The sequence below is a fragment of the Lepisosteus platostomus genome, chromosome 23 (assembly GCF_059453375.1).
Source record: "Lepisosteus platostomus isolate fLepPlt1 chromosome 23, fLepPlt1.hap1, whole genome shotgun sequence".
NCBI lineage: Eukaryota > Metazoa > Chordata > Actinopteri > Semionotiformes > Lepisosteidae > Lepisosteus > Lepisosteus platostomus.
In genome coordinates this window covers 5,458,220-5,530,308 of record NC_142633.1, presented here as the reverse complement: position 1 = coordinate 5,530,308, position 72,089 = coordinate 5,458,220, and the positions used below count along the sequence as shown (strand labels likewise).

Below are 72,089 nucleotides of genomic sequence, written 5' to 3'. Positions count from 1 at the left end.
TACAGCAGACTAGGGTAGATCGGTTCTTGCTCTACTTGAAAACTAAACGAAACAGTTCTCACATTGAAGGAGATGATTGCAAATTAGTTTGGAAATTTCAGGCACGGCAGAACATAAATGTTAAGAACCATTGCTGGATAATCAGATCCTAAGTGAAATTGAATTTGACATTAATTATAATCAAATTATTAAATAAAGTAACCTTGTTATTCACAAGTCCAGAACAGAGGAAAATGCTGGTGACAGATTGTTTCTGCCCTCTGGTGTTCATTACGGTACACAGCAGTCTTTTCACTGCTGTTGGAGCACCGACTTCTCACAACACCCTAATGCGAGTCGGGATACTTGAAGGCACACTAAAAGATACCACTGTTAGATCAATACCAGTCTAAATGACAACATCGACAACATATTGTATGTCAATAGTCTGCCACAGCAACCCTACAATAACCGTTCATTAGTAATGTGCCCATTAAGGTGTTACATTTCACATATAGTATTGGGCCAATATCGGTGCTTGCTTGAAGTTCACACAGGTGTCGACAGCACTGTTTTTGTTCTGAAATGTAGATACCCCAATAACAGCTGTATTAATCCCCTAAAACACATATTAAAATAAGCAGATTGAGTACGTGCACATGTGCACATACAATTGTAATACTAAGCCGAGCCACAAATTTTTTTTTTCTTCCCTGATTTTGAAGAAGATATTTTGTAATCCCTTTTTTCTTCAGGGCACTTGAACTTGTCTTTATTATTCTGTTCATAGATATGTCCGTCTGCTGCAGGCTGGAAACGAATCCTCTGCCTCAATAGGCATGTTTGCTCAAATCTAAAACTGTAGATCAGCTTCCATGTAAACCACAAAAGTTGAAAACTGGCATGGGAAATAAATTGCTCTTTTTAAAATGATATTCTGTCTTATTTTGTGACAGATAACTATTACACCCAGATACAATAGTCCATATTCAGGCACTATGCAGGCTGTGTGTATGTTGTCAAATCTATCTGAAGTTTAAAAGAAACTGCATTGTTTCAGTGGAAGGTTCTGGCTTTCTGATTTAATGAGCTCGTGCCCCAAGCAACCCTCTTTCGTCTTAAGGAAAAAAATGACACAGCTTTTAAAATGAAAATTGTTCACTTGATAAGACCTTATGTAACAATGGATACTAAATGTTTTCCTTATGTCCACTGCAACTAGTCTGTCTAACACTATAAGAGGTTTTGTGACATTATAGTACTAATCACTTTTTCAAAGCAAAAAATGCTGTTTAGAAGGACTCAATATTGTATTTCTCTTTCTTTATACCTCAGGCACATGGATACTAATGATCTTGATTTTCTTAACATATACCCATCTATTCTTCGAAAAATATGCTTTAAAAAGTTACATGAAATCCATTACAAGTCTAAAAACCTATCATGCTTCAGTTTTATTTTAAACAAAAGCTCTACCACCAGAAGAAGTGTGTGCAGGTATCCACCTGAATCAATAGTATACTTATTATACAACCTGTGGTGGTCAAAGTACAATTCCCAATTTATTTCTTTTGCTCTGTAAACTAGGACATTTCAACAAGCAAAATGTGGTCAAAGATGTATTTGATTTTTATATTCCTTACACAAGAAAATGGTAGTCTTTGTGGATGACCCTGAAAACTTTATCATTTCAGAATAGATTAATTCAATTTGACTTATGTGCTACCTGTTCTTGGGGTGCAATTTGTCTAAAAAGACTTTGATCGTGGGGTGCAGTGCTTTTTTCTGACTGAAAATATGGGAAAACACGTTCATGATTCGCAGAACACTGTGTAAAATGAATCCTGCTGTACGCTGTTTACAGTTTATTTCCACCAGATGGTGTTGTACAACCGCTTTGCCAGCTACTCTAAAAAAACTGCAATCGTTAAAGTTCCAGTAGATGTTTGATATTTTCTCCATCACCAGTCAGTACTGGCTTAATCAGGGTGGACAAGGAAATATGTTTCTGAATGAAGACGATTAGCCAAAACACTGTGGGTCTGTTCCTGTGGACTGGCAATAGGATATGGTCACCTAGATCTCAGCTGCCTATCACGTTACATGCATGGGCTTTCTGGAGGGCTTGGGGAAAGTCACAGAAGAATGTGAACAGACGTCTCTTTCAGCCAAGTGTTGTTTTGTAAGCATGGAAGACTAAGCTACCTTCGTCCAGTTGACAGAATGTATGGTCTGTGCTGGGCTTTGCTTTTCTCCAAGCAAGTTTTTGGAATAAAACTTTGGAGCTCTGTATACTGAAAAGCAAAGTGGGTTGCTCATTTAAATTGCAGTAGGTGCTGGTGTGTGGATCATTTCCCAGATGCTTTCTTTTCAAAATGTGTTAAAAGTCTTTCAAGCCTGGTGTGTTTCATGTCAATTCATTTTCACATGAAGCTTTGAAGTCCAAACAGAAGTCAACTGATTGTGGAGCTGGGAGAGCCCTTTGCCAATTAATTTTGGATTTGATACCAGTGGCTGTCCACTGCAGTGGTCGGCTCTGCACTTTCTGCTGCATTGCTGATGTGAAACAGCTGGAAGAAACCCAACTGATGGAGTGTAATTGCACAATTTCAAATGGTTTTGAAACTGGAATTAAAAAATGTTCATTAAGAAACTGATCTAAAACTATTTAGCAACAGCTGTCTTTGAATATGACAAACTGAGCAAAGAAGTAGTGAAAAAAACATTGTTCTTCCGAAAGAAATGCAAAATTGACCCTAGATGCAGGCCACATTGGTAATGAGAATGTATTTTTATTAATTAAAAATTAAGGAGCGGTTCAAACAAATTGTATGGGCAGACATGCTGTAGCCTTAATACAGGAAACATTTTATTTCAGAAATTACCATGAATACTCTGGTAAGACCACACCAGTAATTAAGGGGACTCCTTCATTCAGAAGACTGCGTTTAAGCTCTCTGTAGCGCCGTTGTGCTCCCAACCCCTCAAGTGTGTGTCCATCTGCATCATTACTGGTGGCATTGACCTTCTTTTCATCAGAAGATCATAGGGACACAAACTCTCCTCCCACAGAGAGAAACTCTCAAAGCCTTCTAAGCCTCAGAAAGGCCAGTAGTGAGTGGGTCCCATTTCCAACATGTGCTTTTGAGGTCATGCACATAGTCTCTGGAATGACAGCCTTCAACTTGTGAAAATGTGAATCTTGCCCTTCATTGTCACTCGAAAAACATTCTGCTCCAACCGTTTTAGAAGAGTGAATTTTCTGCAGAGTTCTAAAGCTTAGAAGTATAAAAAAACTTCTAGTAATGCAAACCCTAATGCTAGGATTTTTATTCACCTAAAATATTAATTTATTTAAAAGTTTTCTAAACATCAAATAAAATGATTACTCATACCACCAAATTTTACCAAGGGATTCTGTGTGTTCTATTTCTGTGTATGCAAATACTATTGACATTACTAAAGGCCTGCATATTTTCAGAAATCTTACAAATCTATATTGTTGAAGAGAATAACAAATATGCATTTCTTCTGTGAAAGAGGTGCCAAGGATGTGAAGATTCCAGCTGCTGCGCTGGGAAAATCTGATGGATATAAAGATCTCTGCATTGCATGATGAACAGTGAGCAATGAAGAAACAGCTGAAAATGAATACGCCACTTTCCTCTTCACCAGACCAGTTTGCATACCAGTTTAAGAAGCTAATGCTCATGACCCCAGGACGCTTGCACCACTAATCCAATGTATGTAATAGTGCATATACTGTATGTAAACCGGTATAACTAAATTTATTTTAGTGTTTAGAAATGTGGGAACATCAAGAGGAAAAATGAAAATAAACTCAAAGACTAAATACTATGATATAATTCAGACTTAATGCAATAGTATTTTTGAGCCAACAAGGCCCATCTGAAATCCATTGTGAGGTTCAGAGAGCTGAATGCTTTTCAGAGCATATCAGCTAACCTCACCTCAGCCAAAGGTGTGTCAAAAATAAGTGGTACTGTATATTTACAGGAGACACGAGGTTGCTTGTACTAGGTGGTCCTTTCAAAAAGACAATGAGCAAAAAGGAAAGAATGTTCTTGCGTGGTTTGGTTGAATCGATTAGAGAAAAGCTCTTTAAGGCCATTATCATTTGGCTACTTTTCACACTACACATTAATTGACTGCCTGAACAGGTTATATCTGACTGAATCTATTTTCTAGGGCAGGGCTTTGATGAGCAGTGTGGGATGCTTGCAAGAACTTTTAAACCTGGTGAGAGCAAAGGATTTGTTACATGGTAGGTCTGCAATTTGAAGGGTTTGCTAAGACATTCGTTTTTGGTAGTTTTAAGTTTTCTCCTTCAATTGTGAGGAAGGAAATGAACAGGTAAGTCTGGAAAGGTTGAGCAGGTGATGATAAGATAGTGCCATGAAGTAAAGGTCTAACTTTACCAGATTCCCCAGTCTGGCATCACCGACCTGTGTGTTACAGGTGTTATCAACAGTGCTTGAGTGCCCAAATACTTTGGGCTTTTCACAAACCGAATTAAGGGGGAACTCTGGGTAGTTCAAGGGTAAAACTGAGTAGCACCTCTACTCACCCAACATGGCCAGGAGATCCTGAAGGACTAAATAGTGAGGACTTTGGTTTCACATCTCAGCCAAAATGACACCTGCTACAGCACAGTATCCCAGGTCACCATGATGGGCATGGGTTTAAAAAGTCTGGTCCAATGGGAAGAGCGCCACCTACTGGTCACCAGCACCACTTGCAGCAGCTACTTTGCTCTCCTTCGAGGTCTCCTATTCACTCAGTAGATAGGGCAGGGCAGGGCTTTGTGATGGCTTTGTGGCTAAAGATCTGTGTCTGTGGCTGGAAGGTTGCCAGTTCGTATCCTGTGGTCAGCAGAGTTAATCCTACTCCATTGGGTCCCTGAGCAAGGCCCTTAACCCCACCTGCTCCAGGGGCACCATATAAATGGCTGACCCTGCACTCTGACCCCAAGCTTCTCTCCCGTCTGTGTGTCTCATGGAGAGCAAGCTGGGGTATGCAAAAAGACAAATTCCTAATACAAGAAATTATGTATGCCCAATAAAGTGATCTTATCTAACTGATGCAACATTACATGGTGCCCCACAGTGAAGAACTGCATGCCTTATCACAGGAGGGGTTTAATGGGAACGTTAAACGTTTACTGTGTTTACTGCTGTTAACATAATACTTTGTGGATGAATTCTACTGAAAAATGAAAGTGTTTTGATATTTTCAGCACGGTTTTGACTGGCTAATAGGATACTGTGGTGTACTACTACAAACGTGTTTTGAAAACATGTATAAACCTTTACATGATCTAATCAGGTAACGCAGATCTAATTCTCTCCGAAGAGTACCTAGTTAGTTATACACTTGGGCATTTTATTGAAGTATTCCAAGTGAAGTGCCTCCCTCAAGTGTGCAACAGCTGCTACATAACCTGGATTTGAAGCTACAACCCACCAGCCACAAGCCCAGAGCCCTAACAATTACTTTATATTGCTGCCCCAAATATCCAATCGGCCAAAACAGTAAAGCCTAGGGATGAGATGTTCAAAACATGAATTAATGTTTTTTTCTGACAATGCACCCAAAACCTAGAACTATCTCAGACCATCAGACATCCAGCTATCCCACCTAGGTTTAATCTAAGCTTCAGAGTGGCTATTAATCAAAATCATTATAATGGCTGAAAGCTCTCATCCTTTCGCCCTTTTCTGACCCTTGTGATATGAATATCCCACCCATGGCATCTTTATCACAGACAACAGAAACACCTGGATGGGCTTGGAGCTCTCTTGACAGACCTGCCACATCTTTTTCAAGCGCAGATGTCCTATACAGACTTGTCTCGTGCACAGGTGGACGTTCAACGTGGCTAAATTTGATGTTTCTGCTTATAGATTTTATAGCTGATTAGATACAATCTTGACAGCTTATGGGCAAAAGAGCTGCTGTGGCAAATTTATTTCACACCACCATCATATGTCGATAGCAGGGTATGCAGGCTTGGAAAACAAGGCACGCCCGATCACATGCCTCTTTTTCCTAAGAACGTGCCACCTGACAATTCTGGAGTACCTTTGCAATTCACCCCTGTATCCAACTGGGCATTTTTGATAGGCATCTTCCAACTTCCTCAGTCCACTACAGTTGCAATTCTTCCTCCTTCTACTGGAAGATGAATAAACATTTTTCAGTTCCATTCATGCCTCTTTCACCACGATCCCTCTTATTTTCAAGCTATAAGAGCCTAGATCAATCTTTTAAATATTAAACACCAACCACATACAAACTTGCTTTTTGCGTCTCTTTACAGAAGGGAGTGTGAAGAAACCTGCAGCAAGTCCTGGGCGCTTTCTTCGCATTTCTGGAGTACTGTCTGTCAGCAAGCACTTATGCTAAATAGCTACTGAAAGCTATTAATTATAACAGGCAGAGAAATTGCTAAGATTCCTTTATTTTTTTGGGCAGCCACCTGCAAGAGTGGTTCCGTTTATCTACCCCTGCTGTCACAACACTGCTTGATGCTGCTGACAGCTTTCCACTTAATTGAGCACAAAATATGCAAGTAGGAACAGGTCTGCAGAATTCACAACTACAGATGACTGCTGGCACTCTTCATGTGCCCACTTCTCGTAGAAAAACAGTTTAGAGTAGAAAATTCCTATAACTCTTGCCTTGAGGATGGCTTTTAGCCAAAACATCAAGTGACCTTTGAATACAAATTCAAAACAAATTCAAGAAGAGCAATGAAAGTTGATAAGAAATGGGAACAGCAGCAGTCCAAGCTGAGAGTGGCCTGTTAAGTAGAATGTTCTCGTCATTGTCTTAAGGATCACAATGCTGATGTGTCTTGAATATTTGAATTGAGAGAGTTTAAAAACAGAGAATGATACTCACAAACACAAAGGTAGATTCTATGATGCTGTGACATGTTTCAGTGCAAAACTTGGTCTGATCTTAAAACCTATATTGAACTGCAGCCTCATTTATAGTCACAGGTTTTCGATAAATTGTAGCTGTTTTTTGTGGACATTTTGCTCTAGTCTAAACTTCAAAAATCTAATTAAACAGCATTTTGAATAAAAGTTATTAATTTCTATGAATCCTACATTACAAATGTATTAGCAGTTAATTAGCAGGCATTTTAAAGGTCAGTTCAATTGTTCCCTTTAAATTGTTACTTATGTCCCTCCAATTCTCTTCAAAATGTCATATTCCTTTATAACATCTCTAGTTACATACAGTAATTCAAACATTCCACTGTCCCTGAATAAGTATAGAAACCCTTCAGAGAAGTGAACCTCCTGGGTCTGATGGTATTCCACCAAGTGTACTTAAGGAAACAGGAGATGTTACACACAGACCTTTAACACAGCTCTTTCAACAATCATTCAAGACAGGCTTCCAGTCATTGGAATATTGCTGTTTTAAAAGGGTGACAAATTAATCAAGTAATTATACACCAATATGTCTTATCTCTATTGCTGAGAAGGTTATGGAAACCATAATTAAAACTAATTAAATGGATCATCAGTACAGCAACGGCACTGTAGGGGGTAATTAGCATGGATTTAGAAGAGCTGTGGAAACATCTTGCTTAATTAATGCGTTACAGTTTGTTAAACCAGCAACATCAGTAAAACAAGATACAAAAACCATTGATATATTTTATTTCTGTATATTGTAGGATGTATATTTTCCGGAAGCTTTTGATGACGTTCATCAGGATAGAGTACTTCTTAAATTGAAGGCATTCAAGGTAATAAATGTCTGGGTTCCAAACTTTTAACGGATAGAAAACAGGTTGCAGACAAGGGATGAATGCTCAATTTGACCATTTATTTTCCTAAATTCAACCAGTCTTCCAGATGATTCCAATGCATTGTAGAAGCATGGGAATCACTCCAGTGAAGCCCTGCCTCGTACGTTCCTGGGATTAAAAGGAATATCATACTTGACAGCCTATTTGGTGTTAAAGAGAGAAAACTACAAGGGGACTTGATTCAAGGATTCTGAATTCTCACATTCTTTGGCAAAACCAACCCATGACCAGAGGCCACAGTTGGAAATTGTGGAATAGTGCTTGCAGAATGGAACAGGTGGCTCCTCACAACAAGGGTTACAAAAGCCTGGCACCAGCTATCCAGCCATGTTGTTGAAGCCAACACACTGGCATTTTCTAGAAACAGCTGGATGAAGTAGCTGCTTGCAGCCAAACAAGGTAGAAGGGCAAATGATCGTCTCCCTTCAGTAACCTTCATTATTTTCCAATAGGAGAGGATTTCTGAACCCTGCACAGCGGATCAATAATATAATTCCGAAGGGGAGTTAAGGTTTAATCTCCTTCATATTTAAGGAGCGTTTCTTATTCCCTAACCACTGCAGTTATTAAAAGGTTAAAATTATTTTGACCTTTCCAATCATTTCAGGACTGGAAAAGAATCTCACCTTTTTTGTGTGCGTGGCAGAAAAGTGACTCTGCGTTTGGTACGGTCACAGGGATAACATGAAAACACCTCCTCATCATCTGAGAAACTGTGTAGGCGACAAGTGTAGGAAGATGTTGACGGACAAGAAACAAATGCTAAAATCTCAAACCTTCACCCCTGTTATTTACAGGCCTCATTCAGTATTACTCTGGTTTTTCTCATTATTATAAATCATAGGTTACAGCCAAAGGAAACACTCATTGAGATGTCAATTGAGGTAGTATAGCCCACCTAACCTACTGTAGCAGGGGTCTCTCCTCTTCCTTTCACATTTTATCTTTCATGCTTTTTCAGAGAAGTGATCCAAAGAAAATACTTGAACTGACATTTGCTGTAGTGTTTGGCCCAGGTTCCTTACTACCGAGAATAAAAAAATATATATATTGTTCTGAAAAGAAAAAAAAATCTTCTAATTAATGTCTTCATCCCTATTTCAATTGTCCCAAAAAGGGAGTTCCCATTCTGGATGAGGAATAAATTTAGGAGGCCGAACTTTGTAAGGTTACAGGCTTTGGGGAAATGATTTGTGGAGGCATTCCTTTAAACATCTTCCCGTGCGAGATGTGCAATTGTGTTTTATAACTTAATTTTCTTTCTGAGCACAATTAAGATCCAAATACCACATTCCTCTCAAGAGACTACTGTCCACGCTATTCCAAGTCCAATGTGAGTGTTGTGTTACCTCGGAGCAAGGGGTTGTTTCAGTGTGCGAGTCAGTTACTTCCTTCGTTGAAAACTAAAAAGAAAAAAAAATGTTTAATTTGTGGCTTTTTCTTTGCACCTGTAATGCAGGCTCTACAGCTGGATCTTTGGGTATTTTTTCCAGTTTTTACTTTTCAACGGGAAACTAACCTCTACTTGATCCTTAATACCTTTTATTTTTCAGTGCAATGAGCACAATTATTTTCGGTTTGAGCTGTTCAAACCCTGGGTGTGACTATTCTTTCAGGATCCCTGAAAAATGAGACATCACATAAAAAATTTGATATTTCCCACCCTGCATAACAGTGGCAAAGCAACATAAGGAAACGTTGAGCAGAGTGAAATCATGGTAATGCATGAAGAGGTTCAGTAAACTACGATACAAACTATGAAATGAATATGCAAATTCAACACCAGAAGCCTGTGAAGTTCCAGTATTAGGCTCCATCCATCCATTTTCTAACACTTCTTCCTATTCAGGGTTACAGATGTTACTGGACTCTTGTAGGCCAAAGGGTCCGTCCAGCTACTCAGCTATTATGGTCCAGCTTGGACAGAGCAGGGTTATGCTCTGCAGACATTGAAGCCCGATTTGCAGAGGATAATTAAAGAGGAAACCTAGATGAAGACTTGTGTCAATCTGGATCCTCTAAACAGCAGGCAGCAGTGCAGAGTAGTGGTTAACTTTCTGGAGTTGTAACTGCAAGATGGGGGGTTCAAATTACAGGAGAGACACAGCTGTTGCAACGTTGGATAAGGTACTTCACCCAGATTGTTCCAATAAAATACCCCACTGGATAAATATTAGGAACAAGTATTAGGCTTATTCCATGCTGAAAAGAGAAGAAAAACACAACGTTTCGGCCGTGGAGCCTTCTTCAGGTGTGAGAAACCTCCCTCACGCCTGAAGAAGGCTCCACGGCCGAAACATTGTGTTTTCTTTCTTCTCTTTTCAACATGGAATAAACCTATCACTTGTTCCTTTGCAGCCTGTGCACGCTGACGCAGCTACCCACCTGTATAAATATTAGCTGCTTTGGACAAAGGCATCAGCCTGGTTAAATAAGAAACAAGCAGAGCAGAGTTTGGATGAGCTGGGGTAGACTCAGGACCGTGGAGGGTAGCTTCTGTTCTTGTGTATGATTCCTAAGAAGGGCCCTGGGCTGAACTAGAGGACTGCCTGAGGCCCTGGGGCCACCAGGGGGCCCCCCTCACTGTGCAACACAACATTTTTTAATCAATGAGTGAAAAATTCCCTCTTATGGATCTTTCTGCCGCTGTTATGGATTATCCTAATGGAAGTCCGGTCAAAAAGTGACCGATCAGAATCAAGTACCTACTGTAATAAGTTTCTGAAGTGCAGAAAAGAAAAGTCTGGTAAACAATCTCAAAATTCGCACAAGACATTGTAATAATGCATTATCTGCATGATAATGTAACTTGTATTCCTTTTGGTTTTGAGTCTGTTAGATCTATGTACTGTAACTAGCAAACAGTAGACATGTCACATTGTCAAGCTAGACATGCAGACTACTGGAGGTGTTTTACTAGAAGTTAACAGATTCACACTTCCCTCAAATCGTACACCTGCTGTGTAGATCGCCTGCTAAAAATGGGCGCTGTCCAAAAACACTGTTCAGCCATTCTACAGAATTGGCATTAAAACATTGTTTTACTTGCAGTTTCTCCCGTGTTTCATTAAATGGGGGTTTTGTGAACCCAAACCGTAGCTCATCGGATTACAGTCACCCTCAGCAACAGTGGCAGGAGCAGAGAGGGGCTTTTCAGAGCTCAGGCTGATTGAAACATAGCTGAGGTCAGCCACGTCGACTGTCCATTGTGAGCAACAGTCACGCAGAGGGTCGGCTACTTTCATATGAAGGTGTAAAGGCATTTGCCTCCCGAAATCCAGGCAACTTGATTTAAAGAACCTTTCTACAAAGGTTTCAATGCAGTAAATTGTTAGCTATGCTTTGTTAAAATGTTGAAGTAACAAAGATTCTGTTCATCATTATCTATTGTTAGTAACATTCCTATCCATTACTTTCAATTTTAAAATACATTGTCTTTGTAAAATTTGTGCTTCTTGTTCTTGTTTGTAACTTATTCATGATGTGTTCTTCAAAGCTGGTCAATGAATGTTTTCTAGTTATATAATTCTTTTGGTTAATTGTTTTAAACTGTAAGATAAGGTTGTGTTGGGAGCTGATTATAATAGTGTGTGGACATGATAGGTAGTGGCTCCTTTCCAAGATCTTGTCTAGGGCCCCCAAAAACCTGACAACTGGCCCTGTTCCTAACAATAACTAAATCTATTATTTTGCATTTTAAAACCTACTAGAGAAGTCATGGTCCAAGCAGTGAACCAGCTAGTACCTCAACAGGAATGATCACATACCATGATGGAGCAGATTTGCACTGAGCCACTCAAGTCAATCTATAGCCCCAGTCCAAGTATTTGGAGGGTTAAGAGAAGGAAACTGCTGAGGTAATATGCTGACCCCAGCAGCACCTATCTTCCCCATTCTGAGAGCGTTTTGCATGTTTCTGCAATGTAACCATTGCTGGAATGCTAATCTCAGTGTCAGTTCTGCAATGAAAACCCCTCATTGCCTTCTGGAGATGACTGGGGGGGGGGAGTGTGATTTATTGCTTATGACAGGATTTCATTCTACATATTTGAACAGGGCAGAGTTACCTTTCAACAAGGGCTATGTATGCTTAACGAGACTGAAAGAAAACAACCTGCTTCTTTTTTTCTACACTACTAATTTTTTTTTAATCCTGAAGGTCCAGATGTCTCATGTTAATGGGAAAGCACAGTCTTCCTTGGCAATGCTGTCTCCCTGGCGTCTTAGCTCATCAGTTTAAGGGAGCCAAGCTTGTAGCCCTGGCTGGGCTGTAAGTTGGCATTCTCCTTGAACTTAGCAGTTTATATTGTAATGACAGAGAAATCTGACGTTCAGATCCGATTCCAGATCCTGAAAGTGAAATACAAATTGAGGCGGTACTGTCAGTTTTCCTTCAACTCCCACTAGCTTAGCACCCTATACACTTCAATCGACAGTACTTAAAAGTACATTTTTCTCTTACAATTCTCTGGACACAACAGACAAGACACCACCATAAAAGCTCAGCAGTATAAAAGACTATCACATACCTCTGACATCTAGTTTCCTTAAATGCACAATCACAATCTACAAGATATAAATATAGCTAGCTTTTAGACTAAGTAGGAAGGACCACACTATTATTCCATACTATTTTACATGCTTTAGTTCTACCTTGTAATCCTCTCGTTTTTATCGTCTAGAAATTTCTGATATCTTTAAAGGATATTAACTGCATTGTGGACCATAACTGGGAGAGGCCATCATTATGAACAGGCCACTGTTCCAAATCCCTGTGTCCACAGAATGCCAAGGGAATGTCCCAAGGATTCCAAGGGACAGGATATTGTTTATTAGATTAAAATGAATGATATTTTCATATATACCCAACTCAATTTGGATTTCCCAATTTTGTCTTCTTGTATTTACTTACTGTACAAAGACCAATCCCTGTCTTTACAAGGCAAGGATGAGGAAAAGCAGACAGACACCTCTGACCTGCCCACCCATTGAGCCATTCAGTTTTTCACACACTGCGAGTCCCACGGTAACTTGACAGGAAGTTCAGTACGGGCCAAAGGAGAGGTGCTTCCTTCATTGACATCACTGTAAGCCTACAGGAGTTGTACCTTTCCCGGAAGACAGAAACCTGGCCAACTAACCCCAACGCAAATCAGCTACTTATCTCACCATCCAATAAACAAATACAAAAGGATAAGTAATTGAGAAGGATCCTAAAAAACAGGAATGCATTGTTGACAAATTAAAATTTAATAGCTACCTCTTTCTAAAGGTGGCCAGCAAATATGAGGTCATTAAACCTTCAGATTTCCAAGTTGCCAGAGCAAGTTCACAGTTGTTACCAAAAACATTTTCCTTGAAGAACATTTAATTTCTTATGGTCAATTTAGGATTGGAAAAAAAATGGAAGTTTTACATTTTTGGCATAGCAGGAAGTTGAAAAATGACAACCCCGCACTGAACCTTCTTCTAAAGGCTTTTAAAATGTTCCTCAGCAGCCCGAGCTCCCCCTGCATTGGGGCTTGTGTGGATGGATGCCAGTGGAGCCTCAGGCTCCTGTAAAGGTGATGGGGGCTGTTTGACAGTTGTGGAACCAGCAGTGACAGAGGAGGATGAGCCCAATTGTGGGTCTGACACCCTGGGCTAATTGTTATGACACAGCACTCCAAGAAGCATTCAGATACATGTATCCAGCACACGGGCTGTTTCTCATGGTGACATGACCTGGCACAATCATCAGGGACTCCTTCAAACACAGGTGCACTGTCTCTCACCTCCCGGCAGGGAGAGAAAAAGCCTCCATGAGCGAGGTGACGAGAGCCCAGGATTGCAGGAACACGTCAACAGAGGGCTGTTCAGCAATCCGGGTCTCAGAACATGGACGCGCAAATCGCCACGCCGACCGTGGAAAAACTGGGACACAGAAACGTTCCATTCGGAGCAGGCTGAACCAGAGAGGACGAGGTGATGTGAAGCGCTGGCAGACACTTTGAATGCTTGGCCCGAAGAAGAAAAAATAACCAGGGCAGACAAATGAGCTCATCAGAGATTACATTTTTCTATGCACTGAGCTACTCGATCACTTTGACAGAATTCAAATTTACCAGCCTTTGCAACGTGCTAACTGCTCATATTTAGTCCCTCATAGGCTGCTGAACTTGTGCGAAATACAGCTACCTCAGTATCACCGGGTTAGGACGGCCAGGTCACCAGCTCTCATGTTAACCCTCGTAGGGGCTCGCGGTGTGAAGAAGAAGCAGCTGGTTTGACTTTCCAGAGGAGGTGGGAATGGTGCTCATGTGCAGGGTCAAAGGTGCCAGCTGGACTTCATTCCGGACGTACCAGGTTTGAGTTGGAACACGGCCACGAAGCAGCCTCAACAGTGGTTCAGCAAACGATGGCGAGGGATTAACCGGGCCAGGCTTGCGCAGGCTTGAACTGGCCAGGGTTCCAGCTTGACTAAGCAAGAGTGAGCAGAGGAACTGGTAAAACATGCAGTATTCAATTTGGGGCTCACGATAAGATGATGACGACGACTCTGATGAAAGAACACCCAGGAGGAGGAAGAGTGCTCTTCTACCACAGCAATGATTGATTAGTGATAGGCAGTTAGGGTGGCATGGTGGCACAGTGGTGAGATCACGTCTGGGCAGTGGATTCCATGCCTAGTGTACTATCTGTGTGGAGTTAGCATGTTCTCCCCAGGTTTGTGTGCGTTTCCTCCCACAGCCCAAAGACATACTGGTAGGGTATTTGGCTTCTAGGAAAACTAGTCCTAGTGCGAGTGTCTGTCTGTGCGTGTGCCCTGTGAGAGTCTGGCATCCTATCCAGGGTGTACCCTGCCTTGTGCCCCTGGCTGGCTGGGATAGGCTCCACTGCACCCCTGAATTGGAAGAAGTGAATAGAAAATAGACAAATGGATGATTAGCAGTTTCAGATTTGGAGAGTGTAGAGAAACAAATATTAGCGATTCCAAAAACGTAAAAAAAAAACTGTAACAGATTGATCTCAAAATAAAGGACACTGATAAAGATAACTAGCTTCTCAGTTCTGCCTTTGCATAGACTCACATCAAAGCACAGCAGTGCTGGATCAGTGCCACCAAGACACTAGGCTTTGCAATGATACAACATCTACCATTATTTCAAGCTACAAAGATGATCTTTATTGCTACTAAGCCATAGTTTAAAAGCACAGAAGACTAATTTCAATGCACAGGTGTACTGGTCCTGTCTTTATTAAAAAAAAAACAAGCAAAATGCAAGAAAGGTAATGTAGGAAGAAATGAGGTCACCCAATCATTCCGATGCTAAATGCAGAACACATCTTTGACAATGCAAGCACAAGCTGAACAGTACTGTCGCATTTATTATAAGAGCTCACTGGCTTAATTTTTAATACTAAAAATCTGCTGTTGTTCTCTGCACAGTGTTACCATAAGAAGCTCTAATGAATTCATTTTTGATGCAAGTATTCAAATATCTACACAGTGAGAAGACAAGCTGTCCTTTATTTTCATTTCCAGCACTGATCTGGAAAAGAGCACTGCCAGACGAAGCCAGAGAGAGGGGGCAGCTGCTGTGAGTATATCTGGACAAGAAACTATTAAGAACCTCCAAGAGAAATTGCAGGGCACAAGGCACTGTGCTTCCTCTAAGATATTATGTTGTTAGTGTCCACTTATAGTAAAATCTTTTTAAAAATCATGATGGTATCCATCTGCACACATCCCTCAAGCTCTCCCTGTCCAATTGGAAGCACATTCTGTTTGAATGGCTCTAAGAAAATAAAGTGAACCATTCATATCAAATTGAGCATGTATTAAATTGTGTCATATTTAGCACTTGTTTCAGCTTTAATTTGAAACGTTCAGCTGTCTGGATCTTTTAGTTGGGATTTGACCTTGGAGGTGTAAAAAGAACAGCATCCAAAAGAAGTTTAAAATGCAAATGCACAGCACAGAGCAATGTTTTTACAGGTGCCGTGTGTGAGCAAGTCATTATTTAACTCCGATTTATGTAGAAAATTACCAGGAAAACATTAACATTGAATTATTGAAGAAAAGTTTTGATTAAAGGACTATTTCTGAGTTAGCCAGTGAAACATGATATTGCAGATGAAAATGTCTTCTCTGATGCAGCCCGAAGCTCTATGAAAATTTAAGAACTACCTCCAAATAAACTGGGCTAGTGTCCCTTTATTTACTGCATTTTCAAATAACTGAATATAGTTACTGCAATAAGTAAGTCCTTAGTAATGATCTTATATAAACTAATTTTTCAGAGATTCAGTGATCTTAAATTAAATAAACATTCACAAAAGTTCCTTTTCCCAAAATATTTGACAGTAAGTGCACAGATATGGCTATAAAATAATTGTTCAGCAAAGTGGTTCATATTTTATTGAATATGCATGCCTGACCATAACATCTTGAGTATTTACATGGTTTTTGAACTGCTAAAACCCAAGGGTCTGGCCACAAAGAATTACGATTCTTGAAAATGAAACCTAGGGTGGTACAGTGGTCTGCATTATTGCCTCACAGTGCTGGGGTTCTGTGTTCAGTCTCGGATCTAGGGTGCTATGTGCATGGCATTTGTATGTTCTCTCTGTGTGTATTTGGGTTTTCACCCTCAATGTACAAGCAGACTGGGAGGTTAAGTTGTTTCTGGGAAATTGGCCCGGTGTTAGTGTGTGAGTTGTCCCTGTGATGGACTGGTGTCCTGCACAGGACGTACCTTGCTCTGTGCCCACTGCTTGCTGGCTCCCCTGTGACCCTGAATTGGAAGAGGAGGTTGAAAATGGATGAATGAAAATGTAATCTGTTCATTAAATTCAAATTTGGCTAAATAATTTAAAGGCAATGTGGCACCTTAACAGAGAAGAAAAACAGTTAATCAAATATTTGACCTTTCAATAGATACAATTATCAAGCGTGGACCAGAACTATAGGTGACTGAAAAAAAAACAACATCTAATTGTATCAGATGGCACATCAATGAAAACATCTAGCTATGGTTTTAGGATATTGGGACACAATCGGAGATGGATTCAGATCAGGGGAGTTCATATTCATGTTTTAAAATGCATTAACATGACACTAGAAACTATCTGATCCACAGATTATAACACATAATAAATCATCATATCATCAGTCTTTATATATCTATTATTGGATGATGACACACAAGGCTGGCCTCAGCTGACTTGCTACAGCAAAACCTGTGAATTTCAACTTTCCACCTGATCTTATGTAATAATAACAACATCATTTTATTAACCCTTTACAATTTCTTGCATTAGGAATTATCTTTTCACATACACCAGCTTGCTCTCCAGGGAGAGAGCCTGGGGTCAGAGTGCAGGGTCTGCCATTGTACAGCACCCCTGGAGCAGCTGGGGTGAAGGGCCTTGCTCAGGAGCCCAACAGAGTAGGATTCCTCTGCCAGCTGCGAGATTTGAACCAGCAACTTTCCAGCCACAGGCACAGGTCCTTAGCCACAGAGCCACCACTCCGCCCTAAATATGTTCTATTAAATGCATTTATTTTAGAATTCACCAGTTATACTATATGAGCTGGCATGTATTTACAAGAAAAGGAACTCACAACAACTTTTCACAACGTGATTGCGTATAAAACAAGCGCTAAATCCATGACCGATAACCTCATTACATGCAAAGAGAGTACGAGCATGTGTCAGCAGCTGTAGGTGTACAAATGGATTAGGATTTATGGATAAACATATCTGCCAGGGGGCTACGTTCGTCAGTCTTTTTTTCCTTGATGGATTACTAGCGGATGAAGAATTCCTGCAGCGTTTAGAAAAGTTCACTTAGACAAAGCTCAGCATTCATGGGCTGTTGTGGTGACAACAGAGAGCTCGCCTTTACACCGAATTCCGCACAAATTACACACTGGGCCACAGAGAGCCCTGTCACAATGGAGTGGCTTTGTGTTTCTCTGTACAGTAGTGTAGGGATACAAGGAGTCTCAGGGCAGCTCCTTGAAGGTTTGAGATGAGTTTTAATTTGTGACAAAAACAGCCATTTCTGGACACCACTGGGAGAAGAGACACACAAGGTATATCTGAGCTCCAGCAGTGTTATAGAGAGTCCAGCTGTGGTCACTCTATGCTATTACCATGAATGGGTGTTTATGAGTGACCATTACCAACCAGATTGGAATCATATAAAACACTTCAACTTATGGCAAAGTGGCTCCTCCTTACAAACTTATCCCTTCCTTGCAGTTACTCCTCTGGTGTCACGTACAGCCATTATTCCTGACTTGTCACATACAGCAGGAGCCTGTTCAAAACACACTCAAGCCAGGTCAGGAGTGATGATCCCCCGGCCAGAGTCAGATTTCTACAGTAGTCTTACAATGCAGAACCCTGATTGTGCTCATACCCTCAGCCTGAACCTGGCACCAGTCCGGATGTACTGAGAGGGGGTGATGTGGAGACAGACACAGAACTTAATCAAAAGCAGAGTGCCCACCCAGAACTAAATCATTTCTGTAATCTCCAGCTAGACATTTCTGATTCTGAAGTTGGCTTAAAAAGAATTTATACAGAGATACTGTAAATACAGTATATGCTAGGCTTAAAGAGCCTTAGAACAAGATGCACGAAGACGTGTACAGCAGGTGAAGGCAGAAATAAAAAGGTGACCAACAGATTGCTTTCACAAGCAAGGTTTGTTAAATGTCCTTCATTTAGTGTTGCCCATCCAAAAAGATACTCGCCAATTGCAACACCCACTTTTTTTAACAAGTGGAAAAGCAAATCATTGCACTTCCAATGAACTCTGACATCTGTTAATACAAACATCATTTTGTCTGCAGAGTCTCCCTCTGCTGGATTTTGGAAAAAAACAGATGAATAAAGGTCTCTGAGGTTATTCCTCATCCCTTTTTTGTTGGTTTTTCGCTTTCTTTTTCTTCTTCTGAATTTATGTGGACAGCTAAGGCTAAACACACTCTTACATGGCATCCACTGGCCAAAATATTAGGAAATGCCATTGGAATAAATACGAGTCTTGCTCAGAATGAATAGTTTCGGCAGACCAAGGCACATACTGTATTCCTACATACTGTTTAGAGCCCATTTCATTCAGCTGATGACTGCAATCGTATTTGAGGTTATGGTGTATGTTCCACTGGTTCTGTAGTTTTCAGTAGGATTAAGATCTGGGAGAGGTCCGTCTACTGCTGTTTAGTTCAGCCACACACCGACTCTCACTGACAGTGACTGATCACTTGGTGCTTCATTAAGAAGTTCCTAATAATTTGGCCACTGGGGACATGAATAAAATGTGGGGGAAATCACTATGTGTTGCACTCTATAGATCTCTGTTGTAGAAGCAGAATGCATTGCTTATATGCTGTAGCTGGGTCTGATGGCAATCTGTAATAGTAATTCTTGTTAAAAAAAAAAATGTGAGAAAGCCTGCAACAGAGAACAGGCCAGTTGGCCCATCTAACTTGTTTTCTGTAATTGCTGTATTCTTGGTAAAGGCCAGGCAGCAATCATAAAGCCAAAGCCATATTTTATCTAAGTCCACTTCCCTATACAACATGGGAATTCAGCTTTAAGTCCATACAGACAAGTGGTAAAACCCAAGTTTTGTGAATCATAGCCCACAAACAGTGTGTAAGCCAGGCTTGTAAGAAAACGTCCAATGCTGTGAACAGACAGACAAGCACCCCCGTGCCTGAGGCTCACCCAGGTATTATTCATCAGCTGCTGAAACTCTCCTGGGGCTTCAGCTTTGGTTTGTTTGGAAACGGCCTCAGTGTCTCGTGTTACACAACTCTGTTTTTCCAAAAAAAGGGGGGGTAGGGGTGGGTGAAAAAGGAATCGCAACTGTCATCATAAACATGAACCATCTGTCTCATTTTTGCAACTTGTTTTCTTTTAATACGAGAAGGAGGTTGCTGGGGATCGACAATCTTGGAGCTCCAGAGCAGTCTTTGGAAGAAAAGAGCCCACACTCTAGATTTCAGCTGTAGGAATGAAATTAGGCCTTAGCTCTCATGCCTTCATTAACCCTTTTGTGAACATTACAGTTTATTTTCTGCGGTTATCAGAAAAAGTTCTGCATCAAACCTTTTGAAGGCAATATTGTGCCAAAGCAAGTTTATTAAAACCAAACAATGTTGAGTTATTTTCACTTTTCCTACAAAATTATCCATACTGAATGCACCAGATTAAATTCAGGGTTGTGAGGGGGCCAGAGACTATCGCAGCAAGCAATGGGCACAAGGCAAGGATGTGATGCCAGTCCATCACAGGGCACATGCACAGACACTCACACACTCTCACTCCAAGGCCAGTTTCCCAGAAGCCAATTAACCTATCAATACGTCTTTGGACTCTTGGAGGAAACCCACACAAACATGGGAAGAACATGCAGACAGTACCCCAGGAACTAAACCCAGGGTTTCAGTGTACCCAATCCACCAAACAATCAGGTTACATTAAATAAATCTTTAATACGAACACTTTAGTAATAGCGAGGGCCACACCACTCTTTTAGAAAGAAAAAAAAGATTATTGGAGCAATTTCACAGTCTCTTCAGTAAGAAATATAAACACTAACCCCAATTGTGGGAATCAATCAATCAATGAAAAAATTGGAAATGGCTAATCCTATCAAGGTATCAATACTTTCATCACCAAATACCAGCCCACATTTAAGTCGAAGAGTCTTGAGGTTTTGAATGTAGCTCCTTGATGTTGGAGCACCAGAGAAGCAGGGAACCTAAAGGTGTAAAAATACATTGAGACAAAATTAAACTTTACGAGCAGAAGAGGCCGTGGTTATATTTCCATATTCCCTTCACTAATTCCCCCCCCCCCTGCACCAATGTGCTTCTAAAGTTGATTTAAAGATATTGTGGTTCAAACAGTAATGTGGTCTAACCAAGCAGTACAAATCTAGAAGTTTAGTCATCCAAAATACTTTTCAAAACAACTGAAGATTCATCTCAGCTGTGCCGAGTGGTGGATCTCTTCCAGTTCTTCTCTTTAGCCAAAACACAAATCCTCTCCTATCACCACCACCACTCTTCTCAATAAACACCCTTTCAGCTCATCTAGCAGATCCTTCCTCACCTTTATCCACAAAGAGAACACACATACCCTAACAATATCAGGTCTTTCCATAAAAGACATCTAGCTTTAACAGGGAACTGCAGCCTAAATATCTCTACAATATTTAAGAATATTTATTACAAAATAAATTCTTGACGTTATAGAAAAAAAAAGTTAAAATTTTGAATTAAGCACAAAATCCTGAACTTTGTGAAAGTACTGCAAGTTGCCACGTTGTCACAAATTTGCATTTGAGTTCCTATGAATTGCGACGCGATGCAGCCCTCCTGCTCACTAGTCACTGTAATGATTACTGTACTGTCATGTACGAGTGAATAAGTACAGGTGGTGCAGCAAACATTTCACCACAGAAATGTGTCAACGTGATCTGCATGCAGAGTTAACAAGTAAGTTGTATTTATCGGCAAAACCTTGTTGAAATTGAAAGCAATTTTTCTATTGGATTAAAAGAGATGCATTCACAAGCCTGCTTCTTTACATCACCAGACGTTTTGTTGCCTCATTCTGAATGGCAGAATATGGTGCTGCGCATACCTGGAAACTTTGTGGTGTAAATTGGAGGTCTTGCAAGTTACCAAGTAAATTTCGCTTGTATTGCGGTTTGAAATGCACTCTTCAATGCTGATTCCTTCTAACCCCAAAATATGAAAATAACATTGAAATTCCTCTTTAAAAGCCTCTCACACATGACCACCATACTTTTATTCCTTATCAGTTCAGGGACTTCATCAGACCCATTTATGTAGGAACCACTCCAAAAGGAGGATCCGTCCAGCCCACAAGTGCACAATGCTCCTTGAGATTTCAAATGGAAACCCACATTATTGAGGGACAGTACAAACCTCATAGATATCCTAATACCATCTGTACTCTCCATAAACATGACATTTAGTAATTACCAATAAAGCAAATAACCACATAAAATAACCACACACAAATTGCCATATCTTGAACAAAACCGTTTCTATCAACATCAACCTTAAACAAATCCTTCCCTTCTGACTCCATGCACTGCTGAGGTCTAATCTTCTCAGTCACGACAGAGTCTGAATCCGTTTCAAGAATTAATTCTCTCTGTCCGCCTGCAAACCTACTGCCATTATTCGGCAGGTCTACAGCCATTGCAGATGAGACTTACCTTACCCTAGAAGCCGGACTTATTTCCAGCTTTTCGACTTTCACCACCCACCATCTACTCTTCCTCTGATCTTGACAGATTCTTGTCAGGACTCCTCATCACTTAAAACTTTTCACTGTAGTTTACTTGGTTGACAAAAGACAAGCGTCCATTCAGTGTACACATGCAAATCCTGTCCACAAAGGTTTCAAATGTTCTTTCATCTGGGCTACAATGAAATTCATGCCCAACTTCTGTACACATTTTTGCATCCTGCCATCCTGAATTCCCTAATTCTCCACATCACCCACACAACTTTATTTGTCCCTGAAAGAGCATGATCTGAAAGGGAAGATATTTCACCCCCACCCCTATAACGTAACAGTATGCAATTTCACCAACACTTGCCATGATGCAGTCCACAACCCTTCTATATCAACCACTGTTTAATAACAGCAATCTTTTGCATAAAGCAACACCTTTTCAGCCAAATAATTACATTTTCCTGAGCCACTGTCTTGTTATAAAGAAGCCAAGAGACACAAAACATACCTACCACCTCATTCCGCCTCTTGTGGTTCTTGAAAAGCCTTCAAGGATTACTCCATCAAGGCATCGGATTTAAAACTAATACCCCATTCTTCCTGTTCAGCCACAGATTCATCCTCACCTGCGACACATTAGTCTTAATTACAAACCACACCCAATTTTGCTTTTCCAAATGTCCACACCAGTTGCCAGCATAATTAAGAGATCAAAAAGAAATTACAAAGAAGCTCTCTGTTAAACTAGGTTTGCCAGACCACCAACCTTTGCCCTTAACACGTTCACTAACGCCAGCTGCCAGAACTGGGCTGCACTATGCAAAAGTAAAACAAAACTTTTGCAAGCCAATACTGTACAAAAAACAAATATGTAAGTTAAATATGTGCAGTGCTGTAAAATGGTGCCCATGTGGCCTCACAATCATCTCATGCACACCTGTGACTGATTCACCCAGCTGTTAATCAGGGTGTTCTTGTTATTGGAGATCAATCACCCAATTATTGACTGGGTTAAAATACTCTGCACTTTAAAACCAGGACTTCTTTTTGAGTAAGAATATCTAATGTCCTCAGTCCAACAGGTTTTCCTTTAGGTTTGGATAATGTTCTCAAGGGATTCATAAATGTATGTTCATAAACACCTGTATAACTGAACACATTTATTCATTAGAATCCCCTAATGATTTAAGATGATTTATTTTACATCACACTCTGTAAACATTTCAATTCAGCTGTCAAACAGACTTGATCAAAGGATTAAAGTTCATCAGAGAACGTGACCTTTAGTTGAGAATTAATTTAAAGCAAACAGAAAAAAGCAATACCTAGTCCATACACTACAGTTATGTGCAGACTGAGTTTCGTAATCTGATACTGCAATTTGGTTTATATATATTTTACTAAAAGTCTATATAATTACATTGGTTGTGTTGACACTAGAGGTCACAAGGTCGGTTTTCTGTTTGCTTTGGTTATCAGGTCTGTTTTTGAGTTTCTGAACATGTCCAGTAACTGGACTAGCTATAACAGATTAGGGGTTGGGTCATTATAATAGGATCTTTATAATACAGTACATGGGCCTAAGAAAACAGAAACTCAAAGTCAGCCAAACGTTAAAAACCAGGGCTGTTTTATTTACTGTACAGGTAAAAATAAAACAAAGCAAAACTACCACAAAACAAAAACCTAGTACCTGTTTTTTTTTATTCTGGCCCAACAACATTCATACTTAGGGACTCCCCATTGACAACTCCCTCACTATTAATATTGCCAGACAAGTAAGCTGATTCCCAGTTTCCAAACCACCAGAGTCTCTCACCGAGACCACGGCTCCAAAGATTCTTTCAAAACTCACATGTTCCCAATCTCTCAATCACCTCCTCCAAACTTCATCCCTGGGTAGGTCTGCACCACAAAAACCCAGCCCTCTGTTCCCTGAATAGCAGATAAACCAACAATAGAAACATCTGCTTCCAGAATTTTAAATTATCACCTGACCAATTGCCTTCTGAAGGTCAGGTGATTGAAGGTAGCTGCACATTCCCAACAGCATCCTGGGGAATGTAGTCCAGCCAACGGCTTCCCTCTTGTCTGAACTTACTGCCGTCTTACACAGAGACCATATTTTTATTAGTCAATAGGTAATGGAACTGCTTTTTAACATTGAACAGCCTGAAGTAAAAAATATCTCTTTTGGAATGTCCTCTTTTCCAGATTTGAATTTATTTATTACATGTAATTGAACTTTGTTTTCAGAATGTCACGGTGTCACTCGTTCAATTCTTGGAGTGCTATCTATGAGGAGTTTATATGTTCTCCCTGTGTTCATGTGGGTTTCATGGGGGAAGCCAATTAACCTACCAGTATGTCTTTGGACTGTGGGAGGAAACTGGAGCCCCCAGATGAAATGTCTCCCAAACGCAAAAAAAAATGTCTGACCAGCCAGACCACCTTCCATTGTCTTCTCTGGCCAGAACAATCCACGAATCTTCCAAGCAAACATGGGGAGAATGTACAAACTCAGAACACAGAAAGTATTACAGGTATTGAACTCTCTGCCCCGGTGCTGTGAGGCAGTAAAACCACTGTGCCAAAGTGCCACCCAGTATCAAATACATCTTAATACAAATGTCAGAATTCTAACTAGTTTCAAGTATCATAAACACATCACTCCACAGCTGGCACAGCTGGAGTCAAAACGTCTCCCTTCTGATTGCTGACTGCTCAAGTTCCTCTTCAGCAGCTGATACTCTCATCCTGTCCTGCTTGTAATTTTTCAGTACTCGGGGTGGAGTGGCCAGGTACACAGTCGTTCTGGATCATAGAAGCCTGCCTTCACTGTGTGGCTATGAGCCAGTTCCAGTCAGACACACCTCCCTCACTGTCTGGCTTTGGGCCAGTGACAGTTAGCCAGACCTCCCTCAGGCTCAAAGACAAAAGGAAATTACTGAATACAATTAACTGACTTCTATGGAAATGAATGAATATGAAATATGTTTTTGCCAGAGGGAAGCTCTTAGTCTGTCAATCATAACACGTAAAGAACACTATTCATTTTCCAAGGAAAGAAATTATATTGCATGATACGTTATTGCCTGGTTTGTAAAAATCACATCTAGAGCATAACTCAGAGGTGATCTCTAGCACTGAAACCAAACCCTCTATGTAGTCTCTGGCAAGAAAGGATTACCCACAAAACTGTGCAGGACATGAGCTGGATTAGTGCTAATGAGCTTGATATTCTTAGAAACTATTATTTTGAAAGGAGGCTCTTCCCACAAAACAAAACCATAATAAGCAGATCCACCCAGCACCTATTATTCCATGTTTTCCTGTGGACTGGACTCTGATACTGGTCCCATCAGTATCTAGCTACAGACACGTTTGGAGAATCTACTTCTTTCTCAACACGCTGTTATATACTGTACAGTGAATACACTGTAGGTTAGATGTTTGCACGATGCAAAACAGGACTTGTACTTCACCATGTTTATCCAACCAACACTTTCAGCTACTTCCCTTCCCTGTCTGAAAAAAGCTGAAAACTCAAGGCCTAAGACCCTCATTGCTGATGAAGATTGCTTCCAAGCTTAAAATGCAAATCTAAATCTGGAGATGATTCCAGACCAGGAGGAAGACAGGTCTGTTTTGTCATTCATCTTGCCACTGAAGAGTGGCTTGGCTGAGTCTTCAATTACATTTTGCTTCCTCCAGTGTAAGTGTCAAATAAATCTGGAGTCTTTCATTTCTTGCAGGAGTGTTGTGTGACCCTCCTGTCGCTGTAGAGTGCTATTTGTGGAATATTATGGTACATTTTACTCCAAAAGTACCGGTCCCAAAAACCTCCACGGTATGTTTTACCACATTAAAAACACAGAAAAGTAAACTAAAACTTCTCAGTCATGAACACTACATCATAATGGAGCAATCCTGTACTGTATACTGTATATTTTCCCTCACCAGAACATAAGGAGTCCCCAGTCAAATGAATAGACGTCTAGTGGCAGGTGATGTCTGGCCAGCTTGACCACATTGCCCTCTCTGACCAAAACGATCCCCAAATCTCTTCCCAACAGGAACCAGTGAAATGTGCAGTTTAATTCACACACCAGCATTCTCATTATAAATGAAGATGAGTAGCACATTATATTGCTGCACTGTGACTGTGTGAGGGATTAATATCCATACCCCAAATTTACCGCTGCCCTAATCTCCCACCATAGTTTTGAAGTGTTTTCTGTTTATATTGAGAGGTAGACTACAGCCTGTGATGTTTTGTGTATTTTTTACAATTGCTGTACTAACAGTAAGTGTCATTTAGGAATTTCTTCTTCCTACTCTGCTTGAGTAAATTGCACTCTTATAGATTATTCATCTCTTAATTTTACACTCTGTTGTAGGAGGTGCTATCCTTCTGAAGAACCAAGAGAAATTCTGACTACTTGGTCATGAAAGATGCCAGAGCACATAGCACAGTTTGATCCCAGTGTCCTGACTACATTACACTCTAGGATCACACCATCTGCCCTTTAATTGAATCCGTAAAGCACGTGCTCTCTTTCCTGCCTGATCTGCTTGTCTCCCAGGTGGGCCCTGCTCTTCAGTGGATCACCTCCTCTGTGCGTAAAGAGGATTAACATCCTCCGGGAAAAGCACTAAAAAAAGCAAGGAATCTACAAATGGGATTTAAAGAGAGTTGGGATGCAAAGTGGAATCAGTCACTGGTGAGTCGCAATTATTCCTGCAGCAATACATGAAGAAGAGAAAACCAGGAGGTTCAGTCACAATGAGTCATGATGGATAAATCATCAATAGACACCCAGCTTCTTAAAAGTGTTCTTGCATGGGCAATTGACAATAAAATATTATAAAGAATAGTAAAAGCAGAAAGCAGAAACAACAGTCAAACAAGACACAACAGGATATAGTTACAAAGATGGATAAAGTACTCTGTTTCACCATTAGTCCACAGTCACTCTTGTCACAACTGAAATTCAAGGAAATACGACAACAATTTTTTTTTGACACAACATATATTTCAATTTAACATACATTCATATGTAATATAGGCTTCTTCAGTGTATAATTCTTTTACAGAGCTATTTTTAACAGTATAATGTAAAAATTTACTAGAGAAATTATGGAATTCTGGTTGTCATACATGTCGCCATAAATAATGAAATCACTCCTGCCCACATTACTGGAACTGACAATGTTAAAAGAACACGGGAGATTTTGTTGGGGTATGTGCGTCTGGAAAAGGAAAAGTGCCTCAGTTATTGTATACAGCGTTTCAACTCCAATCCCTCCACTTTCAAGTGAAGACTTCCTTCTTTCTGCCACTGAGAGGAGCAATGCTCTGATTGCTACCAGAATTCACACATCCAGACAGATAAAACGACTGAAGGATCTTAAGCATTTGGTACATTTATTTTCCTTTGTCAGCTTAAACCAACTACAGTGAAATAGTTGTGGAACTGACACAGTAGTCCTTGCTGTAGAAAAAGCCACTTAATGTCTGAGTATTGTGTCATTTCTGAAGAAGGAAGAAAGACTCTGTGAAGTGTGGAAGACGGTAAATATTCTTTACATTGTTCCGTACTCATTTCTCCAGTTCAGCAGCGCCACGCTGTTCAGAAAATTTCCAAAGGCCGTGTCCACCTTGTGTACCTTTCTTCTGCGTCTCGATGAAAATGTACACTCGGCCCACAAACTGTGAGTTTCCGCAATGGCCTGTCCTCTTTGGCTCCCCCCCCACCCCACTTCCCCCGGAGTCCTTCTCTCCCAAACGGGTCCCAAAAGCAGCATCAGTAACAGAGAGATAAGTACCGCTCCTGCCCCTTCCCCCCCCTGCGAAATCATCACCCCTCTCTCAGCAGCGACGGTACCTTAAGTTCCTCTCCCACCTTAATCCCAATAAATTAAAGACAACATAAAAAAAATAAAACCGACAATCCTTTGGGACTTTTAAATTAGAAAATATATATATTTTTACTCCCCGTGTACACATGTTTTTTCTACGGCTCTTCCTGGCTGGGATCGCGGGGGGACTCCTCCTGTCCAGTCCGGCTCACACCCTGGTGAAGCCCCAGTCCCCCCCAGTCACCGGCACGTGTGCAGCTCCACCTGTTTCCGGCACTGCTTGCACTTGACGTAGCAGCACCAGTGGAACTTGCAGCTACACCTGTCCACCACCTCCACCTCCTCCGTGTGGAAGCCCCGGCCGCAGCACATCAGCTCGCACCCGTCGATGGCCTTGGAGGTCTTGTTGCAGTGCCGCCCGGCGGTCCCCAGCACCCCGTTCTTCAGGTCGTGGTCGCAGAAGTCCGGGCTGGAGTCCAGGTACACCAGGTCCTCGTCGGTGTGGGGCTTGAACTGCGAGTTCTTGGGCACCAGCACCTTGGTGGTGCCGATCTTGCGCTGCTCCACCTCGGTGGCCCCGTCGAACTTCTCCTTCAGCACGTTGCCCACCTTGCGGAAGGGCGGCATGGCCTTCCAGCAGGTCTTCACCTCGCAGGAGCCCGACACGCCGTGGCACTTGCACTCCACCCGCATGTTATTCAGGATGGCCTGGCCGGGCAGAGGAAGGAGAGAGTGGTTAACGGAAGGAGACGGATTTGAAAAAACACGACCTCAGCCTGTGAACCTGCGCCCCCAGATTTCCACCGGTTTGGACATTTCCTCGCCTGCCGTGCCTATTCTCTCACTTTCTCTTCTGCTCCTGTACCTGGGGACCTCATGCAGGTATACACGGTCCTCCAAGGCACTGAGATTCTCACCTCCCCCGCTTCCTTCAGCAGGAACAGGAACAGGGGGTGGATCTTTACCATGAGGTGCATGAGAGTGTGGAACAAAACTCCCCAGCATGTTGTTGAAGCTGTTTCAAGAAACAGCTGCATAAGATCCTTAGATCAAGGAATTACAACCAACCGAACTGGCCAGACGGGCCAAATGCCCTCATTTATAAACTCTACGCTCTTATGTATGTTCTTAACTCACACAAGGAGCTGGAGTGTTGTGCCTTTTCTGTTTTTGTCCCTTCTTATCATGGAATGAATCTCCGCTTGATCCTTTGAAGCTCATACACTGCCGCTGCTCCCCAGTCAAAGGTCATATTTCCTTTATTTTAAAACCAGGCTTCAGACAATACTGTATTTCGCAATCGGGGAGTGTTTCAATAAGTTGTGTGCACAGTGAAAGCACATCTTGAGGTATGCTGCCATTTAACTTTAAAAAAAGTCTGATGTGCAAAGATGACCGCATGAAATCGACAGCTTCTTAATCTTTAAGTGTTCCTCTTATGCGGTTACTGTTTTAATCATTTCACTATCTAGAACTTCCAAGGGCTTAATTTAAAATGCTATCCTCCTGCTGAAAGCTAACAACCTTGCTATGAGGGACTATAAAACGTGCAGCTTAAGCATGCAAACTTGAGTCAGATGTCATAACCCACTCTTTTTAACGCAAGAGAGTTTATTAGAAAGACTGCAAAGATACACCTCCCACCTGATTTGAGTAAATGAAGCCGTGTGGCAGTTACAGCAACTGAATGCTGTTTAATACAGAAAAAAAAAACTGGATACCTTTCTCCCGGCTTCATTGTTGTGGAGATTCATCAATGCCCGGCTTGATGATGATCCTTTACTTCTTTCCCGGACGTCAACAAACGATTGGGAAAAAGCCACTCCATAGGCAATATTGTCAGAGCAGCCTGACCACTGAAAACCTGTAAAAAAGGAAAGAAATAATGATCCAGCCAACAACATACTGATCTCTTAGGACCACATTCTGCATCTGTCAGGAAAAGCACCTTATCTGTGCATTTCCAGTAGTTCTAATATATTTAATAAAGAACAATTGAGTGTTAAACACCTTTTGAAAATACATCAAAGTTCACATAAATTATACAATGAAACAATTAGGCAAAAGCTTCCTTATATTTGAATATAACTTAGGATAAAAGAAAAAAAAGCCTTTTTTTTTACAATTGACATTACTGCATTCTTTATTTGTCTGTTGTTTTTTTATTATTTTATTCAGTGAGATGAACCTTTCTTGATCTTGCCATGTTCTCAGCCTTGTGCTGTGTTGACAGATCAATATTTGGAAGAGGTGTTAGTGGAGCCAGCAGGGGGCGCTCACCCTGCGGTCCATGTGGGTCCTAATGCCCCAGTATAGTGATGGGGACACTATACTGTAAACAGGCACCGGCCTTCGGATGAGACGTAAAACCGAGGTCCTGACTCTCTGTGGTCATTAAAAATCCCAGGGCGTTTCTCGAAAAGAGTAGGGGTGTAACCCCAGCGTGCTGGCCAAATTTCCCCTTTGCCCTTACCAATCATGGCCTCCTAATAATCCCCATCTATGAATTGGCTACATTACTCTGTTCTCCTCCCCACTAATAGCTGGTGTGTGGTGAGCGTTCTGGCACACTATGGCTGCCGTCGCATCATCCAGGTGGATGCTGCCCATTGGTGGTGGTGGAGGGGAGTCCCCATTACCTGTAAAGCGCTTTGAGTGGAGTGTCCAGAAAAAGCGCTATATAAGTGTAAGCAATTATCATTATTATTATTATTATTATTATTATGATTATTATTATTAATAATATTTTCATTCCTCCTCCTGTGTGCAGTGCTGGCACGATCCCAGCTGCTCTTCAGTTTGCCTGCAAAGGTTTTTCATTTGTTTCTGATGGAGAGAGTGCACTGTATGCCATTGATTCTGGTCCCAATAGATGCATCAGCCACTGGGTCTTATTTGTATATTTGTTATGTATGCTTGTCTATCACTTACAACATCAGGTACTCTGACACTTGTCATGCAATATGTATTGCTGCTGATCCAGCATCCTTGATGCATATTTCTCTGGCACTGTTCTTGGGAACAGAGTCTTTAACGTGCATCAGTTCTCTTTATCGGTGTTTTGGGTGTCACTGACACTTGTTGAAACTGTTGTGAGCGGGGTCTGTATCTGCGATAGCAGTAACACTGGGAGCTGTAGTCCTGACCTTCCCCAGCCTGGAGTGGGGCAAACCTGTTTGGTGATCTTATGTCAGGTGATAACTGGCATAGAAAGGCAGGAACTCACAATTGTGCCTCAATGGGTTCGACACAAAACCCAAGAGCCAGCTTCTTTTCCCAAAGTCAACCAACAAAGGAAGCCATCCTTTTAAGCACAAAGACATATCTAGCTGCATTTGTCCTCATAGAGGACATAGAGAGAACAAGGCTGTAGCCCACTTACAAGAACTAAAAGAAAGAGAGCAGCTGTGAAATTCTAAGAAAAGGAGCAGGGAGAGTGCTGTGCTTTCAATCAAGAGATATCAATGAATAAGAAATGATGGTAGCCATAATTCTGGACATAAAAAATATTATAGAGGTACTGCAGGAGTTAGTGAGAAAAAACCTGATAGTTTCTTGGTATTTGTCAGCGTCACCATGCTGTTGTCCTAAGGAACCCTGGAGGCACTGCCCTTAGACATGTGGTGGGGAAAAACTCCAGTGTGTCAAAGCACATAGAAACATTATGTCAACAAATTGCACCGGGTGAAGAAAAGTGACTCAGCAGGCATGTCCCTGACCTAATCACAAAAACATCCTGCCAGAATTTCATTGCATTTATCAGTATCAGTATCTGTTCCAAAGAGCTTTGCAACCCTTTCAACAAAGCCTATTTGTTCAACATGTAGCTGACACTGGACTTTCTTCCGTGTACCTTTCTTCAGACCATCTCTACTTTCTTCAAACCTTCTGTGGCACCTACATAAGGTTGGAATTATTCTAGGATGCTCTTATGCAGAATGTAAACCAGAATACATGTCTTCTCATGCAGTTTATGTTATCTTGACAGTAACATAAACTGTACAGTAACAATAAATGATATAGGACTTTGTGCAGTACTATAACAATAATTCCTTACACGTATATAGTGCTTTTCTGGACATTCAACTCAAAGCACTTTACAGGTAATGGGGACTCCCCTCCATCACCTCCAGTGTCCAGGCCCACCTGGATGATGCGATGGCAGCCATAGCGCACAGTGATGAAGCCAATTCATAGATGGGGATTATTAGGAGGCCATGATTGGTAAGGGCCAATGGGAAATTTGGCCAGGACACCAGGGTTACACCCCTACTCTTTTCGAGAAACGCCCTGGGATTTTTAATGACGCAGAGAGTCAGGACCTCGGCTTTATGTCTCATCCGAAGGACAGTGACTTTTTTACAGTATAGTGTTCCCGTCACTATGCTGGGGCATTAGGACCCACACAATCTTCAGGGTACTGTCCCCCTCCCCCACCGCCGGCCTGCTCGTACCCTCCGGGCTCACGCCGTGGACAGTGCGGTCGCACCCGCACTTCTCCAGCTCCCCGCTGCTGCAGGCCCGGGTCACGGCGAAGGCCACGCCCGCCGAGGAGATGGCGTACACGAAGGCGGCCTCCCGGGTCCCTGGAACGGAAGGCAGCGTCAGTCCCGAGCCGCACTCTCGCACCCGCGGGTCCAGCGTCCCGACCGGCAGAATCTAACCATATCCCAGTCTCGCTATACAAACTGCTGGATATAACATATCCTGTACTTGTACAGGACACATTTGGGAAACATTATATTGGCACACCAAGGCTTCACGAGAATCACAGTCCTCACACAATCACAGGTATGTTCGAAATAAAATAAACAGAAACAGATCAAACAATAGGGCTGGAAGGGTAGAGCTCCTTACCAAAAAGTGAAATAATGATCAAACAGGTGAAGCAATTTCACATTATTGCCATGAATGTCTTTAACGAACAAAAAGCCGGCGATTTGAAACGACAGGACCCTCAGATCATGCCTGTGCAGTGTATAGCGCTGACATGTGCGCTAGATTATTCCCAGACATGTTGAATCAGTTCCCTCCCTTTACCAAGTGCATTTTTCCCATTTGCACCAGCAGGGGGTATCCTGATACTCCAGACTGCCTTCCCAACAAGACTGAGTGAGAGTAGATATCCCTGTCCAGACAGGACTCCGGCCTGCCTCTCAGGTACCTGTTGCAGCCCAGACGGAGTGTGAGCCCGGGGCCATGTCTGGGAATCAGACAGGCCCAAAGGGACAGCTAATAACTCTGAGCTCCCAGTGTTCCCTGTCTCTGCCTGCATGGGAAGGGGGCGGGCAGGACTGTGTGTGTTTAGATGGGGTGCGAATGGGATTCACTTTTTCATCCAGACCTGAGGTATAAGCCACAAAAATGTAAAAGAGATCAAAGCAATCTATAACAGGGCTCCTCTGGCCTGCTCTTGTAGTCTCACTGCCATGCGAGTTTTACAAATTCTTGTGCTAATCAGGATGATTAATCAGATCTCATCAGCGGAAGACTGAACAATCAAGACATCAAGAACAGTGGTTAACAGGTGGCCACAGTCTCAAAGAGCTCTGCTGTGTCTTTCTATTTCAGGCGGAAGGATTTTTGAATCACACTTCTTCCATAAGTGGGAAATATGAATGCTGCGTTGTAGTTTGACCGGATATGGGTGTGTGTGCATGTGGCGGTGGGAAGGAGCTATCTCTTACCCTGCGTGACCACCTTCCCGAAAACAGGCAGAGTGTCCAGGGTGGAGCAGTTCCAGCGCCGGTTCCTGAACTGGTACTGGCACTCGTCAATGGCCAGCTGCGCCCCTCTCCGCACTGAGTCCATCACCTCCACGTTGCGCTTGCAGATCTGCACCTGCCTCTGGATCAGCCCCTTCAGCTTCTCGCAGGTCTCCTCCTCCGAGATGCTGCCCACTGAGGAGAGCTTGGCCAGGTACCTGGGGGGGGAGGAACACAGGCAGGGGGGTTACAGAGGCAGGAAGCACAGGGCGCCACTGCTCAAGCTCCAGGAGCACACGGACTCCTGCAGGGAACAGCTCAGCACTGCTGGGCTAGCAAGATTCCCTTCACTTCACTTCACTGTGCACTTTCCATGAAACAGACAGCACAGTGTCAGACAATATTTCCAATCAACAGTCCACTTTGCTTGTCCATGGCGTTCTTCAGAAAGTTTACTGTGATATATCTATCTGTGGTTATTCTGGATGTTCACCCATTTAGACTGATTTGCTTCACAGCTTTCCTTTTCATACTGATTGATCATGAAAAACGCCTTTAATAATGGAGGTCATAGCGTGTAATGAGTCAACTAGAAACTCTTCACCCCTATGGGCTCTCAAGACCAGGACAACCTGGTTTGATACTTGTCTGTTCTCTGTGAAATGGCTGTGATGCTTCACAAAGAGCAATAATTAAATTAAACTGGTGTATGTTCATTATTCAAGACAGTTGTCTAGGATACGAGGATAACTGAGTTACACAAGCAGACTCATTACGGTATCCATTTTCTATGCACCTTATCCGATACAGGGCTGTAGGGGAGCAAGCAGTGGGCACAAGGCAGGATACACCCTGGATGGGACACCAGTCCATTGCAGGACAGACACAGACAATTAACCTACTAGCATGTGTTTGGACTGCTGGAGGAAACTGGAGCACCCAGAGAAAACACATGTAAACACAGGGAGAACATAGAAACTCCAAACAGATAGCACCCAAGGTTCAGAATTGAGCCCGGGACACCAGCACTGCAAGGCAGTAATAACCATGCATCACAGTGCTGCCTTCATTACAGTATATGAAATACTAATATGATAAAATACTTACATAAATTACTAAATAACAGAAATATAAATGTCATTTTAAAAATAATAGTCTGAATATATAATGCTGTACAGATATTAACATTGCAAATAGCTGGTATATTGTCAGGTCAGAGAATTGACTTCCCCTGGCTAATTCAGAAAGTCCCAGCTTTCAGACAGCGATGGTAGAGAGGAGAGGCAAATAGATACCGACTCATTCAACTGGATTAGCCTTTCCACCTCCAGGCCAGAGGTCAGGGCTGCAGCTAAGCCTGAGTGATACCTCACAATCATCTGCCTTACCACCCTCTGTCAGCAGGCCGACCACTTTACAGCACTGCACAAAAATAGCCTCTTTTTTTCCTTCACATTTCACCGAGGGATCAAAGACACACAAGACTGGCTCTCCTTGGATTGTCTAGTTTTGAAGGCAGCTGTCTGAAGACGACAAATGAATTAACATGAAATATATACCGGGGCTCAAACAGTAATCTGAGACACCTGTAGAAATCTCTGTGGGTGACAGCAAAAAGTGGGGAAGATTTGGACTGGGAGGATGGTTTTGAGACTATATCTGTCCAGTACTGTAGTTTACAATTAACCTGTTAGACCTATATTTCTCATTTTCTTGAAATATCCTGACATCTGGAGTGCAAAGATTTCAATAATCTACCATCCTCTTATATTCATCCCACTAGACTGCCATTAAACCTGGACATCGGTGTCAAAGAGTATTTGAGAAAAGAGCAGAAAGATCTGTTAAGGGATGCAAAGATACTACCGAATCCTGGGATTACATTGATGAAAAATAAATGATTTTAGATGATTTTTATTCAGTCTCTATGCACAGTGTTTCTATAAAGGGTATCTTACCATTCAGACCTATGCATAACTTAAAATAAGACATTAAGAAAAGGTATTTCTGTAAATATTTTGCTTTGTTCTTGCATCCTTCTGGGATCTCCAGACTACTGTCCTCTCTAGATCAGCCAGTTAATTGTTTGTTATGCCTCAGTTAAGAAAATAGACATTCCCAAACATTTGTCAGGAACATTTTCTTTCATGATACCAACCCCAGGATTTACAAAAAAAACATTTAACTGTGAGATGAAACATTGTAATTGATGGTTGGGGGAGTATATTTAATTGATATCTCTACCCCTAGAGCATATGAGTGACTTTTACCATCATGTAACCACATCATATAGGTGACCTTTAAGGAATAACAGGTTGTTGCTGTAAGTGGTAGTGATGGAATAGTAGGTGGCACTCTTGCCTCTTGAGTGGAATTTCTAATATACCATATACAAACTGAATGGTGAATCATCAGAAATCACACAGCACTCTTGGTAAAATGTCCTGGCTAGATGCCACTCTGAGCTTGCACAGGCTGGCCTTTTCTACAATTCCCACAGAAATGTTCAGCTGGTGAAGTAAGCTCTCTCTTCTCCATCTCATCTGCTGTGGACTAGGGACATTGGCTCATCATGACTGCCAAGGGTTACCTAGAGTAGATTGGTGCTGCATTTTAGTGGTGACAGAAGACAGCCAATTTTATATGGAAAGCACTTAAGAGTTCATCGAGATTAAGAGCGCTATAAAAAAGCTAACCGTTGTTAATAATTTTAATTAAAGCTCTTTTAGTTTTGAAGCAGAACTGCCGGAGAAATGCTTTCTACCAAAGCCACTGCTTGTCAATTGCAATCGCCCATAAACACAGAGCTTCCCAAAACCTGCTCATTTGTCATTCCAGCCGGACTCTCGCTTACACAACTGAACACTTAATTGACTTAATAACATGGTTAATTCCAATTTTCAGCCCTTCAGTATGTTGGGGGCTGCTGTTTAACTATTGCACATCTTAAATACAATCCCAAATGTTTGAGTAGAAAAGAAGTGGAATCCAATAATTCCAATCGAGCAGCTTGTTAATTCAATTAAAAGTTCAATTAGGTAATTAAGCTGTGATGGGAGGAAAGCCAGCAGGCTGTGGTCCACCAGGACCAAGACTGGAAACCCCATTTACAGTATTTCATCCACGGACAAGCAGAGACTATTCTGTAGGAAAAGTCTGGTACGTTCCAGTCGGGGATGGTATCCATGCTGACTATGAGAAAATTATATTTCTTGGTATTTGAGCTACAAAAGAAATACACAAATGACATCCTAGCTGATAAGAGTGGTAGGAATATCATTAAACAGTTATTATTTATACCAAAGGATTACACTGCTAGGGAATGTGTCCTACATTGCTGGACACCATCCAGGGTTGGTTTGTTACTCTACAGCTTGTTTGCTTACTATTTTGGATTCTACTTTACTGGTACTCTTTGTTCAAAACCTCTTCTACAGCTGTTAACTGAATAAGCTCTGGCAGAACGTGTGGCCTGATGACAGGCTGTCTATAGATCGCCCTGCTCAAGAAGTGTGTCTCTGTGTCTGTTACTGTGCAGATAACACCAACACCCCATGGTCACACGGTCACTGGTTCATATCCTGCCAGAGATAACCCTGACCTGCTTAATTCAACAGAGCCCCCCAAAATCACATTGTACTGTATTTTTGCATATGCAGTCACTCTCCATCTCCAGTAACATTGTCTACCAAAATTGTTAAGACTAATACACTTTGATATTAAAACTATGCTTCACTGTAATAAGAATGGGATGCCGTTACACACTCATTTCTCCTAACAACTGGTGGCTCAAATGTTCTACTGCTCCATTGGAATCTCTGGGTTTTGTTCCAGCTGAGATCTTAATGACTGAGACTAACTGATTTCTTTAATTGAACTTCTTGGTTGATAAGATTGTTGCAGGACATTTCAGCCCATTCGTCACTGTGTCATTAAAGACATTTAGCAAGCAGAACTCCATTCTTTCCCTCTTTGCCCTGCTTAGTAAGTGGCTGCTGCACTATTTCTGTCTCATCATCTCTTAATGGGCACCTAATTACATGATGCCTAGATACAAGAGATTATCAAACATTGTCAACTAAGTAACGTCTGCAGGAGTCCAATCCCTTGGACGTATCATCAAAAGTTTTAGCAATGTCTCAACAAGATTTAACACTGAATCAGCTCCTGGGGCTCACACCTCTCCTTATTCATGGGTGTGAACCCCATTGTGAACTGATTCAGCGTTGATACTAACATACACAGCTAAACCCTGTGTATAAAGAGGCACAAACAGCTCTGTGCATTTTTCACTATAACATGTCCATTATACTGTACCACCGAAATTCTTAAGAGTCTTAATGAAATAGAGATCCATTAGTCTTTTGAGCCACTTTTCTAAAGCAGGGATCTCTAATCCTGATCCTGGAGTGCTGGTGTGTCCACAGGTTTTCAGTCTGGTTGGATGTGTAACAACATTAAACAGCTCATTGTTGGCTTAATTGGACTGGTTTAGCAGCTACTCCCTGCTCTTTAGGTGCTGGTGCTAAAGACATACCAGACCAGGACTGGAACCCCCTGCTATAGAGCAATAGCTCAATCCTGCATACATTAAATGTTTATTTCAATAATTTTTGAATAAACCTATTACTTGTTCCTTTGCAGCCTACGCATGCTGACGCAGCTACCCACCTGAACTACATTAAATATTTCTATGTAGTATTTCTATGTTAAAATGCAAATGTGACAAACTTATTCAGAAAATTAATTTACCTCCACAAGCAAATGTTTTTGAGTAGATTGATGATCTATCAATTTTGTTCAAGTAATTTTTGTCCGCAGCGATCCAAGAACCACATCTTCTTCAACAAAGATGAGAAAAACCAACTATAAAGGAGGCAGGTTGTGGTAAATATCAATTTAGATTCCAAAAATGTCAGAGTTATCCTATCTTTATCTGCCCCGGCGTGGATCAGACTGGAATCTGGAAAATGTTTTGGAACTGCATTAACTTAAAGAGAAAGAAGCTTCAGCATCTGAAGCTGGAAAACTTCACCAAACATCATATCAGGAAACATGTCATCTGCAGAATGCTTTGTTTGCAAAACAGATGGCCTACGTAAAGGAATGATGAAAACCAACAAATGAAACTTAGCAACTTACTGGTTTCACTTAGAAATTATCTCTAGAATGAATTCATCAATATAAGTATTGACAAACAAATATAAATAACCTGGCATTTGAAGATCTCTGGACAGGGATCGAATACAGTACAATGTTCAGTACACCTCTTGCCTGCTTAACAATTAAAAAGTGAGGCTTTTTCTTTGTTAAACACATACAGACAACCAAAGTATTCACGGTCATTAGTACTGAGGCAGTATGGTGGTGCAGGGGTCAGCATTACTGCCTTACAGAGCTTGAGCCCTGGGTTCAAACCCTGGGGTGCTGTCTGTGTGGAGCTTGTATGTTCTCCCCATGTTTGAGTGGGTTTCCTTGTGGTGCTCTGGTTTCTGCCCACAGTCCTAAGACATTTGGCTTGTGGGCAAATCAGCCCTGGTGAGAGAGTGTCTGTGTTTGTGCCAGGGTATTCCCTGTGATGAGTTGGCGCTATGTCCAGGGTGTCTCCTTCCTTGTGCTCTGGCTCCTCTGTGACCTTATATCGGATAAAGCAGTTAGAAAATGGATAAGTGGATAGACACTAATATTACAGAGTAGGAGTCAGAATTCTGGGGGACATATAATTCACCATTTACACTCCCACTGCAATAAAATTTGGATTCTTTCAACGACACAAACCGATCAGTACACAGATTCCTCAAAATACATAACAAGTGCCATTAATACCAATCTTGATTTTCTTTTCTTAGCTATAAAGAAGAACAAATAGTATTTTTTTAGAAAATGATTACTGACATTATCCTGAAATATATAAGAAAGATTATTTTGAGCCACCACAAGTTCTGCAATAGTGCGTGGGGGGCTGAGTGCCCATTGGAGGAGATTCCCCACTGATGATAATCTCACAGGAGCCCAGCAGGGGTCACTGTTTCTCTAGGTGTCAAGGACGCCCTGGCTGACAACCCCCATGCTGCCCCTGCGAGCATGCAGTCAAATTCACACTGCAGGTTTGAACTCTCTCATGACAGTATCACAGAAAAGACCAGCTCTTATCTCTTCCCATTGAGCCAGTGGAAATCCCCATCTTCTGGGATATTGAAATTAACATCCAGAAAGATCTTAACAACAGCTAAACAACCTTCTTCTATAAAACAAACTAGTATGATGCTGAATATTTAATTTAATTTGTCAAAACAGTTCTAAAGTTCAACAGAACTATCTGCTCTTTTTAACCTTTTTCAGGGGTTTTATCAGCAAATGTAATAATTTATACATCACTTTTAAAGTTCAGCCATTGGGAGATATAATGACCTCAAACGTGATGATTTTCATGCCAATATTTACATCTTATTTCAAATTTCTGGCTTAAAATGGCCCATAGTTTATGGGAGCCCAGCACAATTTGGCAGTGTAAGAGAAAAACAGTTGAATTTTTTAGCCCTAGGTGTGTGCAAATCTCCTAAGCAGTACTACTACTGCTTCTGCTGCCTGGATAGCTGCACAGCTGAAACTGCTATCAGAGTATAAACAAACTGTAGCTGAAAAGTATATAAATATTCAGTGCAGTGCAAGAATGTCAGTGAAGAGTCATATCAGCAGGTCTTCTGACCTTGTTATTGATTTCTCCAGCAGTTTATATAACACACCCTGGAAAAACACTTAAGACTTAGTCAGCTGAAGATAAACACTTTATAAAATCCAAGATATACACAGTAATACAGAATTATTAGTTTTACTGAAATCACTTGCAAATGGTAGGTATCAAGGATTAAGATTTTTGTGTAGAAACTTCAGCTCTGAGAATGAACAATTTTCCTTATGGTTTGCAGGCATACAAAACTTCCCTCAAAACTATCAACTAGTTAGTTTTCTTCTCTCATTTTACATTATGTATTCCAGATTGCACCTCCCATAACACTGCTTTGTGACAGAGCTGCTCAATGCAATAGTGAGACCTTAAAAACACGTTACAGTGCCAGACACTGCACTTTTTATTTTTACATACAGTGACAGTTCTAACTAATCTCAAACTGAGTTTTAGACTACTTGAACATCTGGAAGGATTCATGACCTAGTCCTCACTGATAATCATAACTAAGTATCTCTTATTCAGAATGAGTTATTATTGAACTCCCACTTTTAATAAACACCTCTACAGGGCAATTATCCAGAGTAGCTAAAGGTCTTCAGGAACAGTGAGTTCCTCTGTGCAGGGTTTCAGGTTCAGCCTCAGATATAAGTCCAGAGTTTGTATAAAACATCTTAAGCTTGCTGGAAAAATTTGAGAAAGGGTGGAGGAAAAGTGGAAAAAAGTTTAAAAAGTGCAGTTAGAAAAAATTAATTTGTGAAAATCATTAATCTGCTGAAGGATTGGGGTCACAGCCACAAATATTCCAATTCAGTTTGTCTAGCTGTGAAGTACTTTGACGCGGGTGTCAAAACTACCAGATGTAGGCTATGTCTGCTCTAGTAAAATAATTACTGGAAAATATACAGAGAGCTTGGAATGGGCTGGGGGCAACTGAACTGAACATTTACAGAGAGCTAACCGTTTTATCCAACACACACAATCTCAAAATCGTCATCAGGAGTAGTGTTGGGTAAATGTCACCAGCGCGGATGAAGACTAGCAATCTGAGCTCTGAGCTCCGAAGGTATTTCTCCAGAGATTGTTTTATAAATGGGTGCAAGTTGTTTCAGATATAAGCATCATAACAGTATAATCACTCGCGGTATGTGGATTCAACAGAAACATACTGGTACAACACTTGGAAATAAATATACACATTGACCATAAGAGTAAATCATGACCTTCTTTTTGGAAACAACAACATAAGAAAATAACTTAAATAACATAAGCAATATGGTTTTTGATGAGTACCTAAAAAACATATAAAACTATTGTTTGTGCATTTGCTGATAAGAATTAACTGCCAAAAAAGATTCTCTATTGCTGCTTTGCATTCAGTAAAGAGAAAAGTGACCAGATTCATTAGTCTTAATTCAACTCAGCAGAACGTGTCCTTCTGGTAATATTCATACCCTCACCAAAGGAGGAGACACGTCTGTACACAAAGTGTTGCGGGGGTCTGCAACAATCTGAGTTGTTAAAGCATGAACTCCGTGACATTCCAAGGAATATCTGGACAGGATTTTTTGGGTTGACTGGGTACCAGATATCAAACAGGAGCTGGATGAGATTAATCTAAACAGGGAAACAAACTAAGGAAAGTGGCTTTAGAATCAGACTAAGAAGGAAACTGGATTCAGCAAAGTCAGAGCTCACACACACTACAGTTGCTGAATTAATAGGAGTACATCGTGACCTGACAAGGCAGGATTCTACAATGCAGGAGCTAAAAAATGAAGCTATGGAAAATGACATAATTTAACAGCAGAGAAGGCTCAATGGCCTACAAAATACAACAAAGAACTAAAATATGTACCAAGTTCCTACACAGTACTAAACAATAATAAGACACCCTCAGTTAAAAGGATGTGGGGAAATGAAGTGACTGACTGGCCATTGAGACTGTGGTGTTCTTCATTTGGCCAGCTGGTTAGTCTACACAATCACCACAGTGCCTAAGTAATTCAATTCAAATACTTTATTCCTCCCAAGGGGGCCAATTTAAGGCAATTTAAGTAAGGCCGATGCAAGCACCAGTACTGGCACACAACACTGATTAGTGGTGCCTTTCGGACTCCATATGAAGATTTTGCATTTTAAACCTGAGTTTTATTTATTACTAGGGATGAAACAGTTAAATGCAAACTCACAGCCTTCTGAAACATACTATTGACCTGCTAAGATAGCATAGCAAAGGGAGAATCAAAACATTAAATAACAAAAAGAAGATTCATGATGCAAAGCATTTTAATTTCAACGTGTTTTGCATTGTAGATAATCCAAGTTTCAAGGTGAATAGAGATCACTTTCTTGTAGATGGTCTATAATCATTGTGAGCAACAGGAATAATTTAGGTAATTATAGCCCCAGTATAGTGACGGGGACACTATACTGTAAACAGGTGCTGTCCTTCGGATGAGACGTAAAAAAACCAGAGGTCCTGACTCTCTGTGGTCATTAAAAATCCCAGGGCGTTTCTTGAAATGAGTAGGGGTGTAACTCTGGCGTCCTGGCCAAATTTCCCATTAGCCCTCACCAATCATTGCCTCCTAATAATCCCCATCTCTGAACTGGCTTCATTACTCTACTCTCCTCCCCACTGATAGCTGGTGTACGGTGAGCGTTCTGGTGTACTATGGCTGCCGTCGCACCATTCAGGTGGGGCTGCACATTGGTGGTGGTGGAGGGGATCCCCATTACATGTAAAGTGCTTTGAGTGGAGTATCCAGAAAAGCGCTATATAAGTGTAAGCAATTATTATTATAATAATTATTATTATAATTAAAAGCCAACAGCAATCTTTAAGTGTATGCCGATAAAACCAGTTCTCTTCCAGTCCACTAGATGTCGCTCTTTTCACAGTCTTTGTGATTGTGAGCTTTGCTTTAGCCTTAGCAGACCTTGACAACGCTGGGAATCCCAGCATCTCCAGGTTTCATTGCAGCTGAGCTCTCAGATGAACTTATTTAATGTTCGCCATAATTCTACACTGAAAAATGGGTGCAGATTTCAGGTTGCGTTAAATTACTCATAACATTTCATATTTCATTTGAAATCTCCAGCTCTTTTAATGTAAAAAAGGAAATTAGAATGACCCACACATTATAACGCACTACCTCAATAAAGCTGATAATGAAGCGAGCAGGAGCTCAGCTGAACCAAAAACCAGAAGATGGTTCGCCAGGCACAGCTGGTCTTCACTGACAGTCTGCCCTGGGGTCTGTCCGCTCTGCACAAAGATAAAGAGGTTAATTCCAAGGTACCAGAGAGCCATACTGAAATGACCCTTTACCATTTAAAATATTAAATGGACTCTTCTGCTTTGGACCTATTGTTTCAGTCAATGAAATTGTTTGCAGGTGTATTTAACAATACTCTATTTTTCACTTATGTGACAGTGAAACCTTAACAGTATGTAAACTTTGGCATTTGGATTGGATTATATTTGAAGGTCCATTCACCTCCACCTGAGTTACAAAGGAGTTAAAATAGTGGCTGAGGTGACCTGGTCTTAAAACAGAAAACTGATGGTTGTATCACTGCAAGGCAGGCCAAGTCCTGCCAACCTGTTGTTTGTCACATGTGAGAGCAAGAATTATGGAGATTCTACAGCTCCTAAAATCATAGACCAGAGCTGTCCTTCCTGCTCTTGGATGGTTTAATAGGTCTCTATATACAGTATCACCAGCTTCTTCAGCACTGGGAAGACCATTAAAGTTGTGCAGTTACACTAAAACAGAAGGGGAAGAACTATGAATTCAGAATGAAAACCTGCAGACACAGAGACCTACAGGCGCCTATTTGGCTTCCCTGCCCAGAGCTACAAAGTGATGATGCTGTGTGTTTGCTCTGAGAAGCACTGACAGTGTGTACCGTTCACCAGAAGAATATCTACACCAGTGTAACTCTGCATTTATAAAATCTGCCCCTAAGGTCATCTGTATTTCCAGTTCCACTCTACATGGAAGATTTAAAAGGTTCATGCAGGATCTCTGCAAAGCTTTGCAATATTATTATTATTATTTCATTTGGCTGCTGCCTTTACCAAAAGCAGCATCGATAATATGATTTTGTACAGCTATACATACTGAAACATTATAATTTCACAGGTAATGGTAAAAAAAAGGCTACACAGGGTAATATTAAGTGGAATGGTCTAGCAAAAATGAAGGATACAGCACAAATCTAATGCAGTTAATTACATAAGGGAGCTAAGATACAGAGGAAGGCACAGCAGGGGCAACCACAGTGTGTGTTATGATACAATACCGTAATGAAAAAACAGAACCAGCTCAATGATTTATACTAAATATTAACAGCAAGGGGGAACTTCAACCCACAGGACTGAAAACTGGCATTCTAATAAAACTCTCTGTTGTCAGTCATAAAATGGTTTAGCTACATTTTGGAAGAGCTTTACACACACTGCAGGAACATTTACTGGTATTACGAGTATCATAAAATGACAAAGCCCTCACTAAAATAAGTATCAAACACTTGGATCTGTCCTGATTCGCTACAACCTGTGTAAGACTTTATGTGTAAATGTTTGCCTAATGGCCTGCACGTTGCAGCAGGCTAGGCCATTTGATGTTGAAGGGTTTGAGCATGCTCCATTTTGTGCTTGGCATTGTGTTGCACATTTCCAGTCTGTGTCAAGGCTGCTCTTTCTTGTTTCAGGGTACTTCGACAAGGAAGCTATTTTCCCGAGCACAATGCATTTCTTTTTCTTTTATCCGAATTTGGTCAGCGCTCTGATCCAGGGCTCTCGTCACTCAGAGACTACATCCCGAATGTTGAGGAGGCCGCCAGGCAGTCCGCGGCTCAGGCTGGGCCTCTGGAGATAAGAGCCAGCTGTGAGGGGCTGACAGGGGTGGGAGGACGAGAAACGAAACGCAAACACAGGGTGGACTGGTCAGGGGTTTGAAACAGCTTTTCCTTGACCCTGACAGGCTAGACTTTTCCTTAATTTCGTTGCTGGGCTTTATCCTGATCATGTGAACACTGAACACTGTGCACAGACTATTGGAAAATACCGAAATAGTTACAATAATGCAACACAGAAGACAAACTTGCTGTGCCACACCTCCCCCTCCTCTCCAAGTTTCTAATCCAGCCTGAACGTGAACATACACTGTATACTCTAATACCTGTGCAACTGTTATAATGCGGCCCTGTGCCAATGTCTTACAGTACATATCATGTGCAGTACAACAGTGGAAGGTTAAACAATAAGCACATTATACAATATAAAAAATATAAAATAAACAATTACACGATAAACCTTTACTTGTTCTTTTAAAAAGAAAGGCGTCTGTTTGAGCTATTCTGCTTGTTTGGCTGCAAGTAGCTACTGTAAGTGAATGGAGGATTTTATCCAGATTTTTCTTGAAGGAACTTTTGGGAACCGGCTTCGACAACCTGGCGGGAAAGTTTGTTCCAGACCCTCAGGAAGGCGGTTCTGGAAAGAAAAATCTCCTGCTTTCAAACCAAAATGCACTGTGCTTGATTATCCACGGCGGCCAGTTTATGGGATCAAAATCTTAGACTGGCGAAAAGTTGGAGAAAGACTAGTCGCATGTTTAGTACAGCTTCAGAAAGCTGCATAACTCTGACTTTGTCTTTCCTGCTGCCGCTGTCAGCAGGGTTTAAAAGTTCACCTTTGCACACATCTGAGTTTCTAATAAATGTCACCAGTCGCTTAGAAGGAACTTTAAAGCCAAACAATGTAAAATTAAATAAGAGAATAATGCTGCATGTAAGAACATCATTCCAAAACTGAAGCTGGTATAAAATGAAACCCTTATCCTGATCTGATATATTTGAAATCACCAGCCACATTAGTCTCATGTTTCCAACTCCAGATTAGTCAGGTTACATGTGAGTAACAGCCCAACAAAAGCAACACCGCTCTGTGCTGCACGCTGTAGCTGTGACAAGACAGATGTTACTGAGAGCTGATCACCATCACCTGAAGGCTGACAACTTTCTTCACTGAGTTGTTACATTTAAATGCAAGATAATGCTATATACAGTAATACACTTCCATTATTAAAGTGCTGTTCAGCCAATGCATCCGTTCAAGAATAAGCCAAAGCAACAAAAAAAAGATTTATGAAGATCTAGTTGTGCCTTATATGTCTTGCCCCTTGCCATATTAGTCAAGTCCAAGGAAACACCGGGTCTTGAGAACCACAGAACCACAAAGGGTGTAACATACAGCAACCAAAATGGAAAAAACAATCATGTATTTATTGCAGGCACTGGTCTCCAGTCAAAGAACAGGAACAATGGCAGCACGCACAGGCTGTTGCATTCAGAGACAGTAAGGCCTCACGTGAATCACTAAGGCCAGAAAGCAAGTCTTCATTCTAGTCTTCTTCTAGTCACAGATCTAGCCCAGAACAGAGCCAGCCATTTCTGGACTTAATTATAACTGGGAAACAATAAATAAGTTATAGCATGTACATCAAACCATCAAATTGTTTTAGAGAACTGTAATTAACATCCATCCAGTTTCTAACTGCTTAATCCAGTTCAGGTTTAGGGGGAAGCTGGAACCTATTCTGCCAATGTGCAACATGGGATATACCGTGGACTTGACAGCAGTCCATCACAGGGAACACACAGACACAAACACACTCACGCAGTCACACCAGAGCTAATTTTCCCAGAAGCCAATTAACCTACCAGTATATCTTTAGACTGTGGGAAGAAACTGGAGCACCTGGAGGAACATGGCGAGAACATACAAACTCCAGCACTCCAGGAATTAAACCCAGGGCCACTGAGCTGTGAGGCAGCAATGCTAACCACTGCGCCACTGTCCCATCCACCTATAATTAACATATGATCACTTTATTAATAATCATAACGATGATAATATATCAGAACGACAATATTACTTTGGAAAAGAAACTCAAATTGTTCTTATTATTCTTATCTGCCAGCAGCCATATCACCCTGCAACTCACAACTGGCAACCCACTGAAGCTAAGCAGGTGTGAGCCTGGTCAGTACCTGGATGGGAGACCTCCCGGGAAAAACTAAGGTTGCTGCTGGAAGAGGTGTTAGTGGGGCCAGCAGGGGGCGCTCACCCTGCGGTCCGTGTGGGTCCTAATGGTCCTGTATAGTGACGGGGACACTATACTGTAAACAGGCGCCGTCCTTTGGATGAGATGTCCTGACGCTCTGTGGTCATTAAAAATCCCAGGGTGTTTCTCGAAAAGTGTAGGGGTGTAACCCCGGCATCCTGGCCAAATTTCCCATTGGCCCTTACCAATCATGGCCTCCTAATAATCCCCCTCTATGAATTGGCTACATTACTCTGCTCTCCTCCCCACTGATAGCTGATGTGTGGTGAGCGTTCTGGCGCACTATGGCTGCCGTCGCATCATCCAGGTGGGGCTGCACATTGGTGGTGGTGGAGGGGATCCCCATTACCTGTAAAGCACTTTGAGTGGAGTGTCCAGAAAAGTGCTATATAAGTTTAAGCAATTAATTATAATAATTATTTATTCCATTTTCAAAATATGTCCCCCATGTTCTGAAAAACAAAAACTTTTATTTCAAGACCCTTTTCTGTTCAAAGCAAGATTTCTCATCAAGAGCCACAGCAGTTCAGAAAATCTCACATTTACTGTTACTTATTTTCTGACCTCATTTAGAGCACAAAAATAGATATAAAACATAAAAGGTACATGTAATATAACCCACTTGGCGATAAAAACCACCACAGATAGACTTTCTAATGTAGAACGATCCACACAGGCTATAAAGGCTGCAGCAGTCCAGAGTTCGCTGGCTCCGTTCTGGACTAGATCTGTGACTGGACAAGGCAGGAGCACAATGGGTTGAGCAATCCCAGGGCTGAGGTGGGACAACCAGCAATGGCCCTGAAGCCAAGGGTAGCCGGAGGACCTGCAGCATTATCAGTGAGTAACACATGAGATCTCTGTCTACACCCCCTGGTGCCACAGCCACCAGGACACAGGATGAGAAGAAGGACAAGGCTGGACAGAGACAGTTTTCAGCAATGACTGCTTCCACTGGCCAGTATTAATATTTCTGAGCGGAAACTAAAAATATACATATTCATATAAATGAGTACTTCTAACACAAGAATCGAAGGAACCCTCCATGGTCACCAGATATAACAAATATCGTGGCTTGTAATTTTGGCAACATATTATAGCCCTGTATAGAAATGATACTCTCATATTTTTTTTCAGAATAAAGCCCCAATGTTTTACTTGCATTCAAAAAACTCTAAATTGGGAGATGACGCTAATTCCATATTCTCGCATATTATGGTGTGATTTAATCCTTGCCTGGGCCAATTCTCTTTCATTTCCAGAGTTCTTCTTTTTAATTTTGGTATTATGCTGAATAGAAAATATCAATTAGCAAGTCAGTTCTCAAGAAGCATTCTCTCACAAGAGACACCAAACGGATAACAGGCACTTTTCTTTATTCAATAACCTATTAAGGTAGAAAGGGCTTTTAGAGATGCACATTAAACTGCCATCTTTAATTTAATTTATGTCAAAATTATTGTTGCTTGTGACAATTGTTGTGAATAAAACTCTGTTATCTCCTGTTCTCTCCTGCTTTTAGAGAGTTGATCAGTATAATACAGTATAGTAAACAGACACAAAGAGAACATTACATTTAAGATCCATGCAACTATCCATGCAAGTCTAGTTAAAAGGTTCACAGGCTTGAAGTAACCATCATCTGATCCTGTAAAAGGATTAAATAAATCAATAAATGTCCTCTGCAATGGGAGTCTGGTTATGAGGCCTTATATAGAACAATGCGATATGACGAAAACAAGGGAAATAAAGATTCACATAAATGTTCAATCCTTGCATATTGACATTGTCGCCATCAAGGTGGAGTTGCTACAATATTTATCGCAAAAATAAAGTTCTACATTATTTAACTACCACATCCTGAAATAAAAAGAGGTTACTTCAGTATAGTAGTTAGCGCCAGTCTAATTTTGTTTCTAAAGGTCAACAGTTTCCTAAAATAAAAGAGCATATATCTAATTAACATCACAGCACAGATCACTGCTTTGAAACATTCCAGCACAACAGCTCTCCTCTTGTCTGCAGTCACCACGGGCAGACAGGATGCACAAAGCCTAGATAGCACCAATGAAGACAATTACTGCTGATGGAGGGGTGTGTGCACAGAGGGCAGCATTATTTTTAGAAAAAAATTAACTCGAGGGAAAGCCAAATGCTTTGCAGGCACCAGACAGCATATAAAAATAACGCTGAGCGTGGAAAAGCGGTAATAAAACCCTATAAAATTAGTCTCCTGCTTGCATTTTAATCCAGGATTCAGCCAGCCCGGAGGGAGCTGTTCTATTCACATCTCAGCGCCCTGCTAAACAAACTCAGCTGCTGGCACCAGCGCACAGGGGAGCACTTTGACAGCAGAGAGCGCACAGAAGGGGGCAGTGATGACAGGGCAGCACGTGCAAAACCAGTGTGCCCGTGCAGCAGAGGGAGAGCATGCCAAGAAGGTGTCAAATTCGCTCTTTTACATAGTGAGAATAACTATCCTGCACAGGCTTCGCCGCAGTCCTGATGCACTGTTCAGGGGCCTATTAGCTGTGGTTGCCTGCTACTTAAACCTGCTCTGGGCCACTAATTGTTCATTATCACAGCTTAAAATCCTCTATTGTCTCTCCACCCATTGTGAGAAAGTGGCTTGCCCTGGTGAGAGTCACAGTAACCCGGATTCTACCACAGCAGACCTTTTGTGCAAAGCAAGACTGAGAGCACATTACTGCTTCCACCTGGATGGGTCTCCAGGCTGCTGCAGAGCATGTTCCATTGTGTTTAAAGGGGAACTGCTGTCCCAATTTCTCTGACCAGTTATTTAATCTCTGTAACAAAAATAATTCATAGATATTCAGGAAAAACTGACAAATTTCAAGTCAAGCACAAAATCATGGACTTTGTGGGATACCGGAAGTCGCCATGTTGTCACAAAGTCGCATTTAAGTTCCCATGGATTGTGACGTGATGCAGATTCCTGCTCACTAGTCACTGTGACGTAAGTGCAGGTGGTGCAGCAGACATTTCACTGCAGAAATGTTCCAACATGATCTGCATGCATAGTTAACAAGTAGTATTTGTTGGCAAAACCTTCTTGAAATCGAGAGCAAGATTTCTATTGGATTAATAGAGACGTATTTTCAAGTTGCTTGTTTACAATCTAATAGGGCAGCTTCACATCACTGGAAGTTTCGTTGCCTCAGTCTAAATGGCAGAACACGGCCCTGTGCATACCTGGAAATCTTGTCTATTTTGTGATGTAAATTGGAGGTTTTACATGCTACTGTGTACATTTTACTTTTATTGTGGTTTGAAATGCACTGGTCAATGTTGAATCTTTCCAACTCCGAAATATAAAAATAAAAAGTGTTGCAGTTCCCCATTAATGCATTTGTTAACTTCACTGTAAACTGCAGGTAACAACCCCTTCAGTGAAATTAATCAACAGTGTGTCTTTCATGATGTAAGAGGATCTGTTGAACAATCTTTCTGGCGACTGTAGTGAACAGAAAGCAAACAAGAAGAATTACACAAGCAATAGGCTAACAGTTGCTAGTGGAATGCTTTTCCACCGAACAGTCACAACAACCCCTCGTAACCTTCACGCCTCTCAGCCCTACAGCCTGAGGGATCCGTCCGCACAGCTGGCCTCAGTCCTAAAGGGCTACTGTGCCTTCTGGATTTCAACACACCCCCTAGTACTGCGGGATCTATTCTCACCATTTGTCAAAATAATTATTTCCTTCCAATAATTGTTTTCCATCACCTGTGAATTAAGAGATGCATTTAAAAACTACAGGATCTCTTGGCGCAGTAGTTAGTGCATTGCTGCCTCACAGCACTGGGGCCCTGGGTTCAATCCAGACCTGGGGGACTGTCTGGGTGGAGTTTGTATGTTCTCCCTGTGTTCACACCGTCTAAAGACACACTGATAGGTTCATTTCCTTTAGAGAAAACTGGCCTTGGTGTGAGTGTGTGCATGTCTGTGTCTGTCTGTGCCCTGTGATGGATTATAACCCCATCCAGAGTGCATTCCACCTTCTACCTGTTGCTTGCTCTGAAAGGTTCTGGCTCTCCTGCGATCCTAAATTGGAAGAAGCTTTTAGAACATGGATGGATGGATGATATAACATGATATGATAAGATATAATATATCAGAACTCAGTGAGCACTGATAGGCAAAAACAGTTTGGTCCATTTCTGGGTTTATGAGCTACAGGGCCTTGTTCAAATTGTTACGCTGAAGTCTGCAGGTAATGTATATTATAAGGTAAAACAAGAAATGGATCAAACATCTCTGCAAAAGGATTGTCTGTTAGCTGTTACACAGCGCCTGTTTTCTTTTCTTTAACTGCCTAAACAGTAACCTACATGAGAGGAAGTATTAAATGTGTAGGAAACACTATTTATTTCATCTCCAACTTAATCCCTATGTAAATCCAGACTCTGAGTCAATGCTGAAGAGAACTGAAGCAAAATAACCTAATTTCTACCCCTACAGTGAGTATCCTGCAGCCAGAGCAAAACCCTGGCACTCCTGTTACCATCAGCAAATACAATTATCTCAGCCTGACAACTACATTACATGTTCATACTAGCATGGTCATACAATGAGAGGCTATTCAGGCAGAAGAATAGAGGTCTGCTTTAAATTCACAGCTTCTGTCAAATCGTTCTCGCCATTCCTCATCACCCCTTATTACAAGGAATGTGTCCCCTCAAATTTAAAGGGATTAATTTGCCCCCTGCATGGGTTCCTTCTCTTTAAGAGTACAGATTTTCCTTTGGCTCAACTGTCTTCATAGACAACCAGAGATGTAGACTTTAACATACAATCACAGTGTCCAATCTGTAGAAGCTGGTTTCACTCACCTTTGACAGGGGTTTATCACAAGACGATCAACAGATTTTCAACAAGGGTAGCCAGGAACGATGTTGGAACAGACACAGAGCTCAAAACTGTAACGCTAAGAATGTCTGAAAACACAGATTAGGGTCTCTATCTCCAGACACCACAGGACAAGGAGGATGACTGACAAATCTTTGTCAAATTAATTAAATCAGTTAGGCTAATGTCATCCTTTATAGCTGCTCAAAATCAGCAAATAGTTAATTCAGGGAATTAAAAACTCATTTGGAATGAAAACCTAGAAGGCTTTTCCTCCTGGACTGCAACTGGCCAAGCATGGTCTCTAGACTGACTGCAAGAAAATTACTGAGGCAGCTGTGGAGAAGTTTAAGACACGTGTAGCGTGCTTTTTACCAAGCAGAGTCTTCAGTGGTTGTCAGGGTGCTGGTTTACACTTGCTACTTGAGAGCAGCCAGGACAGAATTCTCTCATTTGCACTGGAAATATGCACAAGACATTTCACATACTGTACACATTTAGAGAAGGGATTATTGGCTCATTCTTCATTAACAACATCTTATTTGTACTTTTCAAGACTCCACAAGTTAAAGTTCGGTTAACAATCCTCAAAGAATAGCTTCTAATTTTACCTTCACAGAGATAAAAAAAGACAATAAGTGAATGCAGAATTATGTATGGACTTTGCACAGCTAAGATGTTTTTCAGGGAATAAAGATATGAAAAGAATTTCAAATTATGCACTTGGGACAGAATTCCAATGATCACGTTATCTTATAATAATACAGTTTCTACCAGAATTAAAACATTGTTACACAAGATTTATGCAAGAATTTATTTTAGTCCAGCTGAATACCAGAAGGAAAGAAGCCTGCTGAGTCCTGTTTGTCCAGATTTGCTAAAGGTGGAGAAGTGCACAATCTTGTTATTGCAGAGTGGAGTTACAGTGATGCAATCTGAGAGAAATGTGCGATGCCATCACAACCCTAGTCAGTAATTTAGTGTCTTCGGGCAAATTAGGGCCTTTATGTTTTTTTCGTGAAAGTCATCAGGATTTGCAGAAATATGAAAACATGTTTGAAAATCCTTTCTTTCCTTACAAAGAAACTAAATCTAAATACAGTTTGGGTGCCTAACAGTTTAATATTAATCCTAATTGGTCCACAAGGTTTACATACATTAATGCAATGTACTACTTCAGAATGCATGTCAAATACAGAGTGGAGGACAAGTGATAACAAAGAGGAAGTGCTTTTAAGCTTGACAGCAGGAGACTCCTCTTTACACAAAGAGTTGTGGATATCTGGAACAATCTGCCCATCCATTCTGTTGGAGCTGACTCCCTATGATCCACTGAGAAACACCTTGGTAGGACCCATCCAGTTATTGTCTAACTGATTTTTCCAATTCAGGAAGCTTGCTGGGGTAGCCAGAGCCTTTGGGTGCAAGGCAGGGTACACCCTGGATGGGACACCAGTCCATTGCAGGGCAGACACAAAATAAGACACCGACATGCACACACTCTCGCCAGGGCCAATTTTCCCATAAGCCAATTAACCTACTATGTCTTTGGACAGTAGAAGAAAACCGGAGCATTTGTAGGAAACCCACACGCACACAGGGAGAACATGGTATCAATTCAGATCTTACAAATTTTTAGTTTTTTGTATATAAACCTACAGAAAATATAGACTATTTAAACTGAGCCGAGTTGCATAAACAAGCATGAGATCTGAGAGTAATGCTGAATACACTGCATTTTCATTTTCTTCAGTATAATATACAGGGGAATGTGCAGAACTCATGAAATACAGTGTAACGCCAGTCTGAACTCCACCCCTTAAAGTGAATAGAGCTAGTAATCAAAGGCTGTTAATTCTTAATCACAGCTTCTACCTTTAAATGCATAATTCTCAGAACATAGACAAAGGTTGCCATCCTTCTACATTAATGCTTCTAGACAAGCTCCCTAATATTAAATACTTCTTTCAAATTGATTCTGTTTAAACAACTTAATCCATCTTAATGACATTTAAGTACACAAGCTGTTTCACACTCAGATGGAGTTAACAAAACATCTACAAGTGCTTTGCCTGAATGCATATTTCAGAAGAGCAGCTTGTATAAATATGTAGCTAGACAATAAAAAATCCAAAAGCAGGTATTAAAGAGCACATTCTTTTATACTTTAGCTGTCAAGTGTTTCTACATACAGTATCTAATAAGGGAAGATTTATGTTTTTTTCTAAATTGCTTTATTACTATATTATTTTGTTTTCTCATGCAACCATCTTCTCTGTATTCACAGATGAACAGAAGAAAGGTTAATTAGTCATTTCTTGCTCCACTCATGATGGAGCCAGCTGGGTGTGGATGTTGCCCGTTTGGCTGTCCTCCTTTGATCTTTTGCTTCCTGGGAGATGGCAGTATGAGAAATTCTGTGCACCAGGCTGTCTCACTGTCCTTTCTCTGTGAGTGATATTTGGTGGGCTGAGGCTTAGGTCTGAAGGACTTCTTCTTGATATAGTACATATCAGCAGCTATATCACCCTGCAGCTAAAAACTGACAGCCCACTGAAGCCCAGCAGGTGTAAGCCAGGTCAGTACCGGGATGGGAGACTTCCTGCGAAAGCTTAGGTTGCTACTGGAAGAGTTGTTAGTGGGGCCAGCAGGGGGCGCTCACCCTGTGGTCTGTGTGGGTCCTAATGCCCCAGGATAGTGACGGGGACACTACACTGTAAAAAGGAACTGTCCTTTGGATGAGACGTAAAACCGAACTCCTGAGTCTCTGTGGTCATTATAAATCCCAGGGCGTTTCTCAAAAAGAGTAGGGGTGTTACCCCGGTGTCCTGGCCAAATTTCTCCCTGGCCTTTACCAATAAAGGGCCTCCTAATAATCCCCATCTCTGAACTGGCTTCATCACTCTGCTCTCGTCCCCACTGAGAGCTGGTGTGTGGTGAGTGTACTGGTGCATCATCCAGGTGGGGCTGCACACTGGTGGGGATGGGGGTGGAGGGGAGTCCCCATTACCTGAAAAGCATTTTGAGTGGAGTGTCCAGAAAAGCGCTATATAAGTAAAGCACTTCAGGACCCTGTGCAGCAAAAAGTACATTATTCAATTCCCTCCAAAACAACAAGGTCAAAACTTATTTTTTGCTTTATAGTCAACGATCTTGTATTTGTGATAATGAGATTAATATGAGTGATAAGTGCAATAAACATGGATATAGTTCCGTACTTAGATGTGATCTATTTTGTGTTTAACCCAGTAATTTCAAGTGACTAATGACATTTTCTTTCTGTCACCCCTTTGAGGAAATAAGTGCTTGAAATCATTGACCTTCTGAGTTCACCAAGCTCTTTGTATAAACATCTGAGATTTTTCAGTACTATCACTTTGAGTTCTTGCCTATTCATAGATTTTCTGACTTTATAATCTTCATAATCTTTAGATTAACTTGGCCACTCTAAAAATTCCCACCTTTTCCTCCTCCTGAACTCCTTGAACGCATTGGCTGTCTGTTTTGGTCTTTGTTATATCACCTGGTGAAGCATCGCCCAATAAGCATGGAAGCATTGTCTTCTACATACTGTAAGCAGACAACCCATTTCTGCAGTACCATATCCACTTTCGTGAGTATGCTGCTTCAAGCACCCAAAACACCATGGCAACTTATACAGTCTACTTTGCTTGTTTTTACTGTGGTATAACCATTTACTATGGTTGGGAGGCAATTACACCCCCTCCCAGGGTGTGTGTTTGGTATTTAAATCATTTAAACTTAGGAGGCTTTATGTGATACACCAAACTAAGGTTACAAATCACAATGCATGCATAGGAAAATTGATTTAAACCACAGCAGATTTCTCTATAAAGAATACCAGTCATTTTGAGGTGATGTAAAAACACAGCATTTGTATTCTGCTTCTGATATTTTGGGGTTAGTCTTTATGTGGGGGTTAGATATCTGGGATAAGAGTTATTTCAGCTATATCATTTGAAATAGGCATCTTCTCCTGCCATCTTGATAAACTGCTTTCCTTAGTTGGTCCAGCTCCTCTCTGACCCATCTGATTTAAAGAACCTGTTTCCTATTTCTGTTTCTGAACGCACAATATCGCAGTTCTGTACAGCGCAGGTCTCACGGCAATTCTATGCCACGGTAATCCTATTGCCTCACATTCTTACACCTCTTGTGGTGGGTGTTAGAGATATGACTTTAATTCCCTTTAATCAAAGAGGTAAAGTACAAGCAGAGACAAGAAGAAAGAGAAATATATACCAATCCTTTGCCTGGCCTTGTAAACCCCAACTTTGATTCAACAGGCCAGGTGCTACATGTGATCAAAGAAGCAACTGAAAATTAAATTAAAAGTGTACATACCAGTATACAAAGGCAGAACTGCTGCATATACAGTAGCTTAGTCCCAGACACTGTGATGCTCAGTGGCAAGTGCACCTGAGAGAATCTCTGTGCCCTGTAGCTGAAATGAGCAGCTGTGATCCTTTCTGTGTGATGGTTACACTACTTCTCAGAAACCAAAAAGGCTTACAGAGTAATGTAAAAAAAAACCTAAAGGACACAATTGCATATAAGGACCTTCAATGCAAAATAATGGTGGGAGTAGCTGCTTATTCAGCAACACTTAAATATTCAAGGTCTCTTTGTGTTTTGTTTCTTTCTCCAACCACACTTACTGGCAGAAGGTCCTGTACTAGCAGTGACTACAGGGCTTCACACCCACCTCAGCCTCTCTCGGCTGCCAATCCTTTGGCTGGTCCAGATGTTTCAAGAGCAGCTAATGCAGAAAATATATTACCTCAATTACTTCTGCCAGAGCCCAGACGCACCCTCCTTTTGTTTTTGCAGAGAGTAGTATTCAGTGCACTCGTGAATTCAGGAGAACAGGGGGCTGGTAAGAAACACAACGCCAACTATTTCCACAACCTTTACTACTTCTTGGAACAAGCGAAAACAAAAATCGGCCAACGCAAGTTTAAATGTGTCTGACAAGTACTCACTCACTTGGAAAGACTGGCTAAAATTGCATTTAGCTAACATGTAAGTGATGAACTAAAAATATATTCAGAGATCACATCACATCTTCAAAGATGATGTGATTTAAAGATAATAAAACAATCTATTTCAATTTAGAAACTGATTCTTATCAGGAACATTATATTTTTTAATCTGAAATAGTCATCTATTCATAAAGGAAGGCTTTGCTCTTAAGAATATTTGTCTTATTCTTGTGTCCATGAAAATTGCCACTCTAAGCTTATCCAAATGTTCTCCCTAAATTTGTCCCTTATGTCAGCTGATGAAGCAGTATCTCACTCAGTTAAGTGGATCTTCTGTGTAGAGGGCTTGCTTCTATTTGAAACAGATAACTGTCACTCAGGTGAGGGCTGCACTTAAGATGTGGATGAAGTGGGTCCCCTTCTATAAGTAAAGCACGTTGGGATCCAACCATTCATTTACAAAACGATTCATCCAATTCAGGGCTGTTGTGGAGCTGAAGCCTATCCTGGCAAGCAGTCGGTGCAAGGCAGGGTACTCTCAGTCCCACACAGGCCAGACACAGACACCCACACATGAACTAACCTTTGGTGTTTTTGGATGGTGGATGGAAACTGGGGCAGCTGGAGGAAACCCATGTGATCATGAGGAGAACATACAAACTCCACACAGATAGCACCTCAGGAACTGAACCCAGGGCCCCAGCGCTCTGAGGCAGCAATGCTAACTTTAGGATTCTGTGGGATGAAAAATGCCATATAATGCATGCAGTTTATTCTTATTATTTCATTTTTAATTTTCTGCTTTCCTAAATCCCCAATCATTAACTAAACCAAATTTGCTTTGACTCTCATCCACCTACACAGGGATTGAGGACCACACCCCTTTCCTCCAGCACCTGCAATGTCGAGGCCATCACCACTGTGCACACAGCAAGCTTACAGCACAGTGAATATTGCCAGGAAGGATGATGCGTCTCTCCCAGACGAAATTCTCTGGTACCAGGGGCTGTGTGGTGACCCCTTGTTGGCCCATCTAAGCTTAGTAGGGGCACTCTGACTGGGGGAGTCCTGCTAACAGTCAGCCAAAGACAATAATAATAATAATAATAATAATAATAATAATAATAATAATAATTGCTAACACTTATATAGCGCTTTTCTGGACACTCCACTCAAAGCGCTTTACAGGTAATGGGGACTCTCCTCCACCACCACCAATGTGCAGCCCCACCTGGATGATGCAACGGCAGAACATAGTGCGCCAGAATACTCGCCACACATCAGCTATCAGTGGGGAGGAGAGCAGAGTAATGAAGCCAATTCATAGAGGGGGATTATTAAGAGGCCATGATTGGTAAGGGCCATTGGGAAATGTGGCCAGGACGCTGGGGTTACACCCCTACTCTTTTCGAGAAACACCCTGGGATTTTTAATGACCACAGAGAGTCAGGACCTCGGTTTTACGTCTCATCCGAAGGACGCCGCCTGTTTACAATACAATGTCCCAGTCACTATACTGGGGCATTAGGACCCACATGGACTGCAGGGTGAGCGCCCCCTGCTGGCCACACTAACACCTCTTCCAGCAGCAACATTAGTTTTCCCCAGGTCTGGATGGTACTGACCAGGCTCGCACCTGCTTAGCTTCAGTGGGTTGCCAGTTGTGAGTTGCAGGGTGATATGGCTGCTGGCTGAGACACAAATCTGAGACTTGAACTAGCAATGCCTGGAGTGAAGGGCTCAACCTGTTTAACTAGCTGGAAAAACGGGATTGTTGTAATATCATTTTGTTTGCTACTTTCTTGGGTTGGTCTTCCATCAGGTATCCGACATTGTCCCTGCGCAACTATGAACTGCCAGCTCTTACCGTAAAAACGTGCTGGTGAAAAGTAAAGGGCTCCAGGAAAGTCTCCCTGTTTCGGGGGGTCTTGACTCATACTGGATGTCCTCAGCAGACGGCTTCAGGGGCTGGCGCGTCACTGCGTGTCTCCCCCCTCTGCACTTTGAACTATCGGGAAGCGACATCTTCGCTAGATTTGTTTTCTGCTGCAGCAGTTAGTGATGACGTCAGACTTACACAGACCGTCTCTACTTCTGACGCTCCTTTCTCTAATAATATGACGCGAAGGGTTAAAAATAACTGGACTCATTCTATTTAAGAAGGAAATTCTGCGTTACAAGAAGCCCCGCCTGCTAAATGAATTAAATGTATTAGAACGGACCGACCCAGCGAGGAGTGAGAATCTGACGTCTGACTCTGCACGTTACCTCAGTTCTTTGTTTTTGATGTTCATCATGAAAATGACTTTAAGGAAATAACTAATTCATTCACCAATTTGATGATGGCGGGTCCATGGAAACAACGCGGCAAGAGTTTTAGTTTTTATGCAAAGCAAACGTCTAACGCTTCACTGAATAGACGCTGCGGATCAAAACACTCAAACTGAATACCACGATTCTCTAAAGTGGGGAACGCTAGAAAAATCACCCCAACATTAAAGAATAGGCAAAGGGAAAAAAAAGATAATCGTTTTGTTAAACCTTAACATACATTCCTTTAAAAGTTCTATAATTCTCAAATAATTAAAGCTTGAAGTTCAACCTGGCTTTTGGTTAACATCAAGGAAAGGGAGAATTTTCAATGTCATTTTTAAATTTCCTAATCATTCATGGTATTTATGTTTTTTTTTCTTTAACTCAATATGCTTACACATATTAATTTCTGTTCGGTACATTGTTTTATCGTAGAAACAGTACTCCGGGCATGCATGTAATTCTGATTTGATTATCTTATCTTGATTGCTGTTCAAGATACTTTCCTAGGCTTGCAGCGATCTGGATATCGGGAAGGTGACTTGATAACAGAACTGATTTTACGCAAATGCCTCATGGCACCCGACGTGTAACGCGACAGTATCGGATACACTGAGCCCAGGATGAGCAGATACTGTATGCAAGCGCACCGACAGCCTCGTGCAAACCTTTCTCTGCGAACTCGTGTTGAGAGCACGACAGCAGGGTGTGACGCCCCCGATGAAGATAAAACGACAGTGCTCAACATGCTCTCTAAATAGCCCCTTATGGAAGAGGTAGCCGAGCTGCAATGGAAATAGAACTAAAATTTAGAGGCAAACTCTTGAACGCCCTTTGCAATTTTAGGAAAAATTAAAACATTATGACAACTTAAAGTCCGTTGTTTTAAAAACAGCATTATCAGCAGAGATTCATTGCTTCTGCATGAATATTAGTGAAAATGCACCCAAACAGGCCTTGTAATCTGTTGTAACGAAGTCAGTTGCGCAAACGGAGGTAAAACTGCAGGGACAGGAGCTCCCGCACCCTGTTATTATCGACTTGCTGAAGGCGTCTAAGCTTGCTAAGTCTAAGAATTTACCTGAGAGCTTGATTTGAACACGTGGTATTATACTACGAGGAAACTCAATGTAGCAGAGGAGAAATGTTGAAATTAAAAAAAAAAATTCCGTCACCTAGCTAGAGTTGTTTTATAACTCGATAATGACATCACATTTCCTTTTTTCAGCTGTAGTTTTTTGCCTTTCAGTTGTCCTATAGCCTCAATCGACAGTTCGTTATTGGTGGGTGTTTTATTCTTCAGATCATTTCACGTTTAGAAACAAAAGCCACGGGGTTAACAATTAATGACATCATGCTCGGAGTTTACAGTGACGTAATAGTACAGTAAAAGCAAAGCAACAATATATAATAATTCTGTTGTGCTGGTATCCGCTGAGCCTTCTTAGCAGAGGACGATTAGACGATTTTCACACGTTTTTTTTCCCATTAGTTATCACATCAGATTTACTGATACTATATCGTTTGCTTATTTACTTATCTGATGTGCTACAGAAACTGTGGAATATTTAAAAACCTTGTCGGCGATAAAGGAACCAATTTCCACAGTTCAAAATTAGTCGAATAACCTTTGCTTTAATAATACCTCACTGCATTCGTCTACCTAGTAAAATGTCACTATAACAGATGTATTGCAATAGATTATATAATGCTTAACAATTCGAGTTTTTTTTATTTCTGTATAATTAGCGAACATGAATCGATTGACTGGTTAAATTCAGTTAACATGCGTTTTTTTGTAACGGTGACGCCCGTCTTCTTTAAAAAACTTTAAATCTCACTTTTAACGATGTTTTACAATAGCCTAAATATTGTCGAAAAGTGTTTTGCGTTTCGATGCTGATAATAACTGATCAAACGATAAAGATGCCGCTATTAGACAGATCTAAAAAAGAACAAAACGGTTAGTAAATGCAACATTTACTTCGATTCGATTCACAGTTCTGTAGAGAATGGGTCTGACCGACAGAAAGTTCATAGTTCGAGTGAGAATTTCTGCCTTATTTATTTGATTAGCAGCCACCCTTGTCCGTTTACAATGTACTGTATATAAAGTTCATATTTAGAGATAGTGGTAGTCCGGACAAAGAGGGATATTGAGTATTAAAAATAAAAATAAACGGTTTATTTACAAGTTAAATTTTCAAGTCCTAGTCCTTGACTACGTGTCTGCTAGGTTTCCTTCTAGCTGAGCCAACTATTAATTAAACCGCTAATTGCACCAATAATATGCTCAATTAAGATTTTGCATCATCTACAGTACCTAAAACGTTACCGATTGTAAGATGCGTACAAAATGGTATAATTACTAACATACTGCTTTCTGTTTAAAACCTGAAAACGATCAGTTCTCCAAATCAGTTTAAGGAAAAGGCGCAGGTAAGGATTAGCTCATCTACATCGACAGTCACCGGGCGCGTTGTGCTAAACAGTCTGGAAGCTTGAGAATTTTCTGAGATATTTATCACAGCAGGTAATTGTTTAATTTGGAAATGAAAGTCAAATTGGAACAAAAGTTGTAAGTTACCATCTGCGTTCACATCTACGACCGAACCAGCTTTGTAAGAAAGCAGCGATAATGAAAACTCCCCAGGAGTACTAAAACTTGACGTTGTTGATAATCTTGAAAGATTAAGTACAGATATAACTGTAGGTCCATTTTACCTTATTCGTAAGCATTTAACTATCACTTAGGCTGTTTTTACAAATGCATAAATCAGTTAAAAAATGTTTTGTAAATACCACATCAATCGTCGTCTCAGGTACGCGCCTATTGCAAATTGGCCTAATTAACACTTTCCGTCTCTGAAATCAAACACTCAGAGGCCAGACGTTAGAGCAATTACTGTATGTATCTCCCTTACTGTTTGAATATTAAGAACAAGGTGCGCATTTTAAAAAGAAAATTGTGGAACAACAAACAGTTAGGTATTAATCTAATTGAATTCGTGACGCGTGGCCGCGTAATTCATAGGCATGCATCCTTTCGATTTCAATTTAAATTGAGGGTTTGTTTTAAAATGTACAGTAAAATCCGAAACGGCTTTAAAACTTCAGACAAAGCATCATGTTAAAATCTGGTTTTGCACGTATTGGTCTCGAAAAGAAGTACGATAGCTCCTTTTCATCATCAGATAGTTATAACTGTCAGTCGAAAATTAGCGTCAGCTGTGCACAGGTGTAAATGCTGATATTAGCGTCGTTCGCCTTTATTTCTGGATCTGTAAAGAATCGAGTTATGGAATGTAAATGAACTTGAAACTGAAATAGTCTTTATTTTAATCAGAGATCTCATACAAGTAGCTGTCAATTTGAGAATCCACAAGACGTTTAACAAAAGTGTACGAAAATATATGTACTTTACAGACGGCTCTTTTTAAAACATCGATACGGCTATTAACTAACAATAACTCTCTCATTGCAGGGAGGTTAATCCTCACCAGAGGCAGAAAAGCGATGTAGTAATAAAATAATGAACTTCATGGCTGATTACGGGAGTCTTGCCGGATAGTACAGTACGCACCGGGCGCATCGCTGAGGTAGAATAATCATATTTTGCAGCATAGTTGAAAGTTCAGATTTTTTCCCAGGTGCGAAGCATGTCTCTACACGTCTGCCCCCTATCACCACACCTTAATAGGCAATCAGAGTAAGAACTGGATAAAAAAAAATAAAAAGGTCAGCTATTACTGTTTTACTTTAGACAAAGTTTAACAATCTTTCAAAACCCTATTCCGGATATTTTTCACCACGACGACATTATATTAACTCACTTTAAAATATACTGTCGATTGTATTGATGATGTATTTGGTGGCAGCAGACACAAGTCGAAATTAATTAACGACATAACTCGATTTGTCTACCTGTCAGAAAATAGATTACCGGTCACTCTCCCAAAGCTATCAATTGCACCGCACTCTCCCAGCTATAAGCCCACTTTTCCCTGTTGGTTGACTAAATCGTTATTTCGTAAAACAGTAAAACAAAAAAATAAAGTATTACCTCCGTGGGAAGTAAAGAAAATAAACACCAACGTTGTGCAATAATTTTAAAATATGCAGACCCCCCAGCAACATCGCAACCTTAACAGACACGCACTCACACGTGAAAAGGAAGCATTTCAACAGGCAGATCTGAAATGAGATCTTTACGGATATCGGAAGAAAAACCTCTAAAGTTAATTGGAAAAGAAAATCTTCAGATACAGACACACGTTAAAGGTGAACTCTACAGTGCAAAACAAATTCCAAGTCACCTATTTACTTAAACGTCAGATGATACATCCTGCAACAGACTGTTTCAACGTGAATAATATCAAATATGTACTATTTAGTGCGTGCACGGCATTATACGGACTAAAATTAATTAAATTACCTCCCTAAATCATATAGGTTAAACCACACGACATTGAACTGTGTACACATTCCGGAGTTAATCAATGAAAAGGGCATTTATTTTTTATCACGTTCATAGGAAAGCAAAACCATAACTATAGTTGGCAACATTAATGACATATGTATTCACTAAAAAAGGTAAGACAAATGCACAATAAAAGGAAACGATGAATAAGTATCAAAACGTCTTTAGGAACTTACAGCCAGTTGCTAGCATTTGCGGAGAACAGCGCTAGAATTAGCATCAGCAGAGACCTTAGCAAATACTCCGATGTCATCTCGAGTGGGTGAAAACTGCTTAGAAAAGGTAAAATCCACTGCTAGGCTGGTTGTCTTTTTCGCACTTTGAGTGATGACTGCGGGCAGACAGGCGATGAAGATCAGTCGCTCTTTTTTTAAACTCAATTAATCCATCATCTGGGTCTCTCGAGTGAATACCAGACGTTTTACGAACTGCGACAGTTTCCTTCACCTCCTCATAACAAGCGTTGCTAAATGCACCCCAGTCTCAATGACACTTCTCCACAGATTCGAATTCCGGAGCGTGTTTCTTTATTCGTGTTTTTTTTTAGCTTTCTCTTATCAGGACGATATTATAGTGGTGTATGAGTTCCAAACTGCACAGCGTGGGTCAGACTTCGCTTAATCCTCGGGGCTGCTGGTCCTGTTCAACTTCCTCTTTCGTTCGTTGGCTTTGCTCCCTTTTCCATCTTTCCTCCGGGTTGTTTACTCTGTGCATGAAAGTTGTTGTAACTGATACCCCAAGAGATGCGACTCTGTGCGAGACGTGAAACTGAATGTCGAGTTTAGTAACTCCTGTCGGATTTAGGAGGGGCGGTACGAAGACGGGGGAAGGTTTTGGATGTTCAAGTATGGAGATAAAGGCGGGTTTAGAGCGCACGACGAAAACGCGATATGTATTTTCAAAGGCAAGCAAGGTCCGGGGCAGTTTTAAAGTCCTCTGGAGAGGATGTAAAGCACGGTTATTCACCCCCGAGCTAGTAAAACCGCTCACAACGTTTTGACACTCCCTTTGATTTTTTCGAATATAAATATATTTAAACCAGCGCGTTTTCTCCGCCGCCTGGGGAGAAATAAAGTCCTCCCTCCTCCTCTGCTTCGTTATCACGAACCAAAATCTTAGACGACCGCTCACGTTATTTCTGTTGTAATGCTTTACAGTTTTCACACGGTTCAAAACCCTTAAATACAGGGAGATCGAAATAATGTCCCCTTACGTTTTACTTTAGTTTTGTAGAATGGCGCAACCAGGAATAAGCGACTTTCTAACAATGCATGGAAGGAGTTTTGTATAACGTTCAAAAATCTACGGCGCACATCTCACAGAAGTACCTTTCTGATTGTCACCTGTTCGTTTTAGGGCACTGACCGTTTCACTCAAATGGGATTGGGCTATTAAAAACGATTTGTTTAAGTTTTCTGCACTGTGATAATTCTCTGTGATTTGTGAGGAAAAGGCGGACGGAATATGTTATCCAGTTGCCTTGCAGGAGAGCAACAGCTTGAGCTACTCTCTCTCTCCGAGCAACAGCAGTCAAGAGAGCCGGGGCAGGAGACCTACCAAGCTGACACCTCAGCATGATGTATTCAGCAGTTTGGCAATACTAGATGGTCACAGTGATCGTCAGAGAAGTGAGGCACTTTTAATTTGGAATTCAGGACTCCAAATTGAATAAGGAAATGCACGCACTATCGTTAAAAAAACAACTTGGATATGTCTTTCTGCTAGACTCCTGACCTTGACTTAGAAACCTCATAAAACTTCTCTACTTTAAACACCACCTGGCTGTTTAATACAATTAGCAGTGAAGTCACTCAGGCTAGCAGATCTGAAGATAGATGACACCCTGTCACAGGCTGTATTTCCTCCTTAAAGAGGAAACATTACGTCAGCATTGGCAAATTGGTGCAGCACTGCCTGTCCTCTGATTCAAATTGTTTTTAACAGAGGGGGAAAATTAATGCAGGTCAAAATAATCTTATTTTATTGCTCAATCTGTGAATAAAATGTTTTTCACAAATTGATATTGTACTGAACGAATTTGTCATTCTTGTACATTAGGTTAATTAATCCAGAGGCTAAAAAAAGTGTCTTGCGCTGATCGATGGAGTTGAGAGAGTTTTGAGCTGCAGTCATTCCCTAATGTCCCACTGCCTTCCTCAGCAGCGCTTGGACGAGTTTGAGTGTGACCCTCACCCCCCCGCCCACTCAGGAGGAGAACTGTCAGACCGTATGAAAAGTGTGGGGTGGAAAGAACTTTGACTTTCTGTCTTGATTTGGGCGATGTGTTGCTGTCAGCAATCAATCAATTTCAGAAGTTTGGAATGACAAACTCAAATTTTGGCTTCAAACTGGGTCTGTGTTGATTGTAGGTGGCACAAAGTCCATCTTTTTTCTAACTGCTTGATGCACTACAAGATTGTGGGGGAGCCGAAGTCTATCCCAGCAAGCAACAGGTGCAAGGCAGGATACACCCTGGACGGGGCACCTGTCCACCAAAGGCCACACAAAGACACAGACACACACACACTCACAACAGGGCCAGTTTTCACAGCAGTGTATAAACCAACCAGTATGTTTTTGGACTGTGGGAGGAAACCCATGCAGACTAAGTGAGAACATACAAACTCCATACAGATAGAACCTCAGTAATTGATCCCAGGGCCTAAGCGCTATGAGGCAGCAATGCTAATCACTGCGCCACTGTACTGCTCTGGCACAAAGTCAGAGAGGTTAAAATGATTGTTTTATGCCAGGACGGAGCCTTAAAAGCTGCTCCATTTCACTGTTAAGAGAACATTCACATAGAGATGAATACAGTATAGACACCTGCTTGCTTTCACTATTACCAAAACCAGCACATCACACAACAATCCCTGTAAAATTAACAGCCTAAACCTGGAATTAGAAGAATGTTTCTTCCCAACATCAGAGCAGTATGGTCAGTGTTTCAACTGAGACAGCTTTGAAATCATGGGAAAAAGGGATCAGTTGGTGTGAAAGACATCATCAGCAAAAGAATTGTGTGTGGTGCGTGTCTTCTTAAAATTCAGTTCCCTCAGGTGAGACATTGAAACTTACAAGTGTCACATATATACTGTACCTAGGTCTGTCATTCCTCACTGCAGTAGTACATTACACAAACAACCTTGCACTGAATTGGCTAAAATGAACCAAAGGTGTCCCATTTTAACTAAAAAAACCACTTCAAGCAGGTCATGCAGATGTTAGTGAATAATTACATGAGCACTAGACAGAGGGAACTTCAGACCCTAGGCCATGACATGACCAGGAGGTTAAAAAGAACTGTGGTAGTGTACCTGGCAAACCCTGGAATTGTAAAAGTCTGAAGGAAATCTCCCTGATGCAGTGGTGCAATTGACTGTACTCACGCAGCTTAAAAACAGCTGAAAGATTAATTAATGGAAGGTTGTGGACAAGTCAGCAGAATGGCCACTTTGTGCTGGAAACAGAAATTTAGAAACAAACCCTCAAACCTTTTTGATAGATGGAAAACCAGGTAGGAGTCTGAAGGAACCATCCATATCATGGGGATCATGCTGTATCCGGTACCCCTAGTCTCGCACAATGACAGGCCTCACCTCAGTGGGTGACACAGATGCTGTCATGCTCTCTGGCAGCTGGAAACAACCACAAGATGCAACAAAGGATTTGCAGGTTTGATCTGAGAACTGGCCAGCTGAAGCTGGTGATCCATGAAAGACTTTTAACACAACTATTTCTTCTCAGAAACCTTTCTTTTTGTTTAGCATGCAGCCAACATACTGTATAGATGAAAAGATCCCTGAGCCTCAAGGAAGACCTTTTGGTTGAAGAGAGTTAGTAATATTTTAAATCATTTTTGTAAATAAGGCTTTAGAAAAAGAACTAATTGTATGTGCAGGATTATGCATTTTGTACAACTTTACACTGGGTTTCCAAACAATTCTTGGAACCACTGGGAAACATTTAACAGCATGTGTGTGGCCTTTTCTGCTAATTTTCAATGATACCATAAACTGTGGAAAAAAATTGAAAACAACCATGGAAACTAAAAACAAGCCAAATGGGAGGTTTAATCTACTCTTTCTGTGTTTTTGAAGTTTCCTTGTAGTACTTGCACACAATTGAGATATATTAAGTGCAGGTTAATCGTAGAGGGTTACCTTAAATTGCAGATAAGTACAAACTGAAAGTTACATTATTTTCCATGATTTTGGGATATTGGGTGGATTTGCTAAAACCAGCTCAAATTATACCAAACTCAGAAAGGCAAAGAGATTGTGAGCATCTTCAGAGGAAAGCTTATTCCTTAAATAATGTTTTCAAGGACTAGCCAACTGTATCAGAGATCCTTACAAAGCTACAAAACTGCAACACAATCTCATAGATCATCCTATTCAGTCCTGACTAAACAGAACTTACCCACAAAGAAATGCTTTTAAATCTTTAGGCTTTGCAACTGTCAGGTTGGATACAACAAAGCAAAACATTTTTAAAGACTTTAACTAAGCTTTGTCTTTCTCAGTCTTGATATACATGAAATTGCAAACTATAACAGTTTCAGTAGCAATGGCATAACACACCAAAATGTCTGTCCTAATTTTCTAAAACTTAAGATGTTTTCTGCATCAAAATAATGTCAGATATAAAGTAAACTCACATCAGAATAAAAACATACAAGTAAATTCCAGCTGAAGTGTGAATTAAAGTTTGTTCTAATTATTGGTTGCTTAGCATTGGTTATTAAGTGTTACAACAATATATCTTTAATATATCTTACATCTCAATATATCTTGAATATAAATAATGCAGCAATATATTTAATTTTGAGGGTTCACAATATTATTAATCATTCATTGTGAATGTTTCATTCAAAATATTTCCACCATGCTCAGTATGTTATGTAAATAGGAACATTTTTCATTGTAAAGGTTTGAAAATCTGAGATATGCATATAAAAACTAAAAAATTAAACAAAACCTTTGAAAAAAATCTTTAATAATTAGGGACGTTCTTAATAAGGCTTTGCAGAAATTATGTTTTTTTTGCCTGAACTGAGACAAAAAGTGTGAAGGTATTTCTTTAATGATAAATGCAGTTGCTGTGGGATTACTGGAGTTGTTTATTGACTTTCCAATTTAGAAATGTTTGTTGTTCCAAGAAATGAAAACCATCCTCAAAGGTTCTAGAAAGTAGATGTTCAGTCAAAGAAGGCTTATAATGACACACAACCTGGGTGTACATTATCTTTAGCAATCTCTTATGAGCTTTTATGAAGACTAAGGTGTGCTGAACACTGATTCGACATCCCTAATAATACACAATAATCTCAGCAATGTGCTATTGTTGGACTGTGAGTGATTCACAAAATGTCTTATTTCTGGAGACTCTGGAAAAAGGTGTACTATGGAGCTCTCAATAACCTGAGCCTGTGAAGGTGCACACTTCAATAGCGCAGGCTGACAGTGTTCCGGGTGTCACTCACTCAGATCTGAGGTATGTCATTAGACACCTGTGGCAGTGATTTACCAGGCAAAGGAGCACAAATTGGCCAAGCATCACTGATTTCTGGATTTTTGATTCAGCTACCATATCCTTTGGTAACCATAGCCTGTGAGCTTGCAATAACGTTTGTGAGATGCATTGCTCTGCTCTCCACACTGTGGCATATTTTAAGCAAAGAAAAATGACTTTACAGTACAGGTGTCAGAGAAAAGCATGCACAGAAATTAGCCCTGACCTGGTATGAACATCCCTGCAATGAGACAAGTTGCCAAACAATTTAGGATTCATGATTAGATTGTAAAACAACATGAAAAAATGAATGATGAGCTATTCTGAATTTCTTTTCAAAAAGAATAACATAACTTGAAAAAAATAAACAATTTTTCTAAACACAACACACTTCTGTTGTTAACTCTCCCCAGAAAGGAGATACTCTAATACTGGTTAGCAGATTTGGGAGCTTGTCGCTAATGATTGTTTCTATAAATGCGAAACTTCCATGCAACAAATTTAGAGAGAAATAAATGCAACACATTTAGAGGTAACATGAGATTTTTTTTCTATGTAAGTAAAGAAGTAATTATTGTGCATTTTTAGCAATTTGTATATCATTTGAAGGTTTTTCATATGAAGCAAAAGGCTTTGAACATTATCCTGTTCATGTTATCACTGATTGCTATTAGGTGACACCACATTATTACTTAGCCAACACAGGATGGATGGATTCTCTACATACAGTACAGTATATATCAGTATACCAGAATATTTTTTTAGTGACATTTGTGTAAATAAAGCACATCATTGCGTTGTTAAACTCCAGGACAGGACTGTGGATACAAAGGAAATAGAATACCTTACTGACCAACAGAGGGAGAGAGCGAGTAACATTCAAAAGGATCACATTTAGTACTGAAGCCCAGTAAAATAGCTCCTGTGTCTAAGCAGGTGCAGGCCTGACTGCTCTTTTTCCTCTGCTAAACTCTGCTGACTAGTGAGAGTTATGGAATTACAGACTTGCTTGATATGACTTTAATCAGCTTGTTGTGCTGAATATTGTCTGGGAAAATCCCTCTGTTTGCATGGGCAGGCACCTATGCCCACAAGCAGGATATCAATAAGAAAAAATCTAATTAAAACCGAGAGAAAATTCAAGCTATTAATGACAGTTTATTAATGCTATCTCTTGGAGGTCTGGGACTAAAGGAGAGAGTTTTTATAAAGTACTTTCAAAAATGGTAACATAAGAGAATATTAGACATATCACTTCCTTCTCATAGAAGGGAAACATTTCCTTCGTAGAAACATCCAAGGCAACTGGACTGCCATCAGTAGAACAGAAACCTGAATTTGCCATTCTGAAAATTTTACATGCCAGATATCAAAAGGAAATCAAAATAGCTTCTAAACCCTTTTTACATTTTCTGTTAATAGATCATGTTTAATTTCCCATTAATAGATTATTTACAGTATTTCAGTTTTCTTCAAAGACGTCCACTGAATCAACCAATAATTGATCACCTGAAGATCTAGTTGAGAGTTAATTACACTGATAATTTATATGAGAAGCATACTGCATGATAATTGCACCACTTTGCCTGAACATGTTGATTAATAGTATAGGTTTAAGCCTTAATCTTTCACAGAAAAGCCATTTTACCACAAAGAGACGTTTAAGCAAGATGCCCAGCAGTTACCATCAGTGGTACTTATCGGTCATGTTTGCTTTGAACTATAATGGGTGCTTTTGAGGAATAAGCAGTTTGCACAGAGTTTTTAGTTGGTTCACAAAACTAAAGGTAAAATGTAACAATCCCTATACTGTACTAGTATGAAACATTGTGTAAAGTCTCAGCTCTTTCCTGTCAAGCTGAAAAACAATCAGGATCAACAGGTTTGATCAAGTCACCTTACAAACCTCATGCAATGCAACACTTTCAGTTAGATCACGCTGTGTGCACTGGTGGTTATTGTGAATCAAAGTTTCTTCCACATTGACTTAAATGGCGCAAAGAAGAAATTGCATACAGTATATTTACCTGAAACCAGATTTTACTCGCTTTTAAAACTGATCTTAGTTTCAGCAACACAAAGAAGCAGCTTTCTGCTTCAGAAATAAATAGCTCTAGTGACACTGTGAAAAAACAGCTGTTCACTTACCTAGACATGCCCAACCTGTGGTGCTAGAAGGTATTTCAGGTTAGTAGTGGTAATTAAACCCAGAAAAAAATGGTTACAAATGGCCCTTCCAGCCTTGCTGGTAGCTAATTGATCATCTGAGGGTCTCATCCAGCAATTTTTTTGAAAGAAGGCAGGGTGTCAGACAGGTGATTCAGCTCTTTTTGTCAAGGTTGTCCCTCCAGTTGTCAGTTGAAATTGAATGTTTCCACTGGAGACCTCTGGTTTGTGTCAGGGCACCAGTAGAT

The 72,089-nt window shown here is 40.9% G+C and overlaps 1 protein-coding gene across 1 annotated transcript; it reads right to left on the bottom strand.

Annotated features, from left to right (window-relative positions):
- Nucleotides 1-27,516: 27,516 nt before the first annotated feature.
- Nucleotides 27,517-65,424, bottom strand: wnt4 (wingless-type MMTV integration site family, member 4). Its single transcript, XM_088616879.1, has 5 exons — nt 64,338-65,424; nt 33,657-33,892; nt 32,424-32,555; nt 29,691-29,833; nt 27,517-28,677 (listed from the first exon to the last, which is right to left on the bottom strand). The coding sequence occupies exons 1-5, from the start codon at nt 64,412-64,414 to the stop codon at nt 28,210-28,212; spliced, it is 1,056 nt and encodes a 351-aa protein (XP_088473005.1). The 5' UTR covers nt 64,415-65,424; the 3' UTR covers nt 27,517-28,209.
- Between the last annotated feature and the right edge of the window lie 6,665 nt (nt 65,425-72,089).

Bases quoted from the DNA above. Each gene is read 5' to 3' on its own strand.
- wnt4 (XM_088616879.1), bottom strand. From the start codon at position 64,414: ATGACATCGGAGTATTTGCTAAGGTCTCTGCTGATGCTAATTCTAGCG. The intron at 32,556-33,656 runs GTAAGAGATAGC...CTTCCGTTCCAG, and splicing joins CGGGAAGGTGGTCACGCAGG to GGACCCGGGAGGCCGCCTTC. The intron at 28,678-29,690 runs GTATCCAGTTTT...CTGCCCGGCCAG, and splicing joins ACAATGAAGCCGGGAGAAAG to GCCATCCTGAATAACATGCG.